This window comes from Talpa europaea, assembly GCF_964194135.1.
Source record: "Talpa europaea genome assembly, chromosome: 11".
In the NCBI taxonomy this organism is placed as follows: domain Eukaryota; kingdom Metazoa; phylum Chordata; class Mammalia; order Eulipotyphla; family Talpidae; genus Talpa; species Talpa europaea.
The window spans coordinates 16,168,403-16,222,023 of record NC_140078.1 but is presented as its reverse complement, the minus strand read 5'-3'; the positions used below and the strand labels follow the sequence as shown (position 1 = coordinate 16,222,023).

The window sequence follows — 53,621 nt, the reverse complement described above, 5'->3', positions numbered from 1 at the left end:
AAAAAGCAAAAAAAAATTTTAATTGAAAATCAGAGCTGGGCATTGGGTCAAACTGATCATCCACATACATTTCACTCATAACTGACCTTGCCAGCAAAAAGAAGTGACCACTCAAAACCTGGCACAGAAGAGGCCCCTTCATCTCACACTCTTGGTCAAATAAGGGGAGACTTGTGTCATTGGGCCTCAGGTCTGCTTGCCCGGGCTCTGAAGGCCCAGTTGTGCTCACCTCTTTCCAACCTGTCTGTAACGTCACATGGGTTGTTTGGAGTCCACCAGAGTGAGGGCATGTTCGTTGGCAAACACTGCAAGTCAGGTTATTTTTTGAGAGGTAGTTGTTAAACACTCTCACACTGCTGGAGCGGCAGCACCCCAGGCTGAAGCAACTGCAGCTGAGAATAGTTAAGTGACTTGCTTACTCAAGCTCAGGACCCCAAATCCTTTTGGCTGTGTGGTGCATTCCAAGGGCCTCACCTGGCCAAGTGGTCATTGAAGGTTAAGAGAGAACGGCCTCGACACTCTCTATCCCAGGATGAGCCCGTGACAGGGCAGAGCAGGGCTCATGACTGCCGGGGATACAGAAAAGACAAACCCCATCTGCAAGAGTAGGGAGACAGTGGGAGACAGGTCACCTCTGCCTTCTGTTCCCCTCTCCCCTCTTCAACTGCCTGAATTGGGTCTTTGTTATCTCTAACAGGAACTGTTCCCCTCAACTCAGGTCCTTCAAAAAATTTAAGTTTGAGGGAGCCTGGAACTTATACAATGGGGGCAGGATGACTCTAAAAGGAAAAATACAAAATTAGGAGTACACTGTGATGTTTGTATAGATGTTTGGGGACACATTGCAAAGAGCTCTCAAAGGCCTACATGGATGAGGGTCCCTGAGGCTCAAGCCTCCTGGACATCGGTCCCTGCTGGACAAAGTGAAACACAACCGCTCCCACCTACAGTCCATTCACCCACAACCCACTGTGTTCCACTACAGGGATCGTGACTTTTTTCCCATTAACCCCACAGCAATCTAAAAAAGGAATTTAATCTTACTCCATTTGGCAGCAGTCCCTCTGCCCACCTATGCCTATGAAGGTGCTTCTTTTCACCAACTCTCCCCCTCTGCAGGGCAGCAGCCTCCTGCCCGCCTGTGACCTGTACCATGCCAGGATTTCTCTTCACTGACCTCCCTCAGTGGAGACAGCTCTCCTCAAGGCCACCTGCCTGCAACCACACAGGCCTCTCTCAGCAAACCTGCCCCTTTCGGGGCAGCTTTCTGCCTGCTTGTGTCTACACAAGTATCTTTACTCTTCTATCCCTTTCCCTAATAAATGTGCTCTTTTTTCAGAAGATCCACCTGTTCTGCTCCCCACTCTGTCTCTGGTGAATCCTCTCCCACTTGCACCTCTGGCCTGTACCCAGTTCCTGTATGCATAAATAAATCTTTTAAAAAAAATAATCCTACTCCATTTATAATAGCAAAAGAAAAAATATATTCATTATATTTACTGACCTTTTTTATATAATATGTACATGCACTTTCAGATTTTCTGCCAGTGCCTATGGGCAACTAAGGGGCAGTTCCCCGGGGTGGCATGGGACACTGTTCAGCCCTAGGTTGACACCTATAGGTCCTGGTCGCTCTCTGGCCTCACCTGGAGGGTGAACAAAGCAGCTGGACTAGAGCAGATTTTGCTGCACTGGGGAAAATGGCTCCCTTCCTGTTCCCCAGAGGAGATTAAGGCTGGTTGTCTCCATCCTGGTTCATGAACACTAGGGCAATATTGAGGGGAGATGCAGCCTTTGCTCCAGCCCAGAGCGTGGGGGTGGGAGTTCAACCTTTTTGCCAAAGACCCACCATTATGCCTCCCATTGTGTTATTATTCAATATTGAATGACTCAGCCTGGATGCAGGGAGTGAGATGGGTCCTAAGGCAAGAGCTGAAACACTTTCAGATGTCTTATGAGTCAATAGGGAGGAAGGCTAACTGGGGCATACCTTCCAGGAAATCTTCTAGGGTAGCCCTCATCTTTTCTGTTTCGTGGAAGGGAAGGCATATTTAGGGGTGCATTTTATCTTTTTATACGGCCCCATATGATAATCCCTATAAGGAAACAACATGAAGCTGATCCAAGTGCCCGGCTGAACATTCAGGGACCTCCAGGGGGCGCTATGGCCCAACACACAGCCTGGTCAAGGGGTCCTGTGCCTACCGTACCACTTTAGATCTGTTTTCTTTGGTGTTGTACCCCCCTTTAGAGAAAAAACCAGAGGGAGATGAAGAGGGAGAGGGAGAGAGAGAGAGAAGTTCTGTTGATTTCTAAATACTGTTTGAAGGTCTAGGTCTACAGGTAAAGTTCCAGGCATGGCCTCCCAGACACCTGCACGACGCTCCAGGTGCTAAAACCTTCCACTCTGAAGCAAGAGCAGCAAACCCACCCATTAAGCTCTGCTGGTCATCACAGAGGCTGATCCTTGGCCCAGGCCCACCTTGTCCCCTGTCAAGCTCAGGCCGTTCTGTGCTGGTGCTGGTACTCACCCCAACCCAGGTCACTCTGGAGTGACAGCAAATATTTACCAGTCTCCACGAGGGCCTGCGTTTTACTGCTAGCTCGTTCTCCAGCACTGGGCACCTGAGCACAAACGTCCATAAGGGACAGGGATGGGTTCAGAGGCCCTGGGGTGGTGGTCTGGGGTGAGCCTGGGCCTGATGGACTGGCATTCTCTGCCTACTCAGACCCAGCATTCTCCTCTGTCACCAGCACCCCTCCAGCTCTCTGGCCAGAGCCACAGGAAGCCCCCCAAGCCCTTTTTCATGGAGAAGCTACATCAGTTTAAGGCGGAAATTTTCCAAAAGAACTATGATAAATAATGCAAAATTAACATACACCTAGAATTCCAAGAAACAGCCTTGTGACTGGATTTGAAGCAGATACTTCTGGCCCCAAGGACTGACCCAGCATTTGCTCCTTGACCTTTTACCTGCTGTGCCCAAGAGTTACCCTTGTCACCCAAGGGTCCTGCCCCTTGGTCCAGTGGTCTAATCCAGGAGGCCTTCTCGGGCCACAGACTCTGGGCAGCCTCGGATACCTTTCCAGTTGGTTTCCTTCTAGTTCAGATGGGTAGAGGAGTAGAAACTCGCACAAGTCAGGTGCCCATCCAAACTGGCCTTAGCCCAGAGCCACTTTCCTGGGTTGACTGTCCCAGGTTCATTCTGAACATCTATCTTCCAACACTACTCTGCGAAGGGTCTTCTAGAGCCCCGAGGAGCTGCAACACCGAAGACCGCTGCTCATCACGAAAAGGAATAGGGATCCCATTGCCTCCCAGTAAAAAAAATCACAGTGGGAGGGGATGCCAGAGAAAAGGCACAGAGCTAGGGGCAGGGGTGTGCTTTGGAAAGAGTAAGATCTTCTATCAGGCCAGCAGGTGAGCGGGTGAATAGGTGAGCAGGCGTGCAGGTGAGAGGGTAAGCAAGTGAGCAGGTGAGCGGGTGAGCAGGTGAGTGGGTGAGCAGATGTGCAGGTGAGTGGGTGAGCAGGTGTGCAAGTGGGCAGGTGTGCAGATGAGCAGGTGTGCAGGTGAACAGGTGAGCGCGTATGTAGGTAAGCAGGTGACCTGGGCATATGGAGACAGGCTGCCCCAGCCCAGGGGCACAGCTATTATGATAGGGACCCCTATTCTCTCAAAAGTGCCCCCCTCCCCAAGGGTAAAGCACAGCTCTGTCCTCACCAGTTGCCATTCACGACTGAGGAAATAGGCTGGAGGTCCACAGCAGATCATTTCCTCAGAGATGGCATCTGAGCTTGCAGAAGAGTATGAGCTTGCGTAGAACTCAATTCTCTTGCAGAAGAGGAGAGTGAGGAGAGAAAGGGAGAAGATAAAAAGGCACAGTGGCCTGGGGGAGCTCTGAAGGGGCAAAAGGAGAGACCTGTCTTTAGCAGGGGTGGGAGGTAGGGAAGAGCCCAATGTTGCAAGGGTGTCAGAGGTCCTGAAGCAAAAGAAGAGCTGGAGGGAGTCAGATCACTAGGGGCCAGCAAGGCATCCTCAGGAGTCTTCTGTGGACTTTCTCCAAAACAAGAGGGGCGCCCACTGAAGGAGGAGGCAGGGATGGGGAGGGGTCTTAGAAGAATGGGGATGTCTGAACAGAGGAAACAAGGAGGCTGGAGACAGAACGGGTCACATCAGGAGGTGCTGAAGATGGGGCCGGCACAGAGGCCCCTGAGTTGGCATACTTTTCCAGGTGCAAGGAGAGAAGAGACTGGGGAAGAGACTAAGGGCAAAAGAAAAAGTGAGGGGGTGGGAGGTGGCAGGGGGGGTGTCTTGGTATCCTCTCCATTAAGTAAGAAGGAGGGGTCTGTCGGAAATTTAGTACCAGAAGCACCTTTGAAGGTCAGAGAGAGGGATGGGGCATATATAGAACTACTTGGGGGGGAGATCTCTAGATCAGTGTTTCACAAATGTAATGTCACCGGGGATCTCGCTAAAATGCAGGTTCTGATAAAACAGGTCTGGGCGGGTCCTAAGATTCTGCTTTTCTAACAAGCTCCCAGGTGATGGGAGTAGTCCCAGCCCCAGCTCCCGGCCCAGGGACCATGCTGTGAGGACCAAGGCTTTAGAGTCTGAAAAGGAAACGGAGAAAAACTGACAGGGAACTCACCTTTAGAAGAGACTGACCTTTGGTCATCTCACCTGGGGTAAAAACTGAGACCTTGAGAAGTGGGGACAGCGCAATGCCAGCAGGTGAGGAGGGGAAATGGAGAGGGAGGGATGGTAAAAAGGAAAGCGGTCAGGGGAGGAACCCCTGGGATGGTAGGAAGCCTAGCAGTCCCCTGGGACCATCATCTGGGCCCATGTGGGCTGGCCATTAGGTCCACTTTGGAGACACCCCAAAGAGAATGGGAGTCAACCGGTGCCGGAAAGTGATGTGCCAGGAGTGCTTGGGAGTCAGAGCAGAGGCAGGGCAGGTGGCCCCCATAAGTTCTCCAGCTCCTGGCTCCACTCACTCTGGGCTTGATCGCCAGACCAGAAGGCGGGGGAAGGGAGCAGAAATGATCACACACCCCTCAAACGGCCCCCCACCCCCGTTCAAGGGCGGGGTGGTTCCTATGCCAGGAAGAATAAGAGAGGACCCAATCTGAGAGGCAAGGTGCTGGGGAGCAAGAGGGGGCGAGGTGGTCTCTGAGTCCTAAGCATCCCATCCTGTGACCAGAAATCTCGAGGCTTCTGCAAGGCGCGGGTTGGAAACGAAATGCTTCAGGTTTAGACGGGGCTAGGAACGGGGGTGGGGGGTGGGGGCAGAAGTGGGGTGCAGGGACACCGCTCAGTTTGTCTCCGACAGAAAGGTCTGCGTGCCCAGGCTGAGAAGAAACCGACGTCCGCTTCGCGGGGGCCCGGGCAGGCCGGCGGCGGGGCAAGACCACCCCGAGGACAAGCCAGGAGGCGCCAGGACGCGCCGCAGGAGCCGGCGGGGAGGCGGTCGGCGCGCGCGGGGGACCGGCGCGAGGGCCCGAGGCCGGGCGGGCGCGGGCTCCGTCCCGAGGCGCCCCGAGGCGGCGGCTTCCGAGCGCAGCGCGGCCCCGCCCCCGGCCGCCCGGCCCGCTCGCCCCTCGCGCGTCCCCCGCGCCCGCGGCCAGGCCGCGCCCCCGAGCCCGCGACCGCCGAGCCGGGTCCGCCCCGCCGCGGCGCCCGGGCCCGCGCTCCTCCCCCGATGATGTCACGTCCCCCCGGCCCGCGGCCGGCCGCGCCGCCCCGCCCCCGCCTCCCCCGGCCCGCGTCCCCTGGGCCCGCCCGCGCCCGCGCCCCTCCTCCCGCCCGCGCGCCCGGCCTCGGCCTCGGCTCCCCCGGGAGCGGCGGCGGCGGCGGGATGGCCCGGGCCCGCGGCCAGGCCCCGGGGGGCGGCGGGCGGCGGCGGCCGCGGCGGGGCGGCGCGGGGGCCGGGCCCCGGGGGGAGTCGGCCGGGCTGCTGCTGCTGCTGCTCCAGGTGCTGCCGCCCGGGGCCGCGGCGGGGCCGGGGCGCCGGGGCGCGCGGGGCGCCGGCGGCGGCGGCGTCTGCTGGCCCGGCGCGGCCCCTGCCTTTCCCCGGGACGCGCGGCTGCTGCTGCTCCTGGCGCCGCCGCGCGCGAGCCCCGCGCCCGCCGCCTCCGCCTCCCGGATGGTAATCAGCGCCCCGCGCCGGCGCCGCGGGCGGGCGGGAGGTGGGGGCGGCGAGGGGGAAAGGGCGGGCGGCCCCGCGCCCCCGCCTCGCCGGAGGCAGCTCCCAGGGCGCTCGGGCCCCCCCTCCGACGACCGCGGCCCTGGGCCGCCGCCAGAGCGCGCCTCAGGGGCGCCTCCGCGCGGGCCGGGCGCCGGCTGCGCTCCCGCCCTCCCCGCGCCGCGCGCAGTCCGCCCGCCGGCGCTCGGCCGCGGGGGAATCCCTCCGTCTCCCCGCCCCGCGCCCCGGGAGGGGAGGGGACGGCGCCGGCGCTCGCGGCCCCGCGCTCTCCGAGGGAGCGCCCCAGAGGCTAGCGCGCTCCGAGCCTCCGGGACGCGGCGCCGCGCTGCGCTCCTGCCGGCGCCCGGTGCCGTCGGGTCGGGCGGAGCGGAGCCGCCCGCAGCCTCAGCGGGACCGGACCCCGGCGGCGGCAGCGCCCCCCGACCGCGCGCCCCTATGTTCCCCGCGCAGGACGCTCTGCCCCGCGGCGGGCTGAACCTGAAGGAGGAGCCGCTGCTGCCCGCCGGCCTGGGCTCCGTGCGCTCCTGGATGCAGGGCGCCGGCATCCTGGACGCCAGCACCGCCGCGCAGAGGTAAGAGCGCGGGCGCGACCGGTGCGCGCGGGCCGGACCCTCCGCGCCGCGTGCGCTCGGCGAGCTCGGCTGCCGGGGCGAGCGTGGAGGGAGACCCACCTCCGGGCCGTCCCGCCGAGCTGTCCCGCAGCCCAGTCCCGAGCGCGGTGCTGCTCCCTGAGCTCGTGGGCCGGGCCGGGGCGGGGCTTCTGCCTCCACCGCGGGCTGTCGGGCCTCTGGTTTCCGCCGGCGGTTCGCGGACCCCGCCAGCCTGGGCTCGGCGGAGGATTCCCGCTGCCCGCGCCCCTGAGCCCGGACCCGCAGCCAGCCCCGCGCGGGGAATAGCCAACCCCTCCTTCCTGGGCAGTCCCAAAGTCTCTCCTTGTCCAATTCCGCCGCTCTCTGCCTGGAAAGGCACGAAACCCAGCCCCCTTTCTGCTTTCCCACGCCCCTCGGAGTTGGAGGATGGGGGTGCAGAGCTCGAGAAGGGACTGGGGCCTGAGGAGCGGGGGAGCGGTGCACCGGCCGTCGGTTGGGCTGGAATGATTGGGTTTGGAATGGCCAAGGTCACTCAGGTCCTACCTCTTCTCAAGGTGTTTTTCTGGTGTTTTCCTGTGAAAGGCACGGGCGGGGGGGGGGGGGGCGGTGCGCCTGGGAACCCAGCGTCTACGCCCATCTCTCCCTCTGCAGGAGTCTGGGCCGGACTCCGGGTGGGGGGATGGATGCCTGATGTGCCAAGGAAGTTTTGAAAGTTGTGGACATGCACCTCCACACCTGGGCCCTGGGTTTTTGTACCCACAAAAGTCGGAGGGGGGCTGGTTAGAAGAATTTACAGAAACTTTACCTCATGAGTATTCCAGAAAAATTGGAACATGGAAAGCAAAACCCCACCTCTCCACTACAACTGCTGTCAACATCTTGGTGGTTTCCTTCCCATCTTTCTTTCCATCAACAAGCGTTTTCCTGGGCTGTGCATGCAGTTCTGTGTCCTGCCTGTTTTTCTGTTGGTTCTGGTTTTCTATTTCACTTGATGTGATCCGCTAAATAGTGGGTTTCTTACTGTTTCTTAAGGGGGCTTCACCTTTTGCTCCACTGGCTGTACAGTGAGAACTCTTGTAGGAGTGGAGAGACGTTCCAGTGGGGCCTCGGGGCTGAGCTTCCTGCTTCTCCCCAAGGGCCCTCTCTGCTCCTGCCCCAGCCAGCAGGTCTAATGAGTGGGGAGCGTGTGCAAAGGAGGTAGCAGTGTTGTCTGCACCTGGGGGTGTGGGGAGCCAGGGAGGGGTGTATCTTGAATGGCATCAGCATATCTAGGCTGAGTCCCATGACGAGGACTCAGAGGTATCCCAAGTCGGAAGGGGGGCTTTTTTTCAGGCTAGGGCTGCTGATCTCCCAGTTTGATGATTTCTCAGTTCCAGAATGCAGATTGGGAGCCGGCACTTACCTGGTGATGCTGAGTGAGGTCCTTCCAGAAGGGCTCAGGCTAATCCTTTCTCCTCCCCCCCTCCCAGGTTCCCTCATATTGCTTGTATTTGATCCCCAGTTGGTCCTCCACTCCGGTCTTTTTATCCCAAAGCAGCAGCAACGAAAATTTCTTCCCGTCCCACCACCGTCTTCAACCCGTCTGCTTTCTCTCCCTCTTATCTCTGGGGACCGGCACAGGAGCTCTCCCCCAGGGTGTCACACGGTGTGACAGCTGTCTTTCCTGCCTTCCCTCCACAGCCACCTGGTGGACAGGCTTGTGGACACTGCGCTGTGTCCCACTCCCAATGTCAGTGCCCACAGCCAACATTTTACAATCAATCCGCCAATCCTCCACCCGCTTCCTCCCTGTCTTGAAGATTGACTGGCGCCATGACCACCTCAGCCTCCTAGTCCGCTGCCCCAGCCCTTCACTCCCCCACCCCAAACCATCCAGCATGTACCGGAGACCAAAGCAATATTTCCAAAGAACTTTGATGATGCCCCTCCCCTATTAAAAATTTCAGTGACCCCTCCTCACCCCCTCTCGGAGAGTCAGCACGTAAGGCTCATCACTGTGTGAGCCCAGGCTTCCCCCCGGCCCTGTATGCCTCCCATCCAACAGTGATGTTGCAGACTTCTCTTGAATTGGTTCCTCTGGGACCCTCCCCACCCCAGCACTCTGTTTACACCCTTCCACCTGGCCCAGGGGAGTGGGTCTGCCTGCTGCCTACAGGTGCTTGCCTAGGGCCAGGGTAAGCTGCGCCCTGCCTGTCCCAGGCTTCCTTGTCCTGCCAACCTGTGCCTTCCTCTAGGGCAAGGATGGTGACTGGATCATCCTATGTCCACAGAGGAGGACAAATTTAAGCAGCCAGTCTTGGGCAATGAGTATCTGCTGGAGAAAGCCGGAATGCATGTGAGAAGGTTCCCACATCCCTTTCTGTGGGTCTCCCCTCTCCATGTTGGTGATTTCCAGGATCTGCCTGACCCTAGGGACCAGGTACTGGAACAAGAGCTGCTCCCCATTTTTATACCAAAGTTTTACAGGACGAGGCAAAGGCCCAGAGCCTGCTAAGATCAATGAAGGAGACTCTGCCAAGAGGAAGGAAAGTTCTGAGCAGAAGAGAGGTAGGAAGCAGAGAGACTGTGTGTCCTTATCCCGGAGGCAACAGGGAAAAGGAGGGAAGGTAGGAGCTGAGTCCTGCCAGGGTTTCCCTCTGCATGAGGACCGCTGGCCATTGCTGTGACCATCCCTGCCCTGGGCCAGCAGAACTTTGCCTCTGAAATCCACATGCCCAGCCCTAGCCCACCCTCCCCAGCCCTCCTGCAGGTGACCCACATCCTTTTGCTGGGTGCTCAGTGCAGAGGCGACTCTCTTCTCCTTCTGTTGTGTTTCCCAGCATGGGGAGACCCCTGGAAGACCCACGTCAGCCTTCCCCCTCGAGTTGGTCCAACTCACTAGCAGGGCCCTGAGAGGGAAGCCAGCTGGGGCTGCCTTTCCTGTAAGCAGCTGCAGGCTGGCCTCCCTGCTAGGAAATGCTTTTGTTTGCTTTAATAATTAATAGCCTCTCCTAGCCTGGGACCTGGCAGACAGGCCTGTGGGTGGGTGCAGGGGAGTGGGCAGAGAGAAGCAGGGTGGGCAGTCTCTAGGTGGAAATGAAACTAGCAAAAGAGTAGAAAGCTGGCCGGTGTGATCTTTCCCTTCCCCTACCTTGTTCAGGCACGTGGCAGCGGAAATCTAAAGCCCCTGGGGCCTCCTCTCCAGCAGGCCCCTCTGCACACAGGTTCTGGGCAGCTGCCTCTAGCCACCAGGTCCTCCCTCTGCCTACATGGTGACAGTGGGTGTGCCACAGTGAGCTGCTGCTCTTATCTCCCTGGCGCTGGGCATGTCAGACTGGGCAGGGCTGGACAATAGATCTTGGCTGGAGCCAGGATTGCCAGGCCTAGTATGATTATCAGCAGCCCCAGGGACCCAGGGGATGTCTACAGGGTAGAATAGGGCCAGTGGGACCCTTGGAGGAAGAGAGGCTGCAAAAGAAAGGAAGAGGAGGGGCCTCCCTGGTGGTGCAGGAGTTAAGTCTCAGCACTATCAAGCTATTGCTAGCCACTTCGGCATGAGTTCAATCCCTGGCCAGGGAGCTGACGTGCATGGCGCAGCAGACCTCTCCTGTCTCGCCCGCTGCTCCCCTCAGCAGTATATTTCAGTCAGTCTGCCTGTTCTGCTCCCCACTCTGTCTCTGGTGACTCCTCTCATGCCCCACACCTTTGGCCTACACCCCATTTCTTGTATGCATAAATAAATAAAATGAATCTATTTAAAAAGAAGAAGAAGAAAGGAAGAGGGGCCTATGTAGCCATGCCAGGATGGGGGGAAATGAGCTGGACTTAGCACAGATGTTAGGGAAATCTGAGGCGAGGACTGAGGTGCTGGAGACATACATTTGTTCCTTCAAGGTCCAGGGGAGATGTTGACGTCAACAGGGAACCACCCCCACCCCCCTACTTCGTTGATGACCTCAGGCCTTTTTCCTCTTTCCCCAGCATCCCAGACTCCAAGGCACTGCTCAACCTGGGGCTATCAGGCAGCAAGAGTTAGGGTTTGGAGGGGAGAAGGGGTGGGCAGAAGGCCTGGGGTGCCTCTTGGGGGAGACAAGCCTCCAGCCTCTGACCCCTTGCACTCTCTGGGGTTTGGGATGGTTGTTTTAATTGTTCGTGTTCATAACAAGCACATGGCCTAGGCTGTAGGCAGACACAAGCGACCTTTGCATTGAGGGCAGAGGCAGAGATGTCAGCTCTGCCAGACACCTATGGCGGGAGGAGACCCTTGGGCATTCTGCTCAGCCTTAACATCTCCAGGGACCCACTGGGTGGCCCTGACACTAGCAGCCAGACAGCCTGCAGCCCTTTGTCCCCACATACTCCCTGTATGCTGAGCACAAGTGCTTTGAATGGCGCCAGCCATGAAGGTCAGGTAGTCCTTGGTGTTGACCTTCACCCAGGTTTCCAGCTGAGCACTCGGGAAGCCCATGCATGCCCCACTTGCTGCAGAGCAGGTGTCCTACCAAAAAGTAGCTGCACAAACCAGCGCTTTTCTGTCATTAATAATCTTGTTTAACTTTTGGTCTATTTCAGAATAGAAGATGGGAAGGGAGTGAGGGGGCTGTGGTGGAAAGATGAATATGAACACTTTCTCCTCCCAAATCTGGGTTCTTTAGACCAGCAAATGCCCTGCCACATCTGCACACTTTGGAGTTGATAGGAAAGCATTTTGGAAATTGTTTAATACAGTCTTTCTAAGAAAGTGAAGAGATGTGTCATTCATTGTGGACTCTTGCAAGAGCCGGTAACGTGGCTGTTTCTTGCACTCATGGGGCAAGGTGCTGATGTAGCGCGCTTTGCGTGTTAATGCTGCTGAGCGCATGGGGTGTTTCTGAAGTGTGGGCTCCAGCCGTGCGTGCACCAGATGAGGCAGCTTGTAGGTCCACCTGCCAAGCTGCAACCAGGTCCTCAGGCTGCAGCTTTGCTGGCTTCCACCACCCCACACTCTGAGCCACTGCGTGGCTGGCAGTTGGTCCCCATCCTTGTCCCCTCAGCTAAAGGATCATTCGCTTCCTGAGGATTTTCTGGGGCTGCCGGTGTCTGCTCTGCCCACTTGCACACCAGGTCTGGGTGATGACACTCCCAAGCTCCTGGCCTAGCCCGTGACTAACTGAAGTTGGTGGATAAATATCCCAACCCCACCCCCAGCCCACTAGTGGGATAGCTGAAGCGCATGTTCTAGACTGTTTCCAGAGCCCCCCTGAGGGCTGAGCCTGCTGCCCACAGTGGAAACCTGTAGATCATGGGCCTTTTTATGGGCTGCCTTCCCTTTGTTGTCTCACTCCCCACGCCCACCAGTGTTTCCTGGAAACTCTTCCCAAATAAAGTGTTTGCATTTGAATCCTTGTCTCAGGGTCTGCTTCCCCAAAACCCAAATAAAACGCTTGTCTCTCCAGACCAGGGTGTCTATCTCCTGCTGCCCTGCTGTCTGTTTGAAAGGTCCATATCAGTAGACATCCTCCAAGTTTCTCCCTTGTCCCCAGTGGCTGTCTGGGTGAGCCCACTTTGGAGGCCACAGAGCCAGGACCTGGGTCCATCCACCTGTCTCTGAGCCCCCACCTGTATCCCATGATGTGCACCCAGAGTGCACCCAGCCCCAGCCTCTATCTCCTGAGCAGGCTGGGCATAGCTCTAAGTTTCTTTCTTTCTATTCTTCAATGTTGGTTTGTTTTCTCATTACAAGAGCCTCAGCTATTCCCAAAGGAAGAAGAGCAAAAGCTCCCCGCGCCCTCCCAGTCCTCTCCCTTCGGGGCTTGTAGTGCCGTTCCTTTCTCAGGGACGCTGACTGGGGGCAGGGTGCCTGGCAGAACCTGGAGAAAGAAAGCAGAGCCCAGACCTTCCCTGGGGCTCTCCCTTCTCCTTGTGCTGGCTAGACCCTTGTGATTGTCTCTGTCCCTCTTCACAGAAAACACTGCAGTCTTTAAAACAAAACTTTTTCTGCTTCCCCTGATCTTCTCCCAAGTCCAGGAGGAGTGTGAATGAAGACCTCACAGGCCAGGGCGGCTCTGGTGTGCCGGCTTGCACACCTCTCCTCCTTTTCTGTCCTTTTTCGATGTAGTGATCCTGTCCCAGAGCAGTAAACCAGCCCCCTCTGTCCCACCCTCTGGAACATGGAGGGTATGAGCCCAGGAGAGTGGGTGCACCTCAGACCCCCTGATCTAGATGGAGAAAAGAGGATGACAGTCAAGCTGCCTCGGGGGAACTGAGTCCACCCAGCTGTGGGGTAGAATATGGCCTGTGAGCTGTGCCCTGTCTCCAGCTGGTGGCACTGGATACTGCTCCCCAGAGCTGGGTCCCCTGACCTCTCTCCCTGAGATGCCCCCCGCCCCCTACTGTGAGGAGGATGGACCTAAGAAGGGAGGTAGCCCTGGGACTTAGGCCAGACTGCCCAAGCCTAGGCCGTATAGCCAGGCCGGAGCCAGTGGGCAGCCAGATCCAGACTGAGGGATATTTGCTAAGGGCGATAGAGAGGAGGGAGCTCCAGCCTGCATCCCTGATTTACTCAGCACTAGTTTGGAAACTGGCTTGAGAAGTGCAGGGTGTCTGTGTGGAAAGCATAGGTTGATTATTCCGGTGTTTCTGTCACTGCTGAGCATCCACCCCTCCTCTGTAAGGTCTCTTGTGCTCTCCCTGCTGAGAGCTTTCCAGCATCTTTTCTGATCTGGATGGCTCCACAGCCCTCCCCCTTCTGGCCTTTTCTACAGGAGGTAGTCCTGGATCTTCTTCCCCCTTCCCCAATCTGGTCCAGGGGCCAGGAGGGAGGAGTTGCAGTTGACTCTTATTAGCATATTCATCCAGCAGTAATCAGGGACCTGCTGCGATCAAAGCCCTCTTCTGGCTTCCCTGCCTCCTGGCAAATGAGCCCTGGTCAAGGCCTGGACTGAAAAGGACTGCAGCCTGAGTGGGAAGGGAGGGGAAGGTGGAGGGAGGAGGGTGGTCCTGGGGAAAGGCGCATCTGCAGAAAGACTCTTTGGGGCAGGGACGTCCACCTCCTCTTCCTCTTGATCTGAGGACAAGAAGAAAGACCCATCACTCCTGCCTTTTGAAATTCGCATTTTGCATGGGCCACCAAGACTCCACAGCAGACCTTCAGGAGGGAAAACGATTTGCACTTTATGATCGTTGTGTTTATTATAATTTTTGTAAGTAAAAACTTAATAAGCTTTTTAGTCCATGACATCCAGGATAGCATGGCTTTACATGAAGCTGAAAAAGAGTGAGTTTATCAAGTTATGTGAAGAAAAGCAGTAAGTGGTGAGGAATACAGCAGACACCGTCACAGACCATGGTCCATGGTGACGCTCTGGTCTAAATGACTCACTTTCCCACCATATTACACCCTACTTGCCTGCAGCATCTGAAGCCCTGCCTAGCCCCAGAACTTTCTGGAGGCCTTTTGTCATGTTTCCCAAACCACATCCTTCAAAAGTAGTCTGGAATCAACTTGCGTGGTGTGTTATGCCCTGTAAAAAAAAGTCCCCAAACTCAGCAGCTTAAGACGTTGACTATCGCACACCGTTTCTGAGAGTCAAGATCCAGGGAGCAGCTATGCTGTCATCAGGGTGAAGGCTTGGCCAATGTTGTGACAAGGATCTCCTTCCAGGTGGTTCTGTTCACTCCCACGACGGGCAAGTCAGTGCTGGCTGTTGTCAGGAGGGCTGGGATTTCTCTATGTGGACATGCCATAGGGCTGCTTGAGTGTCCTTGTAACATGGAGGCACCTGCCTGACTGATCCAAGAGCGGGAACAAAGCAAAAGCCAAATGACGATTTGTCATCTAACCTTAGAAGGCATATGCCATCCCTTGTGCCACTCTACTGGCCACAGAGTCCTGATACAGTGTGAAAAGGGACCAAATAAGGGTCTGAATATCAGGAGGAGGGGGTGACTGGGGCCTGTCTTGAAGGCTGCGCCTGCCCAAGCCAGGTCAGGAAAGGTCACTTCCAAGAGTCACTTCGACTTCCTGCACCCACAGATGCTATGAAGCTGCATTTCCCTGAGGTTGTGGCCACAGTACCCTTTTGGAGAGGGAGGATCATTGCTATGAGCCATCTAAGGAACACGCTTTGATACGATTAGCCATTTCTTATATGGTTTGTTGTTCCCTTTTGCCTTCTGTGCCCAGTGAGCTCCTATGCATTCCTCAAGGACCAGGGGAAAAGCCACCATCTCCATGAAGTCTTCCCTCATCTCTCACAAAAACAATTCCTATTTTCTTCCTTTGCTTCTATTGTTCGTGTGTATATCTTTTAGGGGGCATAAGCCACTTTGCCTGCATTATAGCTCTCTGTATCTGTCTCCCCTCACCTGCCAGACATTTCATTCTAGCCCCACTTGGTACCATTGGGTTTCAGAAAATATTTGGTAGGGCCTTGGATTTCTGACGAGCCAGGAAAGACCCCTAGGCCAGGCCAGACCAGAAGTTCCTTCTGCCCAAGGTAGCCAGTGACCCTGGCCAGTACCCTCTGGGAGGGCATCCCCCACCTTCAGTAATAGCCCAGGGTCCAAAAAGGCAGACTAGTGGTCATGAGCCAGTGTGATGTCCAAGTCTGGCCATCAGACAAACAGTGGGACAAATGGCATCACCATTACCCAGGCAATGCCAGCCATGGGCTAGGGGAGAGTAGGTGTCTGTTCTGGACCATCCCAGCTGCAACTTGATGTCTTAAAGGGCAGTCACGGGAGCCTCTGGTCAATAAGATAGGTCGTTGCAGATCAGCCTTTCAAAATGTGGGGCCCCAGGGAAAGCCTGGGTGAAGGCTTGCAGAGATGCCTCTATTGTAGCTACCTGCCCTGCTGCCTTTTCCCCAGGGAGCAAGCTGGGTGACCTCAGAATGGAAGGCCTCTGCCTGAGTGAGCGATGGCCCTGGCAAGGTTGGACAGGGCCCCTTCCAATTTGATTTCCTGCCCAAACTCTTGACACCTTGGAGCCCAGCCCTGACCAGCCTGCCTACCTGGCCTGAGGCCATGAGGCCTTTCTGTCCTTGGAGGACACTTCCTGTGGTTTCTCCAGCAACTTTGTTCCCCGCAGTGGTGTGGGCCTGGCACGAGCACATTTTGAGAAGCAGCCACCCTCCAACCTCAGGAAGTCCAATTTCTTCCACTTCGTGCTGGCCATGTACGACCGGCAGGGGCAGCCGGTGGAGGTGGAGCGCACGGCCTTCATCGACTTCGTGGAAAAGGACCGAGTGAGAAAACAGGGGTGCTGTGGGGATGGAGCTTGGGGTGAGGCAGGAAGGCTTCAGGGACCCCCTCCCCTGGGGCAGATGCATGGACCGGTGGTGGAGGAGTGAAGCAGTGGGGGTGAACGGGGAGAAGGGAGGGAAAGAGGCTGGCTGGAGGAAGCTGGAGGACCCCTGGGAGCACTGAGCATCCTCACCATCTTGTCCCCGCAGGAGCCTGGGGCCGAAAAGACGAACAACGGGATCCATTACCGCCTCCGGCTAGTATATAACAATGGTGAGTGGAGCCTGCTGCCCACTGGGCACCGCAGCACCATGCCACACATGATGCCCATTCATCAGGTCTGAGGGGCTCCAGGAGGGGTGGGCATGGAGCATGGCCCCTTTGCCAGCAGCCACAGCAAGCCCTCTGCACCTCTCCCCGCCCCCCCTTAGGACTTCGGACAGAGCAGGACCTCTACGTGCGCCTCATAGATTCCATGTCCAAGCAGGTGAGCCAGCCCAGGGGATGCCCTTGTGGTCTGAGTGAGCATCCTCTTCCCTGTGCCTATTCCCCCTGCGTCCTCCCCACCATCTTAGTTTCAGTCCCAACTGTCGGCAGAGATCTGTGGCTTTTGCCTTCTAGACTACAAAAAAGATAGTATTTGTACAGTGATGGTGTCTTCAGTGTGTCTTCTAGAAGCCCAGCCTAGATAGGAGGTTCAGGTGTCTGAGGTTTACAGGGAGCAAGGAAGGGGAAGGACAGGCAGGGGATATTTAGCAAGGGTGGAATCCCAGCAAGCCCAGCCTCAGCCTGACCAGTAGTGAGCCCTGGAGAAGGCACCAGAGCCGTTCCCCCTTGAAGCCAGGTAAGGATGCTATATCCTGCCTGCACTTGTCAGGCAGGATCACTGGGGATCACTCCTAAGGAGAGATTGTAACCTTCCAGACATTTTCAGGTGAGGTAGCTTCTAGGCACTGAGAACAATTCTCAAGAGAAAGCCCTTAGCAGCAGTGCTGGCCGCAGCTGGGGCATGGGCACGCTGGTACAATGAAGAGGACTGGGTGGGGCACAGAACTTCCACTGCAGGTCCTCAGTCCCTGGTTAATGTGGAAGGATGCTCTGGGCCAGCGTCTGGAGCTTGGAGAAACCTGATTAAGCCCTGATGGATTCTGCCAGAGCAGCACCCCAAGTGTCAGGGCTTTTCAGAGGAGTCCCACATGCTGGTGGGAAGCAGCTGCGTCTCAAGTGGGCCAGCTCAATGGGCCCCATGCCAGGTGGAGACTTGGCTTCTCTCCATGGCCAGGGTCTTCCTGCAGCCTCTGCCAGTCCCAGGGCAGAGGAAGAAATGGTTTATTTCTAGAAAGCCTGTGGTCGCCGTGGTCAGGGAAGCAGACCAGGCAGTGGCAAAGCAGACTGTGTGGGGTGCAAGCATGGAAGGGCTTCAGAGAAGTACAGCGAGAAAGGGACACCACAAATAGGGGGTGGGCAACCCAACAGTTATAGACTGGGAAACCGGATTTGCAGTTTAGAAGCTCCCTCACTAGGGGCAGAGTGGAACCTGGGGGGCTGGGAAGGCGCTGATACAACGATCCAAGAGGGAGACTCTGGCCTGAGCTAGGAAAGTGACAGGAATGGGGACTGGCTAATGGCTAATTAGCTGTGGGGATGGCCTAGAGAGACAGTGCAGGCAGAGGTCCCCTGGGGGTGTGGGGATGGGGTACCAGAGTGTGCCTGCCCCACCAGCAGCTGGACTTTTGTCCTTGTGGTCCGGGGACCTTCTTGGCCCCAAGCAGAGCTGTCTGTGGAGAAAACAGAATCTGCAGACCCTTTCTACTCTTGCCTGCCCTGGAGGTAGTCCCTGTTTGGGGGGCTAAGCTCTCAGGTCTTGCTTTGCCTTCTTGGGTTCAGATTAGGGGACATGGGGAAGGGACATGCTCTTTCTTGGGGGCAGGGCACCCCCTCAGCCTGGGCTTCCGAGATGCCCATCTCTCCCCCAACACCAGGACTTGAGAGGAGCCTCCTTCCCCTCCCTCAGGCCATCATCTATGAGGGGCAGGACAAGAACCCCGAAATGTGCCGCGTGCTGCTCACCCATGAGATCATGTGCAGGTGAGATGTGGTGGGCGGCTCACCCCTGGCCCAGATGTTGCCAGGGACTGCCACCAAGTCCTGCCCTAACTGCTGTCACTACCTCTCTCCCCTCTGCTCCCTGGAGAAGCTGGTGGGGGAGGCTTTGAGGGAAGAGAGAGGCCCCTGGGCATAGAGCTGGCTGAGGAGAGGGTCCTTGAGGCCCCATTAGCCTGGCCTGTTTATGTGGCTTCTCCAAGTGTTTTTGCAAAAGAGGCCTCCTGCCGCTCCTGGGAAGCTTAATAAAGCTCTGGGGAAGACTCACTGGGGAGGTGGGGGCAGGGCCTGGCCTCCAGGATTAACTCGGAGGCAGGAGGAAGGAAACTTTGCTACCTCCCAGGAGAACCTCAGGGCAGCTTCCTGCGGTGAGCAGGGTGGGGTGAACACAGTTCTTGACTCTCCTACCGTTACCCAGAGCCTCGAATTTCTAGACAAGGTCTCCCTAGGATATCTGGGGGGGGGGGGGGGTTGTGTGCAGTTTCTTGTGCATGGAAAAAAATCATCTTTAAAAATCTGCCTCCCCCCCAAAAAAAAAAATCTGCCTCCCTGGTGGAGCAGGCGGTTAACCGCAGCGCTGTGAAGCTGTCCGCAGCCTCTGCAGTGCCGGTTCCATCCCTGCTGGCCTTGGAGCAACCCACATGGCGAGCAGACCTCTCCTGTCTCGCCCACTACTCCCCTCAGCAGTGTATTTCGTCAGTCTATCTGTTCTGTTCCCGGTTCTGTCTCTGATGAATCCTCTCACCCTCCCGCGCATCTGGCCTGTACCCCGTTCTTGTATAAATAAAAAAAAAAATCTGATTGGAACGTGGTCTACCTTCAGGAAGGGTAGTGTCAAGGAGGGAACGTGAGGGGATTTCTGGGGCACTGGTTACATGGATGGGTTCACCTTGTAATAGGTCATGAGCTGCATGCTTACAGCTTGAGTTCTTTTCTGGGTATATGAAAAGTGTAGAGAGAGACTCTGCAGGGACCAGCTGCCTGCCTGCCCTTTCCTGGGGTTTCCTGGCCACCTTGTCTCTGCAGCTGGGATCTCCAGGTCGCTGTAGAGGACCTTGGGAGTGAGTCTCTCTCTCTCTCTGTCTCGCTCTCTCTGTCTCTCTGTCTGTCTGTCTGTCTCTCTCTCTCTCTCTCTCTCTCTCTCTCTCACACACACACACACACACACACACACACACACACACACACCCCTGTAATCTCTCTCTCCTTCCCTTCCTTCCTCTTTCCCTCCCTCCTCATCTTTGTTTCAGTCGGTGCTGTGACCGGAAGAGCTGTGGCAACCGGAATGAGACGCCCTCAGACCCCGTCATTATTGACAGGTACTGGCTGGGGAGGTCTGAGAGCTGCAAGGCAGGGCAAGCTGAGCCGCCCAGCATGTGGCCCCCCACCAACCCTGGTTTCTTTTGGCGGCTTTCAGACACCAGGGAGCCACAGCCCTGGTGCCCAGAGGGGAGCCCCTGGTGGCACTTTTCCTGGGGAAGGGTTAGGGGCTGTGTTCCCCTACCCAAGGAGCGGGAGAAGGCAGGGGATGGAGGGAGTAGGAGGAGGGAGGAGCTGGAGAGCCAGCGCCAGGGAGGCTGCTGGGGCTGGAGGGGCTGGAGGGGCTGTCGTGGGTGTGTTGGGACTGCTGGGTCCTGTCCCTGAATGCCCCACCTCTGTGCTGTCCACTGGACTCCTGGAAGGTTCATTTCCTTCATTTAAAAAATGAGGGAAATATTTGACAGGTTGCTGTCACAGGATTGTTGAGGCGACGTCTGTGACCATGCACTCTCCCACCCGGATGTTTTAAATCTTTGTGTTTCTTTTTGAATAGGAAATGCATCTGTAAGATACAAAGTCCAAAGGCACAAAAGAGTAAATAATAGAAAGTAAATCTGCCCGTCCTCATGTAGAACCTACTTTACAGAGTGTACTTCTGTGCCTTAGCAATTTTTTTATAACACTGTATCTTAGAGATCATTCCATTTTAGAGCATAAACGCTTATTCTCCTTTTAATAGATAAAAGGTTCAGAAATTAAGAGATTTAAAAGGCTTGATAGCAAAACCTCCCACCGCTGCCTCTCACCTGTCCACTGCCCTCCACACCAGCAACTGCTGTTCTTGAGTCTCCTTGCAGAGTTTGTGCATATACAAGAAAATACAGTATGCATTCTTTTTACACCTTTCTTCTTTTCTTTTTTTTTTTAAAGATTTATTTTATCTATGCATGCAAGAACTGGGGTACAAGCCAGAGGTGTAGGGGCTGAGAGGATTCACCAGAGACAGAGTGGGGAACAGAACAGGCAGATCAACTGAAATACACTGCTGAGGGGAGCACTGGGTAAGACAGGAGAGGTCTGCTGCACCATGTAGGTAGCTCCCTGGCTGGGGATTGAACTCGTGCTGCAATGGCTGCTTCATAGGTTGCGTCTTAACCCCTTGTGCCGCCAGGGAGGCCCTCTTTCTCCTTTTCTAATAAAAATGGACTTATATGAACCATACTTTTCAGCACCTTTCTTTTTCTTCAAAAAAATTCATCTTATGTCAGAAGCTTATATTAGGGTACAAGTCTCTTTACCCTTTTTTTGCTACTGTAAAATATTCCATGGTGTGGATGGACTGTAATTTCTTTAAATAGTTTGCTATTGCTAGACATTTTGGCTCTTTTCATTCTTTTTCAGGCATAAAATATGCTGCAATGAATTACTTTGTCCATGTGCCATTTTGCACATGTGTGATTTATATAAAGGACTTTACTAGAAGTAGAATCACTGGGTCAAAGGAAATGGGCATTTGTAATTCTGAATTATTGCCATTCTGCCCTCTGTTGAGATTATACCATTGACATTCATACCAACAATTTTGAGAATACCATTATGTTGCGTATTCATTCAGAAATCACTTTTTTTTAAAGATTTATTTATGCATACAGGAACTGGGGTATAGGCTAGAGGTGGGGGAGAGAGGATTCACTAGAGACAGAGTGGGGATCAGAATAGGCAGACTGACTGAGATATACTGCTGAGGGGAGCAGCCGGCGAGGCAGGAGAGGTCTGCTGTGCCATGTGTGTAGCTCCCTAGCCGGCTGGGGATTGAACTCATGCTGCAGTGACTGCAGTTAACTTCATAGTGCTGCGACTTAACCCCTTGCACCACCAAAAATCATTTTTTGATAGGATGGGGTTTGTAGGAAGACGTGATGATGGAGAACTCTTGGGTAGGGCAGGAGAAAGGCAAGCCATGGTAGGCTGCGAGGAAACCGTGGTTGTTAGTGTTATGAGGACTTCAGTTTTTATTCTGAATGACATGGAAACTTTTGGGAGGGTTTGAGAAGAATCCTACACTCTGATTTATATTTTAGCAAGGTCACCCTAGCTCCTGCATTGATGATGACCTGTAGGAGGCCAGGGTAGGAGCAGAGAGATGAGTTAGGAAGCCATTACATTTTTCTAAGTGAGATAATGGAGGCTGAGACTAGGGCTGTGACAGAAAAGCTTGTAAGAAGCAGTTGGATTCTGAGTAGATTTTTTGTGGCAGAACTGACAGGATTTGTTTTGGAAGGAGAGACAAAGTGACAAAGAAGCCAATGACGTCTCCAAGGTTCCTGACCCCAGTATCTTAGAAAGAACTTGTATTTACTGAGAAAGAGAAGATTTTAGGAGGATCAGGTTTGGGAAGAGGAAGATGAGGAGTTTGGTTTTGGTCATTTTAAGTTTAAAATGCTTGCTAACTATCCAGGAGGGAATGTTACAAAAGCAGCTGAAAGTAGGAGTAGGGATCTCGAAGGTCAGTTTGCAGATATAAATTTGAATATATGAGGTCATCGAGGGACTGATTGTCAGTAGAAAATAGAAGAGGTCCCAGAACTGGGTGTATGGACACTTCAGTGTCCAGTGTTTACGCAGTTTTGGAGAGATGGACACAGCAGGGGAGAAGGAGAAGGCTCAGCCAGTGAAGAGGAAATCAGGGGATTGGCGTGTCCATGGATGTGATAAAAAAATTAAGAATTAGATTTAGGGGGACAACCATGGGAAACAATGGCAACCTCAACAAGAGCTATTTCAGTGGCTTGTTGGCCAAGGAGTAGAGCAAAAAGAGACTGGGAGGAGAGATTAGGAGAGACAAGGAACAGGAACTCTTGAGTTTTGCTCTAAAGGAAACGGTGGTGGCAGGAACGCAGCGTTCATGTATTGATGGGAAAAACCCAGCAGGAAAGGGGGAAATGTTGGTGCTAGAGTGGAGGGCAGGATTGCTAAAGCAACGGTTGTTAGTGGGGAGAGGTGGAGTGGGACAAGCGTGGGATCTCACACGCAGGCGGGGGCTGGTTTTCGCTGGAGCACACGCAGAACCTGAGCGCAGAAGTGTTGTTGATGTTCTTTTGATTGCCTTTTTTCTCCATGAAATTGAAAGCAAGTTCAACAGTTGAGGGCGGGGAGGGAGACACAGGGCGTGCAGTGATGGTCTGGAAGAGTGAATGAACCATGGCGATGTCATGTGAATGCCTGACAGCACTAAGCACCCGCCTGACGTTTGTGTAAATTTGGAGCTTCCCTCTAGCTCTGGGCTGAGACACACCAGTGCAGTTGCAGAGCAGGTGAATGGCGGCTTACAACAGTGGCTTATCAGGTGAGTTCTATGAAACAGGAGAGGGCGAGAGGGCCTCCCTGGTGGCGCAAGGGGTTAGGCACAGCACTATGGAGCTATCTGCAGCCTCTGCATCACGAGTTCGATCCCCGGCTGGCCAGGGAGCAACCCACATGGCACAGCAGACCTTCCTGCCATTAGAAAGTAGAAAACACCAGGGCCTCCCAGGTGGCACAGGGGCTAAAGTCTTAGTGCTATCAAGCTATCATTAGCCACTGTAGCATGAGTTCAATCACCCAGCCATGGAGCTGACCCACATGGTGCAGCAGACCTCTCCTGTCTCACCTGCTGCTCCCCTCAGCAGTGTATTTCAGTCGGTCTGCCTGTTCTGTTCCCTACTCTTTCTGGTTCCCCCGCACCTCTGGCCTATACCCCAGTTCTTGTATGCATAAATAAATAAATCTTTAAAAAAAATGAAAGAAAAGTATCTATCTGCAAAGAGTGTTTACAAGAAACTGAAGCTGGGTGAGGAGAGGCGTGCCGGAGAACGAAGAGAAGGCAGGATGAATGGGGTCTGATGGTGCCAAGGAATGATTAAAGTCCGGGTCCTTGAAGGGAGTTGAGCAGGTTAGAGGAGGTCAGACAGCAGGTTGTCTGTAGGTAGGGTTATTTGAGGATTGCCCTTACTGGTCAAGTGTGACCAAGGGAGGCTGGACACAAGGTGACTGGAGGAGACATGCTTAAGTAGTGGAGGGGAGATAGTCTTGGGAACATCATGTATCTGTGTTGACATTGAAACCACTAAGAATTATGACAAGACCAGAGTTCAAAAGCATGCACAGTGATCCACAGTAAAATCTTGAGGGAATGTGGGGGCCTTCCTGGTGGCGCAAGAGTTAAGATGCAACCTATGGAGCTATCCGCAGCCTCTGCAGCACTAGTTTGATCCCCAGCCAGCCAGGGATCAATCCACATGGTGCAGCGGACCTCTTCTGATTCGCTGGTTGCTCCCCTCAGCAATGTGCTTCAGTCAGTCTGCCTGTTCTTTTCCCCACTCTGGTGAATCCTCTCACCCCGCCCCCCACACCTCTGGCCTGTACCCCAGCTCTTGTGTGCATAAATAAATAATCTAAAAAAAAAATCTTGGAGGAATGAAGGCAGGCCATCTCAGGGCTGAGAAATGACACAGTAAGTGGTCTTTTCCGTAACTTTTTTTTTCATCTTTCTCTATATCGTTCTGTGATAGCCCAGAAGATTCCATTTCTCTTACTCTGAGGTTGAACAGACTGTCAGTATTTAAAGTTGTAGGTATTTATTTTTTTGGTATTTCCTTATCTATGAACTGTCTGTTCATATCCTTGGCTTATTTTTCTGAAAAGGATTAACTCTTATTTTTGATTTGTAGGAGTACATATTAAGGAAATGAGCCCCTTGTCAAGAGTTTCATTTACTTTTTTCCTAGCTGGTTGTTGTCTTTTTACTTTTTTGATGGTGAAATTTACCAAATTCCTTAATCCTCGAAGTACTCTGGATTTTTTGGTCATATTTAGAAAGGTCTTTGTCAGGCCAAGGTTTTTTTTTTTTAAGATTTATTTTTATTTATTTATGCATACAAGAGCTGGGGTGTAGGTCAGAGGTGCGGGAGGTGAGAGAATTCACCAGAGACAGAGTGGGGAGCAGAACAGGTGGATCTACTGAAATACACTGCTGAGGGGAGCAGCGGGCGAGACAGGAGAGGTCTGCTGTACCATGTGGGTCAGCTCCCTGGCCGGGGATCAAACTGATGCTGTAGTGGCTGGTGATAGCTTGATAACATGGAGGCTTGAACCCCTGCACCACCAGGGAGGCCCCACAAAGTTATTTTTAAAAATATATCCTTGGTTTCTTCTAGTACTTTTAAGATTGCATTATTTGTATTTAAATATTTGATCCACTTGGGAAAAAATGTCAATTTTATATCCTATATAACATATGCAAAGGAAAGTTATAATGAAATAGAAATTATGGAGCATAGTGATCAAGAGGCACCTGTGAACCTGCCACAAACTTAAAATTAGAGCTTTGAAAATACCACTGAAGCCACCTCTGTCTTCCTCTCCTGTCTCACACCACTGCCCACCCCTCTCCTAAAGGTAATAAGTGTTTTGTGTTTATTATAACCTTGCTCTTTAAAAAATAATTTACCTCAGATTGTATAATCTTGAACAATATGTTGTTCAGTTGCACTTGTGTTTAACTTGATAAAAACACTGTAGTCTTCTGCAATGTTCTTTTAAAATTCAGCATTCTATTTCAAAGCTTTTTCTGCGTTGCTGTTTTCAGTTTGTTGTATTTAATTGTTGCCATATAAGCAGAGCTGCTATGGACATTCATGATTGTGTCTCCTAATAGAATAGGTACAAGAGTTTGTTTAGTATAAAGCTAGGGCTGGGATTGCCAGGTCATGGGGTATGCTCGTGACCAGCTTTCAAGTTGGTGTCAAACTGTTTCCCAAGGCAGTTGTACAGTGAGCAAGTTCCTATTCCTCCACCTAGTCACCAACATTTGTACTGTCCTGATTACTAAGGAAGTTCAACATCATTTTTGCATTACTTCTTCTAAGTATTTTAAGGCGTTTGCCCATTTTCTTTTTGAATGTTGTGTGTTTTTTCATATTGCTTTTAAAGATTCTTTACAAACTAGACACCCAGTTCTTTGTCAGAGAAGTATATTTCAAGTATCTCAATATAGTTGATTTTAGCAATATTTTCCTCAAAGTTTTTACTCTTTTATTTAAGAAATCTTTCCTGTGCTGAGTCATAAAGATATTCTGTATTTTCTTCTAAAGGTTTCACAGTTTTTCCTTTTACATCGAAGTTTGTAATCTATGTGGAACTAATTTGTAGGTATGGTGTGAACTAAGGAGTCATTGTAATTATTTTTACTTATGAATCGTTAATTATTCCAGTATTATTTACTTAGTGACTCATACTTTCCACTGAGCCCTTAGTACCATCTATGTCTTAAATCAAGTTTCCTTCTATTTATGAATCTGTTTCTATACTCTCCATTTTATTCCTTTGATAATCCCTGTGCTAGTATCACATTATTTAATCACTAACTTTATAATAATGACACAGACAAGGTGTATAGGGCAAGTTTCCCACTTCCTCATGTTCTTCAGGGAAGTATTGGCTATTTTGATCTTTTGAGTTTCTATATAAATTTTAGAATCCACTTACAAAATTTTGCCCAACACACACACACACACACACACACACACACACACACATAGAGACATATCTTTGGGGAGTTAGACTAATATTACAAGGAACTATTAATTACATCAGTTTAGAGGAAAATTCACATCTTTATGCTACTGGATCTTCCTATCAATAAACATGGTTTCTCTCTCCATTTATTTAGATTTTTAATATTTTTCAATAAAGTTTTCAGCTGTTCTTAATAAAAGCTACATACACTTATTGTTTTCACTCATTCAGTAAATATCTATGGAGCATCTTCTATGTACCAGGCATTTTTCTATGCTCTAGGAATACCAGAATTGACAAAGTTATGACATTTTCTTAAGCAGGCAAAAACATCTCTCCTCATGGAGAGAGGGGAGATGGGCAATAAATGGTAATTATTTTAGAAGGCGATGAGTGGAAAAATAGAGAAAAATAAAAATAATCAGGAATTTAGGGGACAGAAGAGGTACTATTTTATTTTATTTTATTTTTAAAGAAATTTATTTATTTATTTATTTATACAAGGACTGGGTACAGTCAGAAGCTCAGGAGGGTGAGAGAATTCACCAGAGCCAGAGCGGGGAGCAGAGCAGGCAGAAGGACCGAAGTACACTGCTGAGGGGAGCAGCGGGCGGCAGGAGAGGTCTGCGCGCCATGCGGGACCCTCCTCCGGTGGCCGGGGAGCAGCTGGGGATCAAACCGGCGCTGCAGAGGTTTGCAACCCAGCGCTCAACCGCTGCGCCACCGGGGTGGCCCAGAGGTACTATTTTAAATGGTGTGGTCACAGTAGGTCAAATTAAGAAGCTTGCATTTGAGGAAAGATAAAGGTGAGGATGTGAGCCATTCAGATGTCTAGGTAGCTTATTTCACTTATATTTTGTTGCTATTCTAAATGATTCCTCATGTTTTCTAACTTTATTGATAGTACAGAAGAATGCAATTGATTTTCGCTTATGGATCCTTGTCATTCGTTTTGTATTTTTGTCTTATTTTCTATTTAGACAGCATCTTATGCAGGCAATGGCTTTTGTTTTTCTTATCCAATTCTTATGTATTTTATTTATTTTCTTACTTTATTGTACTGATTAGACCCTCAAGCTGTGCTATAACCAGTGGTAGAAGGTATATCTGCCTTCTTTGGATTTTACAGAACATGCCTCTAATCACCATTGCAAATGTTAACTGTAGCTGTTTTGTAGTTATACTTCACTGGGTTAAGAAAGCGTGATAAGATTTTGTTTTGTTTTTATCATGAATGGGTGCTGAATTTCATATGTTGCTTTTCTCTACATGTATTAGGTTGATCATATAGCTTCTTCTTTTAAATTGTTAATTTCATTAATGAATATTCTAATATAAAATTATTTCCGGTATAAACCTGACTTACTGAAGACTTACTGTTTTCTTTATATGCTACAGCACTTGCTTTGTTTATAATATTTTATATATTATTTTTTACTATTTGCTGAATGAGTTTGTATGAATTTAGAATGGTTGTCTCTTGATAGTTTGTTATAATTTGCCTTGAGTTTATGGAATGACAAGGAGATAATTTTTAAACCATTGATTTAATTTTTGAAAATATAAAGAGTCATAGGAAGAATTCACCATTGAAACCATCTTGCCTTGGTGGTGTTTTTTTTAAAAGATTTATTTATTTATGCATACAAGAACTGGGGTACAGGCCAGAGGTGTGTGGGAGTGGGGGTGGAGGATTCACCAGAGACAGAGTGGGGAAGAGAACAGGCATATTGACTGAAATATACTGATGAGGGGAGCAGCAGGCGAGACAGGAGAGGTCTGCTGCGGCATGTATCTCTCTGGCCGGGGATCAAACTCATGCTTCAGTGACTGCAGATGGCTTCATAGGTTGCAACTTAACCCCATGCACCACCAGGGAGGTCCTGGGCTTGGTGTTTTATTTGTGGGAATATTTTGACTATAACTTCAATGACTTTAATAGGCTACCTTAAGTGAACTTGATAATTTATATCTTTCAAGGAATTTGCCCAGTTCTTATATAGTTGTTGAATTTGTTGGCATAAAATTGTTCATAATATTCCCTATCCATTTAATATCTCTAGTGATAACTAAAGTGATGTCACTGCTCTCATTTCTAATATTGGCAAATTGTGACTTTTCTCTTTTTTCCTGATCAGTATGTCTACAGGTTTATTTATCTTACTGACTTTCTAGAAGAACCAGCTTTTGGTTTCATTGATTTTTTCCATTGTTATTCTGTTTTCTATTTTGATACTTATTAATTCCCTTCTGCTTACTTTGGGTTTCCTCTTTTTCCTGGTTTCCTAGGGTGAAAGCTGAGGTCATTGATATAAGACCTTTCTTTTTACCTAAAATAGGTTTTTTGTGCTATCCCTGCCTTACTGTATATGACTTCAGCAGCATATCACAAATTCTGTTGTGTTTTCATTTCCATACAGTTAAAAAATACTAACTTCCTTTTGAGTTTGTTTTTTACCCCTGCATTAGTTTCCGAAAATTTGGGGGTTCTCCTAGAAACTTTCTGTTACTGACTTTTTTTCCCCAAGATTTATTTATTTATGCATACAAGAACTGGGTACAGGCCAGAGGTGTGAGGGGTGAGAGGATTCACCAGAGACAGAGTAGGGAACAGAACAGGCAGATTGAAATACACTGCTGAAGGGAGCAGCGGGCGAGTCAGGAGAGGTCTGCTGCACCATGTGGGTAGCTCCCTAGACGGGGATTGAACTTGTGCTGCAGTGGCTGTGGATGGTTTCGTAGGTTGCGTCTTAACCCCTTGCGCTACCAGGGAGGCCCTGACTTCTAATTTGGTTCTATTATTGTTTAAGAACATATGCTTTATACAACTTGAATTCTTTTATATTTATCAAGACGTGTTTTATGGCCCAGAATCTGGCCTACCTTGGTAAATGTTTGATGCACACTTGGGAAGAATTTGTATTCTGTTGTTGGGTGGAGGGCTCTGTAAATATCAAACAAGGTAAGTTTGTTGATGGTGTCGTTTGAGTCTGGTATATCCTGGCTGATTTTCTCCCTGTTCATTCTGTTATTGAGAGAAGGATATTAAAATTACTATTATTATGGATTTCTCTATTTTTCCTGGAGATTCTATTAGTTTAGCATCATATAGTTTGAAAAACTGTTGTTAGACACATAAATGTTTGGGATTATATGTCTTCTCGTTTAATTGACCCCTTTAACATGGATCCATAAAGTAGAATAATAATATAGCCACCTCAGGTTTCTTTTAACTAGTACTAGTGTCATAAATCTTTTCCCATCTTTTCACTTTTAATCTATTTGTGTCTTTATATATAAAGTACACTTCTTATGGATAGCTTATCGTTATATCTATAGATTATACTATATGCAATCTTTTTTTTTAAAAAGTATACCAAAGCAGACATTATATATATATAATATTATGCATATATTATGCATTCAAGAGCTGGGGTGTAGGCCAGAGGTGTGGGGGTGAGAGGATTCACCAGAGACCATGGGGGGGCAGAACAGGCAAATCTACTGAAATACACTGCTGAGGGGAGCAGCAGGGGAGACAGGAGAGGTCTGCTGCACCATGTGGGTTAGCTCCCTGGCTGGGACTCAAATTCATGCTGTTGCAGATAGCTCCATAGTGCTGATACTTAACCCCTTTGCCACCCTGCCTCGGTATAGTTTTATGTTTCTTGTGCTTGGAGTACATTGATCTTTTTGGATCTATGAACTTACAGTTTTCATTACATTTGGAAAGTTGTTATTTTTATCAGCAAACACTTCTAAATAAATTTGGTATCTGACTACTTCCTACCAGCTCCAATGCTGGAATTCTGGTTGCAAGTCAACATGACACCTTGCTTAAATTACTCTCCTGGTCTTCAGACCATTCTCCCTACTCTCATCCTTGTCCAGATAATTTCTAGATTATCTTTCTATGCACTTTCCTATGTGAGATTTTGTCCATTAAGTCTTGGTTTTCCTGGGTTCTCAGTTTCATCTCCTCAACTCTGGGGGTTTGCTGGACTCTGTGTTAATTTCCCCTCCTTGTAATGCTGCCTGGAAACTCTCAAAGCAATATGTTGGGACATTTGTGAGTTTCACCTATTTATTTCCCATTTCTTAGAGATCACTGCCCTCTATTTTCTGATGTCTACTGTCTTGAACAATATTTTGTGTATTTTGTCTGGCTTGTTTTATTTTCTTTTGCTTTGTTTTCAGACCACGTGTAAAGTGGCCTCTGTTACTGTTTTGACTCAAAACAGAAGTGTGTTCCTTAATTTTTCAGACGTGGTATTTTTCTAGCTATCTTTTGTCAATAATTTCTGACCTAGAAATTGTGTGTTGTGTGTGAAATTGGATCTACTGTCTTGTATGTGCCCATTACATCAAACTTGTTAATTGTGTTGTTCATATCTGTCTTTACCTCTGCTTAACCTATTAAAAATTGAGAGATGAGGTTATAATCTTACACATGAACTTTCAACTTGTCTTTGTGAGCCCCAGCAATTATATATCTATCCCCCTCTATCTATCTGACTATTTTATAAGTGTGGATGAGTTTTAAAATTGTATGACTATTTTTTAATTGAACCTTTTATCAGCATTTATTGATCTTTCTTTTCTAATCATATATATATGTATTTTAAAGATTCATTTTATTTATTTATGCTTATGAGATCTGGGGTATAGGCCAGAGATGGGGGGATAAGAGGATTCACCAGAGACAGAGTTGGGAGCAGAACAGGCAGACTGACTGAAATATACTGCTAAGGGGAGCAGCGGGTAAGACAGGAGAGGTCTGCTGTGCCATATGTGGGTTGGCTCCTTGGCCAGGGATCGAACTCAGGCTACAGCGGTGATAGCGGTGAAACTTAACACCTAGGCCACTAGGGAGGCCCTGTCTGTTTTTTAATTGCATTGTTTGTCTTTATATTATTCAGTTGTAAGAATTCTTTTTGCATTATGGATACCAGACTCTTATCAAATGTATAACTTGCAAATATCCTCTTACATTCTGTGGGTTGTCTTTTCATTTTCTTGTTAGTGTTATTTAATGCACAAAAGTTAATTTTGATGAAATCCAATGTGTTTCTTTTTCCTTTGGTTGCTTGTACTTTTAGTGTTGTTTAATCCAAGGTCGGGGTGATTTACCCTATGTTTTCTTCTAAGATTCTTGTAATTCTAGCTCTTAGGTTTATCTAAGTTCTAATTTGAGTTTTTTTTTAATTAATTAATTAATTTATTTATATAAGCACTGGGTACAGTCAGAAGCACGGGAGGGTGAGAGAATTCACCAGAGCCAGAGTGGGGAACAGAACAGGCAGACCGACGAAATACACTGCTGAGGGGAACAGCGGGCAAGGCAGGAGAGGTCTGTATGTCATGTGGGACCCTCTCCAGTGGCTGTGGATGGAACCAGCACTGCAGAGGCTGCAGGCAGCTTTGCAGTTCAGTGCTCAATCACTGCGCCACCAGGGGAGGCCCTGAGTTAATTTTTTTATATGATGGAAGACAAGGTCTTCACTTTTAGTTTTTTGAAGCATTTGTAAAGACTTGATATTCTTTAAGCATTTGGCAGAATTCATCAGTAAAGCTATCAGAGCCCAAGATTTTCTTTGTGGAAAGTTTTTACATTATTAATTCAGTATCTTTACTTGCCATAGGTTTGTTCTGATTTCTGTTTCTTCTGAGTCACTTTCAGTAGTTTGTGTTTTTCTAGGGCTTTGTTCATTTCATCTAAGTTATCTAACATAGTTTACATGTTCATAATATGCCCTTATGATCCTTTTATTTCTGGAAGGTCAATTGTGATGTCCCGTCTTTCATTTCTGATGTTAGTCATTTGAGTCTTTTCATGTCATTGTCAGTCTAGCTAATCTAAAAGCTTTGTCAATTTTATCTTTTTTTATTAAAAAATAACTTTTTTTTGTTTATTTCCTCTACTGTTTTACTTTTCTCTATTTCATGTCTTTCTATTCTAATCTTAATTATTTCCTTTCTACTGTTTGTTTCAGGTTTAGCTATCGTTTCTTTTTTAAAGAAAGTTTAGGTTATAGGATTTGAGATCTTTCTTCTTTTTTACTATACAACTATAAATTTTCACTTACATACTCCTTTAACTTTATCCCATAAAATTTTAGCATGTGGTAGTTTTCATTTTCATTTATCTCAAATAATTTTCAAACTTTGCCACAATTTCTTCTTTGACATATTGACTATTTAGGAGTGAGCGGCTTAATTTCCATATATTTATGAATTTGCCCAATTTCCTTCTGTTACTGGCTTCTAAATTTAATCAACCATGTCATAGACTAGACTTTGTATGATTTCAATCCTTCTCAGCTTATTTATTTTTGAATTTTACTTATTTATGCATACAAGAGCTGGGGGAGTAAGTATGGGAGGGTGAAAGAATTTACCTGAGACAGAGTGGGGAGCAGAACAGGCAGATCTACTGAAATACATTGCTGAGGGGAGAAGCAGGAGAGACAGGAGAGGTCTGCTGCACCATGTGGGTCACTTCCCTGGCTGGGGATTAAACTCTTGCTGCAGTGGCTGAGGATTGCTTCATAGTGCTGACACTTAGGGCCTTTCCTGGTGGCGCAGCGGTTGAGCACTGGGCTGCAAGGCTGCCGGCAGCCTCTGCAGTGCCGGTTTGTTCCCCGGCCACCGGCGAGGGTCCCACAAAAACAAAAAACAAAACAAAACAAAACAAAAAAACATAGTGCTGAGACTTAACAACTTGTGCCACCAGGGAGGCCCCCCTTCTCACCTTATTGAGGCTTTTTTAATGACCTGTCCTCGAAGATGTGTTCTTAAGGAGCATGTGTGTCTCTTTGTTGTTGGGTGAAACAATCTACAGTTGTCTGTTCTGTCTAGTGATTTGTAGTATTGTCAAGTTGTTTATCTCCTTGTTGTCTTCTGCCTAGTAGTTCCATTATTGAAAGTAGGCTATTGAAATCTCCAACTGTTATTGATGAATTATCTATTTCTTCCTTCAGCTCTTAAATATTTTGCTTCACATATCTTGAAACTTATTAGGGGCATATGTTTATCGTTATTTTTTTTTCTGATAGAGTGAAACTTTTGTCATTATAACACATCTTTCTTGGTCTCCCGTAACATATTTTTGACTTAAAGTCTGTTTTTTATATCAATAAAACTGCTTCTGCTTTCTTGTGGTATATCTTTTCAACCCTTTTATTTTCAAGCTATTTCTATCTCTAAATCTAAAGTATGTCTCACACACACACAAAAAAAGTATGTCTCATGTAGATAGCATGTAAATTATGTTTTTTAATCTATTCTGCCAGGCTCTGCCTTTTAATTGTTGTATTTTATCCACTTATATTTAGTGTAATTACTGATAAAGTGGGATTTATGTCTGCCATTTTGCTATGTATTTTCTATTTGCCTCACATGTTTTATTAATTTCCTTAGTGCTTGCTCTGGAAATTGCAATTAATATCTTAATTTAAGATAATCCAATTTACATGAATATCAACTTAATCTCAATTGTATATAAAACTGATGCTCCAAAAGGAATATAGTTCCATTCCCATTCTTTTCCTTTGTTTTATCCTTGTCAATCACATTACATCTTTACATATTAAAAACCATCAATACAGTTTTGTAATTATTGCTTTATTCTGTTTCCTTTAAATAGATTTTGTTTTTTAGAGCACTCGTAGGTTTACAACAAAAGTGACCGGAAATTACAGAGCATTCTCATATGCCCCTTACCCCTCCACACTTTCAGTTTTCTTGCAAATTAGGTTGGAAAACAAAATAGAACAAGTGAACATACATTTATAATGTCTTTTATGTTTACCTGTGTAGTTACTTTTATCAATACTCTTTTTAGTTCCTCCACTTCCTGCTTGTGCAGGGTTTCAGGGTCAGCCAGAGATGAGAGACTAGGGTCTTCTTAGATCCTTCCTGGGTATGTGCACTTCCCTACATATGTACATGAACTTCTAGATCTCCAGGAATATATAAGAGCTTTTCAGATCTCCCTATGAAGATCTCATTCCCACATTTTCCTTTAAATTTTTTCTTGCTAGACTTTTGTTTGCCCTGACTAGGACCACTGCCCTCAAGCAACAGCAGTATTAAACAATTACCAGTGGTTGTTTTCAGCAAACACCCTAAGGATAGGGTTTTTCCCACTAAGCAAGCTCTGAGTCAGATCAAATAACAACATCTTCTGCAAGTGGGACTGTCAGGGAACTGCTGGAGATCAAATAGTGACAATTCTCTGAGCATACAGCCTGTTGAGAAGCTCCAAATTCAGTTTGACCCTTCCAGTGACTGCTAGATTGCTGGTTTTCACAGCTACCATGGTTGCAAGGTTGTTGGTTCTCAAGACTACCACCGAGCTAGGGAAAGGGGGATTGTGGTAGAGACAATTAAAATACTAAAAATCTCTCACTGTTCTTCCTCAGATTCAGCCATTTTCCTGAATAAATATTTCTTGCATTATTCAAAACTTGTTAATTTTCAGAGTTCTGAAAAATTGATTTTGACCATTTTTGCCTGTGTTACTCTTATATTACGGAAGAATGGATTTGCAGGGGTATTTGCTCTGCATTTCTCAAAATTCTATCCCTGCAATTGATATTTTTATCTGAGCACAGGGTTTTACATTATTCCCTGTTAAAAGTAATTTGGGTTTTTTGTCCAGAATTCACAGTAATTTTGTCACAGTAATTTTGACTCTTGAATTCCATGTTCCTACTGTGAGGCAGACACTGTGATGGATTCTCAGAAAGAAGAGAGAGAAGTTTAAACAATGATTCCTGCCCTCTAAGAGTTTATAGAGTAGCTTAGAAGACAAAACATGATTATGTAAACCTTTACATAATGATAAGACGAAATAGAGAACAATGTAAGGCTTTCAGATAATACTACACAATAGTAGAACTTTCTGCAATAAGTGAAATGTTCTTTATTGATTCATAAGGTAACCGTTGGCTACATGAACTTAGTAGGCATCTGAAATGTAGCCACTGTGGCTGAGGTATTAAATTTTTAAATTGTATTTAATTATTGGATATCATAGCTCTAAGATTAAATATTTCCTTGATTTTCCAGGATGACTCTGGAAAAGTAGGTAGGGAAGATTTGTGTCTGCCTCTGAGAACTGGAAGCTCACTGCTCTCTTCCTCTGGTTCTTGGGGGGAAGCAGGAGGTATGAGCTATGGATACTTTTTGTTATATAGTTGTGCCTGATGCACAGTGAGTGTTGTTCAGTGACACTGTTGATATAGGTTGTGTGTGAGCTACCTGGCAGAAGTAAGCTCTGGTCTACCCATGGAGGCAAACTTAGACACACACCACCTCCCCCCTCCAACCACCCCTCTCCCAGTTCCTAGCATAGGCACAACCTAACAAGTGCAGTTTGGTAAGAAGCAATTGTAGAGTCTGTGAGAGAATCAGACTCCCTTCCTAATCCAGTGGTCTTTGCAACATTCCCTGTTTTCCTCTGCAGCCACAAAACAAGCCCTTCCACCTTTTCCAGGAGGGTCTCTGCTTCCACGCTGATGCTGCAAGCATAGGCTTCTCTTGGGCTCATTCTGGCAATTCCCCCTGAGTTTCAGAGGCTCCCCATTGGTCACTGGTCAGTGCTGAAGTGGAACTGAGGTTTCCCTTCTTGCCTGCAGAATGACCTGCACTTCCTCCCCACCCCACCCCTTTCACAGTTAGGAGAATTTGGGGGAGGGAGAAACAGGGATTCATGAGAGATACCCTATATACCCTGGGTGCTTTTGGGTTTGGATGCCAATCACAAGGACCTGAGTCCTTCAGCCACCCCTAGTTCAGGACAAGGACCTAAGGGGAAGACCTTTAGACAGCAGAAGCCAAGCTCAGGATCAGAGTGGCCCCCATGGTGAGACGGGTGAGGCTCTAGAGGAGACTGGACTGGAGGAGAGAAGTGCAGGCTTGAAGAAGCTTAGAGACCATGATTGGTGGAGTTGGAGGTGGCTAGTGAATGAAACGTCGGCACTTTTTTTTTTTAAGAAAGATTTTTTTTTTAAGATATATTTTTATTTATTTATACATGCACTGGGTACAGTCAGAAGCGCGGGAGGGTGAGAGAATTCACCAGAGCCAGAGTGGGGAGCAGAGCAGGCAGAAGGACCGAAGTACACTGCTGAGGGGAGCAGCGGGCGGCAGGAGAGGTCTGCGCGCCATGTGGGACCCTCCTCCGGTGGCCAGGGAGCAGCCCGGGATCGAACCGGCGCTGCAGAGGCTGCAGGCTGTGCCACCGGGGAGGCCCCAAACGTCTGCACTTTGAATGAGAAATGGTCTCCATAAAATGAAGGACTATTCAGGGTGGGAGGTCCAAGCAAACATGCAATGTCTGGCCAAAGAAGAAGGTCTCACCTTCTCAGCTTCAGTTTCTTCATTTCTAAAATGGAGTTGATTTGTGGAACGGTAGGGAGATGACAGAAGTTCATAAGCAGTATTTACGCAGTGCCCAGCACAGTGCCTGCCACACTATTGTTTCTTACCCTGCCTTCCCCTCACCCCACTGACCATCTTAGAGGATCAGGGCAGCTGAACCTAGGCATCAAGAAAGTTCAGGCAGAGCCAAGGAAGTGTTTCCTGACTCTCTAGTCGGAGATGAGCAAGAAGGAACTATGGGCCTCTGCCCAAGGCCTTGGGGTGTCCCGGACTGGGAACAGGTTTGTCTCTGAATAGGAAGCAGGGCACACTCAGCCTTCAGTCTGTTCTCTCTGCTCTGGGTCACTTGGCATATCATGGAAGGGGCCAGGCCTTCCCAGCCCCTCCTCTGCTTCTCAATGATTCATAAAGAGGAGGTGTCAAGGTCTCTGACCTTGGATCTTACTCACCACCCAAGCCCAGAGGAGCACATAACTTCTCTCCTTCAGACCCTTCCTCCTTTGAACCCCACATCACTCACAAGCACACCTTTCTACTCTATGACTGCCATCTGCCTGTTCCCCCCCTCCAACTTTTCTGTTCTCCCAGCGGAGTCATGTCCCGCATTCAGAGAAGAGTCCCTGGGCTGGGAGGGACATGCAGGGGATACATATGTGTCTGTGTCCACGCGGGCGCGGATGACTTCATGCTCAAGTGACCCACTGTGTGGACCTCTAGCCTCTCCCGGCCATGCCATGTGGGATGCCCCAAGCCCTCCCATTAGCCGCCTCTTCATCCCTTCTCCCTTCCCCTTAGGCCCGTTTGAGGAAAGTGGAGTCACCACTGTTCTTCATGGGCAGCTGGGGGGCCCTTAGAGTCTCTCCATCTCCTCTCCCCCTCTTCTCAGGCCCCATGCCCAGCCCTGAGGTTTGGAGAGCCTAGTAAGTGCCCTATCAACATGTTAATCAAATTACTTAGGAGCTAAAATTGACGCTGTTCATTAATTATACAAGATTATGCTAATTGTGCATGCAAATGCATGCAGGGGAACAGAAGGTGTTCAGGCGCATGGTGGGCCATTAGCATAGAGGATGGGGTGCGGGTGCATTGGCATGCTAATGTATGCGCCCTTGCTATTTATAGACCCCCCAGCCCATCTGTACTGCAGCCACCTCTGCCCTGGGTAGGGATCATGGTGGGGAGGCCAAGTCCAGGCTTGGCAGGTAGCTATGGCCCTGGGGACTGTTGCCCCAGGCCAGGGCCAGGAAGTGGCAAGGGCCACCCTCATGTAGGCCGCCCACACCTGCGCGTGAACCATCACACCAACCTCCTCTGTCATCGACCTGCTCTAGCCTAGGCCCTTAGGTGGCTCTTTCATCCCAGAGGCAAAATGATTCTTCTGAATGACCTGGTTGGTGAGGTACTCCCTGCTGATTCCACACAGGGTCCAAATCCCTCGTGATTTGGTGCCAACTCTCCCAGGTCCTGTTCCACTACTGCCCTCCTCAGTTTTGTCAGGCACCGCTGGGAAAGCATGATGTGCATGCCCCTGCCCCCTGGCAGACCATCAGGTTCCTCTGCATGAGTAGACCCTGCTTTCCAATTCTCTTCCAGGAAAAATGTCCCTGATCCCCACGACCCAAATGCCCAAGGCCACACGTGACCCCTGGGAGCCCTTCTGTGGCTGCTGCAGATGCTCCTGCTGTGCCCCCACTCACTGGATGTATTTGGGGCTTCTCTCTTGCCTGCTGGAATACCATTTCCTTAAGGTCTTTCATGCTAGACCCCACCTCCTGACACACAGAAGGTGGGTGATGCATCCTGCAGTGGGTGCATTGAATGAATGAGGGCGAGTGGTCCAGCCATCGTGTCATCCTCTGTCCTCGAGCTGGGAGCAGACGCAGCCTGCCCCAGAAAATGTTCTGCTTCTTCTGAGGCTCATGACCTCAAAGGCAAGTCCCTTGGGGTGAAAATTAGCAGAACACCTCCCCCCCCATACACACTTCTTCCCCCCACACACACACACACACTTCCCACACACACACACACACACACACACACACTTCTCCCATCCCAAACTGAAACACCAACTTTGAACTTAGAAATAAATACCTAGTTTGACTCTACCCTTTGCTCCAAATCTGCTTTGTTTCTGAAGGCTTCGAGGGCTGCTCTGTGGCTTCTCCCAAACCCAAGCACCTGTTAGTATCACGGCCTTTTTCTAGAGCTCCTGTCTTAGATGGTAGCCATGAGCCACATGCGACCTTTTAAACTAATTTATTACTCTAATTAAGCTGAAATTTAAATTTTTATTTCTCAGTCACACCAGCCACATTTCAAACGTTCAGTAGTCCCATGTGGCTGATGGCTGTTATCTTGGGAAAGTTCTATTGGACAGTGTTTGTAATCTAGACATTAGCTTTTCTTGTTCCCGATAGTCCTGTAGCTGAAGGCACCCTTGGACTCAGTCCAGCTCTTTCCGTTACTCACAGCTTTCTCCTTGGAAGTGGGAACATTACTTGAACTCTCAAGTATCTCAAGGGGATGTAAGGAGGGAAAAGCTGGTGAAAAGCTCTGTGACATGGTTTCTTAGGATGAGACTCCTAGAAACAGAGCCGGAGATGGGGAGTCTCCTGAAAGTGATTCAGGGGAGGAGACTTCTCAAGAGAACCAGTGAGAGAAGCAGGAGGGTGGGAGAAGGAGCTGAGCAAGGAGAAGGCCTCTGCTGGACACACCATTGGCCGGCCGCCGTTGGGAGCTCGGGAGATGACCAGCTCCTCCCCCTTGTGAGGGCGTCTGTCTGGGGCTGTGGAATGCAGATGCAGTGCGCGCATTCTGATTAAGGATAGTTCTCCAGCAGTGAGGGCAGCTGTGAGCCCTATAACTGCCAACACTCACAGCAGCTGGGGTGATAGGGGAGTCCTGGTGGGCACCGCCTATTATGGAATACCTAGACACTGCCTTCCAAAGATGCTCCACTCCCACTCTGCTCCCAACCCGCTGAGACCCTGGAGTTTGACAATGGACTTGCATCAGTCCCCTCCACGTTTCCCTTCTGTAGTGTCTCTTTTGCATCAAGTTCTACACTAGGGAGCTTTTCTTCTGCGCTGGTGTCTCCCCTACCAAGTTATGTGTGATGCAAATATTTGCACTTGAGTTATATTCCATCCTGCATTTGCTTTCTTGGTAGGAAATACTCCATTGACAAGGAAGGCTCATGTTAATTTCACCTTCAGTATTATTTACAGGGAGGAATAACAAGCACTTATAAAGAAATGGCTAGGAAGCCTGGGCTAGCTAAGTTCAGGATGTGTATGTTGGTGTGAGAATGACTTTACCTTTCATCTAAATCATGTGCTTCAGAGTCAGGATGCACAGTACCCTACTTCAGGTGCTTTGTTAACTGGATGACCACTGGTCACAGCTCTTCACCTGGTCTCTTCTTAAACTTTTTGTTGTAAAGAGCACATAGAATAGAATAATGAACCCCATGTAACCTTCACTGAGTTTCACCAATGACCAATTCTTGATTCATCCTGTGTATCTTGTCTTTCATCCTGAAAATCTCAGACTGAGAGTCACAGTTACAATAGCCAAGGTCCAAAACTTGAAGCAAGAGGACCTGAGTGTCTCCTCTGCAAGCCTGATGATTTTGCAACCTTAAGGAAATCCCCCTGTAATTGCTCACACGGTCCTTGCACAGACTGCCTCTTGGGGCTGCTTCTGCATTTGAAGGAGGGCTGGCTGCACGTAGCTGGGGCAGAATCAAACTCTGAGAACCCCAATTAGAGGGACTTTTCCAGGACTCTTGTCAATATTACCAGTTCATAAGACCAGAAGTTCACATCCTGACTTTCTCATTTACTTGGGCTTTGTAGCTTACTCTTGCTTATCCTTGGTTTTCTTATCTGTAAAGTGAGAATGGTACCAGAACTACACCATCTCAGGACTGGGAGAGGATTCAACAAGAGTGCCAGTGATGAGCTCAACAGAGCCCTAGGCACTTGCTAAGTATTTGATAAATTAGGCACCAATCATTTTTTAAAATTTTATAGTTTTGCATTTTATTTGTAACTCATGCTTGTATTTATGGTGTTTTCTACATTCTTTTTTTTAAAAAAGATTTGTTTTTATTTATTTATGGATACAAGAACAGGGGTATAGGCCAGAGGTATGGGGGTGAGAGGATTCACCAGAGACAGGGTGGGAGCAGAACAGGAGGATCTACCAAAATACACTGCTGAGGGGAGCAGCGGGTGAGACAGGAGAGGTTTGCTACGCAATGTGGGTCAGTTCCCTGGCTGGGTGATTGAACTCATGCCTTAGTGGCTGGCAATAGCTTGATAGTGCTGAGACTTTAGCCCCTGCACCACCTGAGAGGCCCTGGTGTTTTCTACATTCTAATGGCAGTTTGTACCACTCTTTTTGTGAGGCCCAGATGAGAAGACCATACCCCCAGAGACTCTCACAGCCACAATAGGTGTGGCACTGGGCACAGGTGCTGCCCCCGCCAGGGGACATCTTAAAATGCTCACCCATCATGGCCCATGGGGGTACTCTGGTGAGCCAGGTCTGGGGAGTTAGCCTTGTCTGATTTCCTCACCCACCCAAATTGTAGCCAGACAGGGAAAAGGAGTGGGGAACAGCCAGTGGGGAACTTGGAGGGAGGCTAAGAAACACCCCCACCCTCCTCTCTCACCCCTTACTCTCCCCTCTGGGTTCATCCAGGCCCAGGGACAGGTGCTTTCCTGGTGACAAGCAGGGCTTCCTAGCCCCTTGACAAAGTGATATCCTTTCCTGCCTCAGGTCCCTGTGGGAGGCCCCAGGCCCAGATCTTTGTCCCTTGTCCTCATTTAGCCAGACCTTGCCAGTGAGTACACACACACAGAGATACACACAGAGACACAGAGACACACACTCAGAAACACACACAGACATAGACACACATACACACACACACACACACACACACCGTGTATGAAAAGATGTGGAGGGAGCCGCTGGAGGAGGGAGGAGGAAGGGACATGTGACAAAGAGCAGAGTATAATTTCCTAGTTAGATACAAAGCTAATGTCCATAAGAAAATAAAATTGCAAACGTTTAATTTCTCTACCTAACAGAAACTGTTTACTTCTCCCACCAAAATCATTTGCATCTTACCAGTTTTCTACAAATTAGCACCTACCTTTACAGAATCTGGGCCCCGATCAGTAAATATGAGTCAGTTACTTTCCCCTAGAGAATTGGATCACCGGTAGGTGGTCGTGTTAGCACCAAACTCTCGAGCAGCGTCTAGGGCAAAGATAATGCAAACCACAGGTGGAATTTTTTTAAATTTTACTTTTTAAATTTTCTAGTAGCTTCCTATTAAAGAACAAAAAGAAACTGGTAAAATTAATTGTGACAGTGTATTTTATTTAACCTAAGATCTCTGAACTATCGTCTCAGCATGTACGCAATACAGAATTTTACTGAGCTATTTTTACTATTTTTACTGAGCTATTTTCTTTTTCAAACTAAGTCTGAAATACGATGAGTGTTTAACACTTACAGCACCTTTCAATTCAGACCAGCCCCGCTCAGCAGGGCTGCCCTGCCGCTGCCGAGAGAGCAGCTGCAAAGCCAAAGCCGCGTTCCTCAAACTGGAGGTGCCTCGAGGTGTCTCTGTCACCTGCAGGGCTTATGAGGCACAGATGCTGCACCCCCCCACCAAGAGATTCTGACTGCAGATCTGGACAGGGCCTGAGATTCTGCATTTCCAGCAAGCTCACAAGTGCTGCTGAAGCCGCTCATCTGGAAGCCTCTTTGGAAACCACTGTCTTAGGATGACTTCCATGAGACCCACGTCACCTTTTTGCCATACTCCTAAATTGTGGGTCATTTTTCTTACAGCCTGAGGCTGACCCCGGAGGAGGGGCAGCAGGAACAACAGGCTCTGCATGTCTGCACTTGCTCTGCCTCCAGGTGCGGGTGCAGCACCAGCTAGGAGCAGCCTGGCAGTGGACTCTCACCAGGTGGCAGTGGGTGAGAGTTCAGCAGCACTCCTGTGGTTGGCATGGACCCTGTGCAGCTAAGCCAGAGGCTCAGGGAGAAGGGGAAGGGGGCTGACCCTCAACACCTGCTAGAGGGCCCAGGCCTCCGCGGCTGCACTTACTCTAGGTCACTCGGCAGGTAACAGCAATCAGGTAACTGAGCTTCCCAGGGTGGGTCTGCATAGATGGAGGGTTCAGCCGGGCTCTTTGCTCTCAGGAAGGGGGGCTCCCCGAAGCCTAGAGTGGCCAGAAAAGACTGGCTGGACTGGGAGTGGGAGTTGGCATGAGCCCAAAGGACAAAGGCCACCTGCACTGGAAAGAAAAAGTGGGGACAGTCACCGCACGAGGGCTGTAGGAGGAACAGGAGCTTCCCCAGGAAAGCTAGGACCGCGCAGGTGATGGCAGCCCAAAGTCTTGGGTGATCAGAAATAAAGTCCCCAGACAGGACTGGAAGGTGCCCCAGCAGCCATCAGTCTCTACTCTCCTGGTTCATGGGGGGACCGTCCTCCTGCATCCAGGGGTGCAAAGAATTTGCCCCTTCCTCTTGATCCTGTAGGTTTGGGGGAGGGACAGGCATGTGCCGGAGGTGAAGGAAGTGTGTCCCCTGGGGGCACGCCTATGCTTGTAATATCCAAGGGTTAATCCCCATCAGGGGGATTGAGTCCTGGCCCTGTTTCCCTCCTCCTGCAGGCACCGTGTACATGGCTGAGCACATGAATGTGGATTGAAGTGACCTGTTGTGGGCCATGTGTAACTAGGGTGGAACATGTGTGATGTGACTGCTGTGCACATAGGGGTGTCCACACCAAGGGGCGTCTTACAGGGGTGCAGGAAGTCATTGTTGTGGCATATAATGTGAGATAAATGGAGTATCTATACCATTCGAATATGCTATTTAGGAGCATTTGAGGTGTCTGCACCTTGGGGTGACCTGTAGGGTACACAGGGCATCTACATTGTGGTGACTGCTATTTGGGGGCACATAAGTTGTCAGCACTGTGGGGTATCCTGTGGGCATATACAGCATGTCTGCATAGAAGGTGTGTACTCACAGGGGGTGCAGATACATGGGGGTGTACAGATCTATGTTATATGAAAGTATTTTGGGGGGTGTCTACCGTAGGTAAAAATTCATACTCTCTCTATGGAAAAGGAACTAAAGGGGTTTCCCAGAGGGGTACCCACTGGGTGGAGGAATTTGACAGGAGCTGAGGGATCAGGGGCAGGGCTGGGGGGAGGACCATCTCTAGGAAAGCATCACTGCCAGCTCCCAAGCACCAGACACCTCTGATCCATGGGCTTGTCCGTCCCTCCCAGCACTGTGTGAGGATGAGGCTTTAAGGATCTGTAACAAGTCTTCCTCTGAATGTGAACTTCATGCGTGGAGGCCACTTGGATGAGTGACATAGATGTCCAAATGGAGGGTTCCAATGGGGGGGATAGTGACCCGAGGAGCTCCTAGGGTAGCCCAGGAGGCTCTCCTCATGCCATGACCCCCACAGGCTCTAGCCCCACACACAGAACTTGTAAAGGGTATTGCCCCACGTGCTCACAGAGTCTTGCTAAGACTGATAGTGATATTCTTCTGTTTGCTGAGAGTACAACAGTCAGGTTGCCTCACTGGCACACAGTAGGGACTAAGCCCCACCACCCCAGTCTGGAAGGACTGGAGGGCCAAGTGCTCATGTGTTTGTCTAAAGCATAGCCTCATCACTGCACATACTGTGCTTTTTTCCAATTACGATGTGTGAGAAGGAAGGCATTCGCTGTGCACCTACCTGCTTGGCGTGTCTGCGGTGCACATGATGGGGACAGGCGCTGCGGGATTAGTCTTTTGCTGTGTTGAATGAATATACAGTATGTCTGAGGGAGGCCTGTTGGAGGGAATGTGCTGGGGCAGAGAGGCTGCCATGTTGAGCGGGATCTGCTGTGATGGAAGGGAGTTTGTTGTAGGGAAGATTCTGCTGTGGAGGAAGGGAGGACCTGCTATGCGGGTGACTGTGCAGGATTAGCAATGAGCGGATTTGGGGTAATCATACACAACATAAAGTGTATCCGTGTGCCAACTCTCTGTGTTCCGTGTTCTTTCTGTGCATACACTATGTAAAATGAGCATACATTGCACAGGATGGTAGAGTGTGTTTAGTATACCACATGTGAGGAATGCAGGTTGCATGTGGAGTGTATCATCTGTGAAGATTATACAGCATGTGTGGTGACTATATTTTGTGAGTAAAAGGTATAAGGAATATACAGTTTGTATAAAGGATATCCTGTTTATATTGAGTATACGTTGTATGGATGCACTCTGTGATGGGTGTATACTATATGTAGGGGTGTAGACAAATATATGGAATATTTACAGATAAGTGTGAGTCCATGCTCCATTTAGAGTATTCCTAGTGTCTGTGATGAGTATAATTTATGAGTAACTGCAAATAGGATGTATCTAATGGATATACTCTAAGACGAATATCCTTTGTTATGGGTATGAGGAGTATAGACTTTGTGGGACAGGTAAGTATGGGGTGATCTGCACAGGGTGGGGGGATTCCGTGTAGTGACCAGTTGGTGAGGTCTACTTGATTCTTATCGGGCACCTTGAGTGTAGGCAGCTTGTGGTGGGAATACGGGGTCTGTGCCTGTGTGTGAGCCAGCGGAGGTGGGCGTCACCCTGCAGAGGAGGCGTGGCAGGAAGCAGCTGGATCTTCATCTGTTTCCAGAACCCCCAGCCCCTTGAGCCCACTGCCCATGCTGTGCTGTTTCAGGTTCTTCCTCAAGTTCTTCCTCAAATGCAACCAGAATTGCCTAAAGAATGCTGGGAATCCCCGAGACATGCGCCGCTTCCAGGTGGGTCTGGGAAGAGGGTTTCCCCCTTGTAAACCAGCCCTTGCCTGATAGTGGGTGACAGGGGAGGCTGTGGCACTGCTACCCTGGAAGAGGCCCCCCAGGGCAAATCTCTGCCCAGCCTTGCTCCAGGGCCTGGTGCCAGCTGGGGGTGGGGCAGCTTGGGTCTTAACTTATGCTGGCTGCCAAGGGAGGCTTCATTAGAGTCCCACTTAAGGAGATGCTAATTGTGACATTTTTACATGATTAACGACCCAGCTAATTTGCATAGCCTGAAGCAGAGAGCAGCTGCCCTTAGCACATCCCCAACCTGCACACCTCTCCCAGTCAAGGGGGCTCCCCCTGATGGGTTCTCAGGCTGACGCTGCCCCCCTCCCGTCAACACTGTCACTCCCACTTGCTAAGAGCCACAGAGCTACAGCCTGGGGTGTGTGTTCGCAGAAACTGTAGCCACTCTTTGCCCAAGTAACCAGAGTTTTGGGGGGACTTTTGATTTTTTTTTTTAGCTCCCCGAGGTCAATTCCTAGAGATTGTGCCTCTAGGGGGTATCACAGAACCCAGCTGCCCTCCTTCCACTAGCTCAGTCCCTGAGGGGCTGAAGCCCTTCCCGTGGCCGTGCCTCTGACCCTGAATTTCAGCAAGCAGCCAGGACCTCAAGTTTCAGGTTCCCCATACCATTCCCCTTCCGGGAGCCCCTGGGTCTCAGGCAGGCTGTCGTGGCTCTCCCTGCAGGTGGTGGTGTCCACAACGGTGAGCGTGGACGGACACGTGCTGGCCGTGTCCGACAACATGTTTGTGCACAACAACTCCAAGCATGGCCGCAGGGCGCGCCGCCTGGACCCCTCCGAAGGTCAGGACCCCCAGCCCAGCCCCGGCTGCCTGGGCCCAGCCAGTCACTCCCCACACCCCCCACCTTGGCGGGCTCCTGACATGGTTCCTCCCCTGCCTCCCTTCCCAGCTGCCACCCCCTGCATCAAGGCCATCAGTCCCGGGGAGGGCTGGACCACGGGCGGCGCCACCGTCATTGTCATCGGAGACAACTTCTTCGACGGGTTGCAGGTCGTGTTCGGGAACGTACTCGTGTGGAGCGAGGTGGGCCACCCCCGCCAGTCTCCCTCTGGGCCTAGTGGCAGGCCCTCGGATCCCCGGGTCGAACCCGCAGGCCTCCCCTCTCCCCTCGCAGCTCATCACGCCCCATGCCATCCGGGTGCAGACGCCCCCGAGGCACATCCCCGGGGTGGTGGAGGTGACCCTCTCCTACAAGTCCAAGCAATTTTGCAAAGGAGCCCCCGGCCGCTTTGTCTACACAGGTAAGGAGGCAGGTGGGGGAGGGGAGGCCTCAGGTTGACAGAGGGAGCCCCACCCTGTGCAGGGCTACTACCTAGTCTCAGGGTTAGCAGATATTTACCCTGCAGGCCAGGCTGCCCAAGCGGCTGCTCCCCTCATCCCACCTATACCCCAGGACCTTCCTCTTCAGTACCTATTTCCTTGCGCTTCTCTGTTCTATTCCCTGGCCTCTGGCTCTTTAGTCCCCTGCCATGACTGGATCCTCACCAGCCTGGACATTCTCTTGGCCTCCAGCTTTATCCAAGTCTTCTCTTTCCCCATCCCCAACCCCTCACACACTCCCCTGGATCTAGAAACTCTCCATGGGGATGGTTATTTCAAAGGTGTCCCTCACACACTCCCCTGGATCTAGAAACTCTCCATGGGGATGGTTATTTCAAAGGTGTCCCTCACACACTCCCCTGGATCTAGAAACTCTCCATGGGGATGGTTATTTCAAAGGTGTCCCTCAAACAGGCTCTTTGCTTCCCAAATTCTCCCTAGATCTCTTGGTTTCCCCAGGTCACCCCAGGCCTCACTATGCATGCACACAAAAAACACCCCATGCATGAAGCCAAGGCATGGAGCTAACATAAGAGGTGAATGAAAGTCACTCATTGAGGATGATGCATAGGAACCCCACCACCACCACCACCACCACCACCACACACACACACACACACACACACACTGTATTTGACTACTGGCCAGGACCCTCTCCACCAGCATCCCCTGGCCCTGCCTCAGCCCTAGTCACCCACATCTCCCTCTTCCCCCCAGCCGTCCTGTCAGGTATTTCTCCAAGCCCTTGGAGGGGGAAAGAGGATGGAGAGGGGGAGCAGTGAATGCTGTATGTGTGGGGTTGGGGTCCAATGGAGTCTCACTTTGGCTGCCCAGGAAAACTTCCTGGAAGGAATGTGGATTAGACTGGGCTATGCTGGGAAGGCAGGGGTTAACAGGGAGAAGTAGTTCAGAGAGAAGGCAAGGCAATTGCAAAGACCCATAATGGGTGGTTTTTGCTTTGGGGAACACTAAAGAAAATTCACTAAACCTGAAGTTGGAGGTGGAGAGGTCAGGTAGGGATTTGAAGCTGGTGATTACATCCAGGCCAGGCTGCCAGAGGGAGTGGAAGAAGAAAGAGAGAAGGATGTCTTGAAACCTGGTCGGGAGGCTGCTGCATCCTCCCGAGAGCCTGGGGTGCCTGCCGGTTCCTTCCTGGGGACACGCAGACCTCTCAGGGTTAGGTGTCGCTGAGTCCACCTGGCTGTGATAAGCGGAGTGATGGGTTTCTCTTTTGTAATGCATATGTTCCTAGTAAGACCAAATGCAGAAACTTCCTCCACTCCTGCCCCTGGGAATCTAGAAGCAAATATGGACATACAGTTTCCTTTTCAAAATCCCAGAAATGATTTCAAGTGCTTGTGTGTCAATGGCAAGGGCCTGGCTCAGAAATATTTCTTGAATGAATGGGCTAAAGGGAATTGAAATTTCCCAGACCCTTGCTGTCCCGGAGAGATTTGGGCTGGACTGACTGATGAAGGGGCTCCGGGAGAGGCTCCAGGACGGGTGGCTGGCGGGCTAGGTCCTGCACCTGGCTGGGAGGGGGCGCCCTCCAAACGACACCCCTCTTCCCAGCCCTGAATGAGCCCACTATTGACTACGGATTCCAGAGACTGCAGAAAGTCATTCCCAGACACCCCGGAGATCCCGAGAGGCTACCCAAGGTACTCAGAGGGGCGCAGCGGGGCGGGGGCGAGGGTTCCCTATGGCCTCGGGGCCTGGGGAGGGGGCTCCGGGTCCCTGCGCCGCCCCCAGGGGCTGCCCTCGGGTCCGCGCTGTCTCCTCCCCTGCCCGCAGGAGGTGCTGTTGAAGCGGGCGGCCGACTTGGCGGAGGCTCTGTACGGAGTGCCCAGCAGTAACCAGGTAGGGCGCGTCCGCCCCCGGCTCGTGCGCCCCGCCCGGGGCTGCCCCCTTGCCGGCGCGCGCGGCTGCCCCGGCGGTGCCCCCTCTTGTCCCCGCAGGAGCTGCTCCTGAAGCGGGCTGCGGACGTGGCCGAGGCTCTGTACAGCGCCCCCCGCGCGCCCGCGCCGCTCGGCTCCCTGGCCCCGAGCCACCCGCACCCCGCCGTGGTGGGCATCAACGCCTTCAGCAGCCCGCTGGCCATCGCCGTCGGGGACGCCACGCCGGGCCCGGAGCCGGGTGCGTTGCCCCCGCCCCTCGCGCTCCCGCAGGTCCCCGCGGCGCAACGGCCCCTGGAGGCCCCCGCGGCGCTGCGCCCCTGACCGCCGCTTTCCCTTAGGCTACGCGCGCAGCTGCAGCAGCGCGTCGCCCCGCGGGTTCGCGCCCAGCCCCGGGTCGCAGCAGAGCAGCTACGGCAGCGGCCTCGGCGCCGGCCTCGGCGGTTACGGGGCGCCAGGCGTGGCCGGCCTCGGCGTGCCCGGGTCTCCGAGCTTCCTCAATGGCTCCACGGCCACCTCGCCCTTCGCCAGTGAGTGTCCCCTGCCCGCGGTGGGAGAGCCTGGGGCCCGGGGGAGCAGAATGGGGCTCCGCCCGCCCCCCTCCACCCCCCCGCCAGCCCCTAGGGGAGGAGCCTCCGGCGGCCGGCCCGGGAGCACGAGCCCCTCCGCGCTGCGTGCCCGCCCCCCAGCCCCGGGCCGAGCAGCTCTTGCACCTTTAGCTCTTTGCAGACCCCAGTTGCACACGTCACGTCTAGCCCTCCCCTCTTTCCGAAACCTCTGAATTAGGGGGCCGCCGGCTGAAACCTGGCGGCACCTCCTTTCCAGCCCATGCCAGGTTTTCGGGAGGTGCTTGGCGCCCCCTGCCGGAAGCCTGAGGAATCTCGGGGCTCGAGAAAAGTGGGCTTCCCCCTGGCCCGACGGGCGGCCGAGCCAGAGGCGGGAAGTGGTGGCTCCCTGATATCTGGGGCCAGAGCCAGAGAATTCCGTGTCGTTAAACAGCTGGATTCGGAGCTTGAGTGTCCACATCAAGAGCTGTCTCACGTTCAGCAAGTTACTTTAGGTGTCAGAGTTTCAGTTTTGCCTGTAAAATGGGATCCGTGCCACCCTCTTGCCTGGAATTGTCCTCAGATCTGAATGTGGTGCTGTGCTTAGGGGACCAGGCAAGTCAGAAGAGTGTGTGATTTCACAGCCCCAGCTCTGGACACTGACTGTCCTCTGCCTCCTGGAGGGGGGCAGCTGAGTGCTGCGTGGATGGGCCCCAGGCAGTTGTACTTCGGCCGGTCTGCGCTGCCTTAAAGTTCCTCCTTTCAACACCAAGTTTCAGAATAGCCAGTTTACAAGTCCTTTTAGCGTAGCTATTCAGCAGACATTTATAAAGCACCAGCTTTGTGCAAAACACTAGACAGCAGGCTTGGAGGCTAACTCATCTCCAGGCCTGCCAGTTGTAAGACATTGTACCTCAGGTCCTGCCGAGGCTGCTGAGACAGCAGCCAGATGAGAGAAAGCTGCCCGAGAAGCTGCTGGTGGCTTTTCCTGCTGCTCTGGTGCCTGTCCTTTGTCTTGTTTTCATTATTGCTGAGGACTGAAATATGCTGTCCCCTGCCTGGCCTTCCTTGGCTGACCTGTACCCTGGGTATTGCTCTTTCTGGCTGTGGGTTGAGCCTGGCTCTCTCCTTCTGGCCTGGGCCCAACTTCTGGGACCCAAAGACCTATCTGCCAGTGTCCACAGGGGCCATGACCCTCTGTGGTGGGCCCATCCCTCCTGACCCTTTGCTCGGGTCAGGTCCCACTGTTCCAGCTTCCCTTCAGCTCTGGGACAGCATGCTGACAGCTTCTCTCTGGATGGCCCCAGATTTGACACTGGTGGGGTCTGGAATGCCAACTAACCCCCACCCACATACACACAGTGCGGTCAGTAGGGGAGGAACACCCCACCCCAACCACAAAAGTCCCTCCATCCGGGGCCCTCCATTCTGCCAGAGGAGCAAGAACTCTATTGCTGCTTAAACCCCTCTCCCAGCATCAGCTGGGGACACCCTGGGCCCACCTAGAGATCAGACTCGTGTCATGATATTTCTTGACCAGGCTCACGGGGTCCCTGTCCACTCTTCACGCAGAGGACACTTGTGGCACAGCTCCAGGGGGTGTCATTCTCATTGTGTTTGCCAGGACATGCCTGAAGTGATATCCAGAACTACCCCTACCCAGGGGGTCTGGGGTTGCCCATTTGGGCCTTGCCTCAGTCTTCCCCTTCAGCCACCAACAGCCTGGCCTGACCCACTATGCCCAGTGCTGTTCAAGTTACAAAATGTGGGCCCTGGGTCTTGAGGTCGAGAGAGTATGTTTTCTGGCATTTGTCTCAGGCAGTGAGCATGTCCAAGGAGATGGCCATCCGTGGGACTGAGGACATCTGGAACAGGGGCTGCTGGTGAGGGCGTTCTTGCATCAAAGTGAGGAGGTGGGCAGGGGGAGGGGGTAGCTCTGATGCCAAAGGAGCCTTCTCTGGCTATTGCTATCCCCCCACCCCTGCTCCAGTGCCAGCTGCTTAGACAACACTCAAAACATAGCCTATTGGTATTTAGAAGAGAGAGGCAGGGACTTGTGTTCAGATGAAGATGTTGAAAGATGCCCTCGGCAGGAAGGAGGGGCAGGCCAAGCCTGTGTGTAAGGGGTCCCTGGCTATTCCCAGGACAGCAAGTCACAGCCCTGGGTGGCTAAGAGGCTGGAGAACAGGGAGATCTGGGGATGTGGATCCCTAAACCTCTCTTTGAAATCAATCAGCTGGAAGAGGGAACCTATTGTGGAGAATGTTAGGGTGCTTGTATGAGCTACGATCCTGGACAGAGAGGCCTTATGTCAGGAGTCTGTGTGCATCCCTGACCCTTGCCCCAGGCCTGCTATAAACCTCCATCTTTGACACTAACCTTGATGTCCATGGGCCCACCAAACTTTCTTCGCCTCTCAGAACCCCAGCGTTTTCAGCAGGAATCCCAGCCTGTTCCCTCTCTTGTCATCCCTAAACTGTAGAAGCATCTCCTAGTGTTTGATTTTGTTGGATAATCTGGTTCTACTTTCATTTTTACCTACGCTGGCCCTGTCAGCTCCAGCCCTGATAAAGAGTGTCTAGAACACCCTCTCCCAAAAAAGATGAGTGCCGGCCCAGGACCCTAGAGGCCTCCAGCCTGCCTGCAGACCTTACTCTCTGTTAGTCTCCAAGACCCTCACAGCCCCGAGTGAGGTCTGAGCCTGGTGCCCAGGTCAGCAGCCCATGCAGGGCCCCAACCAAGTTGCTCACTCTGGTGCTGTCTTCCTGTTGTGTCTCCCACCACCTCCCCTGCTACACCTGCCCCTCCCTGCCCCGCCCCGGAGTCATGCCCTCTAGCCCCCCGCTGGCCGCTGCCTCCTCCATGTCCCTCCCGGCCGCTGCCCCCACCACCAGCGTCTTCTCCTTCTCGCCTGTCAACATGATCTCCGCTGTCAAACAGAGGAGCGCCTTCGCCCCCGTGCTGCGCCCACCCAGCTCCCCACCCCAGGCCTGCCCCAGAGCCCACGGAGAGGGGCTTCCAGGTGAGTGACCGGTCCTGCCCCTCTGTGGCCTGGTGGAGAGTGGGGCTGGAGGGACCCACATTCACCAGAGTTGGTTGACGGCTTCTCCCTGGAGGATGCAGAGCAGGATGCTCTGCTGGGATCTGAAGAGAGCCACCTGGGCCCACTTCCCTGCACATACAGCCGGAGTGGTCGCCAGTCCGGATACTCTCAAATGCCCTTTGGGCGAGGTCTGAAAACCACTGCACAGCCCCTCCCCACTCAGCTGAGCCCAGAGGAAAGACCCAACCCTGCAGGAACCGGGCAGGGCTGCGCTCCCCCCTATGTCCACCAGGGGGCAGCACACCCCGCTCTCACGGACCCGGTCCTCCCTGGGTGGAGGGGAACTCATGGCGGAGATGCTTTGCCCAGCCTCCCCCGGGACCCCCAGCCCACCCCATTTCACCGAGAACCGGAGTCCACCTTCATTTTCTTCATGCCATTAGTGGGCTGGCTGTGACTTGTCATTTATCACTGTCCTCCAAGTGGACATCCAGCTGGGCTCTAGCCCGCAATGTGTAGCGAGTCAAAAAACCAGATGCTCCTGCGAAGGCTTGTTAAGTGACGCTCTGGGGTGATGTGAAGGGACACAGTTATTTTGGGGTAATTTTAACCTAAGTGTGTCCAGAACTTAAAATGTGAGGCATGGGGAAGGTCGGGCCACCAGCAGAGAGGACCACGCGGGGAGGGTGGGGGTGGTGATGTGCGATGGAAGCAGGGAGTTCCCGGGAGACAGGAGAGGGTAACTGCCACTGTGGGGCCTCAGGGGTGTCAGGCCTCTTTTTCCTTTCTGCCTGGCACTTGGCCACCTCCCTCCAGGCCCTGAGAGGGCCCCTCTGAAGGTAGCAGGGCTGGGAAGAAGAGCCCAGCATCACCTCTCCCCACTGAGGGAGCTAGGGGAGCAAAGCCTTGTGGGTTCACTTCCTAAGAGGCCTGAGAGGCTTCTCCCCTAAGTGTCAGCCATGCTGGCCTCAGGCAGGGCAAGGGCTGGTGACCACCTCAAGGCTCTCCACTGCTCGGCCCTCATAAGGTGCCGTAAGCATGCATGCTGTCCCCTGCCCAGGGAGGGACCGGCAGGTGAGGTCCCCTGACAACACAGAGCTCCTGGCTCCTCTCCTTGCTTCACACAGACCAGCCTTTTGAGGATTCTGACAAGTTCCACTCTCCAGCCCGGGGGCTTCAGGGTCTGGCGTACTCCTAATGCCGGTAGGTTCCTGCTTGAATCCTGCCTCCTCCCCTGGCCCTTGATGGGCCCCAATGGCCTTTGCAGGGCTGGGTGGGCTCCAGGCTCCCTCTCCAGGGCCTTTGGGCCACATAGCCCACCCCAGTAACCCAAGCTGAACAGTGGCAAGAAGTGGCTGCCTGCCCCCTGCAGCCAGCCGTGCTCCAGGACCTCTTCTCTTGTTCTCCCTACTAGGTCGGCAGGTGTGGCCCCCACTGAGCCAGGACTGGAGGTTCCTCTGGGATTCACATCCTTGCCTGGGATGGAGGCACAGACAGACGCAGGGCCAGGGCTGCAGGCAGACCTCAACCCATGGGCCTGAACAGGAGAGCCCCAGTTCAGGGACCGTCCCCATCCAGACCCCAGGC

General features: G+C 51.1%; 1 protein-coding gene across 1 annotated transcript; it reads left to right on the top strand.

Annotated features, from left to right (window-relative positions):
- Positions 1–5,858: 5,858 nt before the first annotated feature.
- Positions 5,859–53,334, top strand: EBF4 (EBF family member 4; the record flags this gene model as incomplete). The annotated part of the gene is made up of 17 exons (XM_084246464.1): positions 5,859–6,149; positions 6,657–6,778; positions 15,846–16,002; positions 16,210–16,273; positions 16,432–16,487; positions 18,015–18,088; positions 19,354–19,422; positions 45,084–45,165; positions 45,895–46,012; positions 46,121–46,254; positions 46,346–46,472; positions 48,124–48,212; positions 48,346–48,411; positions 48,510–48,687; positions 48,788–48,976; positions 51,816–52,013; positions 53,162–53,334. The coding sequence occupies 17 exons, from the start codon at positions 5,859–5,861 to the stop codon at positions 53,230–53,232; spliced, it is 2,085 nt and encodes a 694-aa protein (XP_084102590.1). The 3' UTR covers positions 53,233–53,334.
- Between the last annotated feature and the right edge of the window lie 287 nt (positions 53,335–53,621).